Below are 61,082 nucleotides of genomic sequence, written 5' to 3' on the forward strand. Positions count from 1 at the left end.
TCTTTTGTCATTTTGATTTAAAAAGAGTAAACACAGTTGTTTGCCAATAAATAGCTTCACCCAACCATTAACCATGAGTGGAAGAAAGGTTTTAGTGTTATCATTCATATTCTCTGAAGAATGGCCAAGTAATCATAAATTCTCCCAGGGTATGTAAACTTATGAGCACAAGTGTATATACAGTGTGTTTAAAAATGTGAATAAAGCACAAAATCCTTCTAATAATTTTGATTTCGATGCATTGGGAACACTGCACATTATATTCTAAATCAAAACATGAAGAAACATGTATCCATTTTTTAACTACTTTACAGAAAATGAGGAAAAATGAATAATCGGCTGTTAAAAAATAGCAGTGTCTGCGTTTTTCTTTGCAAACTGAAATATTTATTTTATAAAACTGAGAAATCTTTAGGATTAAGGTCCGGGGATTGGGCTGGCCACTCCTGGGCTGGAATATCTGTTCACAGGTGCAACACAGATGTGAAGCAGTTCTCAGAAACAGAGATTATACAACTAAATATAAGAGAAGTTAAGGGATTCACAGAAACGCTTAATCCTAAAGATTTTTCAGTTTATACAGTAAACATTTCAGTTTGTAAAGAAAAATGCAGACACTGCTATTTTTAGTAAACAGTCGATTATTCATTTTCTGTAAAGAAGTTGAAAAATGGATACATGTTTCTTCATGTTTTGATTTAGAATATAATGTGCAGTGTTCCCAATGCATCGTAATAAAAATTATTATAGGGATTTTGTGCTTTATTCATGTTTTTAAACACACTGCTATTACTTTTGAACACAAGACAAGAAGACAAGAAGGCCGGGTTTGAGTTCAAGCCCAAACCCCAGAGTTGGGAGAGTTGGGAGAGTTGGTGTGCCGGGCTGCGTTGGGTTCGGGCTTAAAGACCCGTGGGTCAGGTCGGGTCGTAATTGTCAGGCCCGTTCAGAACTCTAGTTGTGTATAAAAAACAGTATGTAAATAAAATTGGATTCATTTAGTTTCTCTCAGTGACTTTACCTTCTCTTCTTCTGGGAGACGTTTGTACTTCTGGTACAACACCCTCATAATGTCTCTCTGGGCCAGCTCTGGGTGCTGCTCCTTAAACTTGGCATTGTGCATGTGATAAAACATGACACTTGGAGGAGGCGGCTTCTTCTGGACCTGCAGGAAAGACCAGTGATTATAAAGTGCAGTGCACACATTTGTGGCCTTAGGAAGCCGCCTGCTGATTGGCTGACAAACAAAAAACCATGGCACAAAGAACAAGTGTATTTTCAAACAATAAAATCAAATATTTTTGAATGATTAAATCGATTTTTTAATCAAAGTGTTGTTAAAATATTGACACAAATCTAATTCCATACAGACAGAGGAACCATGGGCCAAATCTGCCAATGCGGCATCAGTATTTGTCCTGGCAGATATTTCAAAAATCTTATCTTTTCAGAGCCTTTATTCTGAAAAAAATATGAACGGATTCACAGAGATTCTGTTGCTAAAATTGGCAATAAACATATGTTTGGATAGAAAAATCTAAATTAAACACAGCTGTTGTTGTGTTATTGTAGAATCGTTGTACCAAGTTGTTTGTGACTGAAGACGTTGTGAGACACGAACAACAGTCGGTGGCAGAGGAGAAGCCTCAGTGTTGTTGTTGTGGCTGAGACTGTGTGTACGTACCTGCCCAAAGTCAATGCATTGTATTTATATAGATTCATATACATGCTTCAAAGAATAAATCAATTACAAATCGATAAAAAATATTTAGGAGGATCTCATCGAATATAACAGACAACGAGGGTGCAAGTGGGATTAGAAATTATTTGCATGCGTCATCAAAACATCGTGTTTCGGTCGTGTTGTTTCTGTGTTAAAGGTTTTTGTTACGACAACCAAAAATGCCTTTCTTTCATGTTGTCATTTTATCAGACAACTCTTTGAAGAAAGTCTTCTGGTGACTACGGTTGAACGATAATGGGGAAACATCATGATGTAATTGTTCAGTACAAGTACAGTTCAGCTGAATATGTCATTTGTGTTTCTGGAGTTGCATTAACACATGCAAATATTCATGACTCTGTGTTCTAAAACAAGGATGCAAAATTACAACTAGAGAAGTTGAACAGCTGCAGTAAACTGTGCTGCCTCTGTTTGGTCTACTGTGTCCTCTGTCAAGCAATACTATCAGACCTGACTGAGGGAGCAAGTGTTTGTATACAGTAGCAGCTGCACTTCACAAAGGGCAAATGTAGAGCATTGTTGTGCTTTACCTGTGGGCCAATAACGAGGTTCTCTTCAGCTTCAACAAGGAGCTCAGTTAGGGATCGAGTCAGGCGCATCTGAAAATCAACAACAAGGATAATACACTTCATAAAAAAAGATTTATAAAACTGCCTTCAAGGCCTACCTAAAAAACAGGCTCACACACACAGTGTCATATTTTGTTGAACTCACTCATTCACTGTGGCATTGTTTCAATAAGCTTCTGCAATGTCACAAGACTTATTTGCGTCCAGTGTTGAATTAAAACCAAGATCGTCGGGCCACTGAGCAAAGCCTTCTCCAGCACATCCCAAAGATTCTCAGAGGGGTTCAGGTCTGGACTTTCACTGTGGTGAAAATGATGTCTCATGCTCCCTGAACCAGCCCGATCAATCCTGGCATTGTCATCTTGGAATATGCCAATGGAATCCTAACAACAATAACTGAGTTTTTCTTTGGCCAGGCAAGAGAAAGAGAAAGAGAAAGAGAGACATGTGGTACAGACACCATCTGTAGAACATATCTGCATCTTTGGCTCACAACTCATTGGAAATAGCCGAGCTGACTTATTAAAACCAGGAACTGACTGGTGATATAGTCATTTCACTAGTTTTGATTTGATGTCACCCTCCCTTGGCCTCTGTATGTCTGGTCTAGATCTTGGCCATGTGGTTCAGAGCAGACCAGTGATTCCCAAAGACTGGATGTGAACCCAGGATATGAAGATGAATGGCAGGAGATCTTTGGGGGTCCCCAAACAAATTTGCACAAATTCTATGTGGGAAGTTTTAATTAATTTCCAATGATTGTTTCAAATTCAAAAATGATATTGGGTTAAAGATATGGCTGTAAATGAGTATCTTGTGTCACAATAGTTTGCCATGTTTAAAAAAGTGGGACCCCTTATAGAAGATTTTGGGCAATGTATGAATATTATATCATTACATTACATGTCATTTAGCAGACAGACAAGCAAATTACAATAAGTGCATTTCAACATTTGGGCACAAACAAGAGCTAGAAATAAGTAAGTGACATGAGACAAGATACCATCTCATAGACAGTATGGTGCACATTTTTCCTGGTGTGCTTTTACAGAACCCATCCATCCATCTTCTCCCGCTTTATCCTGCACATAGGTTCACGGGGCTGTTACATCGAATATGTATTTACTAACTGTCGTTGTTACTGTTACGCTTATTTACCAAAGTGAGACAATAAAAAGCAAAGATAACGTGTTGTATTTTTAAAGCTGCAGACATTTGAGGGCTTCCGTCTCCACTATCCGCTGTTCTCTGAGGTTTATAACCTTTTATCCTTTATACTGCACATATGAGGGTCGCGCAGAGCTACTGCAGAACAAATTAGTGAAATACACTAAATAATATAAATTTTACATTTTTATATTGATTAAAAATACATGAAATTGACAAATATTATATGATATTTCACTGAATAAGGTCACTTAAAGGGGACATATTATGCAAAATCAACTTTTTAACCATTTTAATACTTATATTTGGGACTCTGGAGGCCCTACCAGTCACCAAAGTGTGGAAAAAGAATACTCAGTCATGTTTTCGTGGTCCCCCTTAGTGTAAGTATAGGCGATAAAATGCGCAAAGTTGAATTTCCTGCGCTTATAACGGCAGCATGCGCATTTCACCGCAAATGTTACCGCCCACCAGTAAGTTTACTTGGAGAGCTCCACCTTAGCTCCACCTTGTCCCTATAAAATGCGAGAGTGCAGGCGAGGGAGGAAGAGCGGTATTATGTCAACATGGAGGGACAAGTGTGCTGTTGGTGGCTGCACAGTGGAGCACAGTGTTTTACACAAACTTCCAGCCTCAGAGGATTTTATATATGAAGCTAATGTTCCGGATAAAGTCAGCAAACGTGTGTTTGTGTGTTCGCACCACTTCACATCAGACTGCGGCCAGCGGTCGCTGTATATTTTTTTATTTACGTTTACTTCGGTCATGTCAGTTAGATCACTCATCATCACAAATCATCTTAGTGTAGTCCACACAATACACATAACCGAAAGGTAAAGCGGGAGAAGCTAAAGCTTATCTAGTCCCGCCCCCATTACCCACAGAATACATATATTCATCGTACAATACATCATTTCATCATACTTTTTCTTTTTCTTATGACATTTTGACAAAAACATGTTTCAGCATCAGGTAGCACTCAGAGATGCAGTCTAGCTCTAGACAGTCAATCAGACTCCATGTATGTCTGTACATGTGTCCGTGATATTCCGTCGTGAGTGACAGTCTCGACTTGTTGCCTGGCATGTTCAACGTCCCAAAAGTCACAAAATGATCCAATCAATAGAGGTCAATTCATCAGGTTAACTGTTAACTTGGATGGTGTGAGAGCCCGTTTCGCTTCTTGTTTTTGTTTGGTTACATTTGCTTCCACTGCAGTATCCACACGGTGTCTACAGATTTCTGTCTCTGACCTTTGTCATACTTTCCTCCTGGGTAATCTGTATCGATTAATAGTCATCTCTACATACTTCTTTTTAAATACACTCCATTCTGCTGATTTTTTCATCTCCTCATCCAGATTACTCCACTGTCTGACACCCGTGACCGATATGGTAAAGGATTTTAATGTAGTTCTTACCCTTCTCTGCCTGAAACTTATGTTCCCTCTTAGATTGTGTCCCTCCCCTCTGTTCAGGAATAATATCTGTAGATTGTGAGGAAGGCTTTTGTTGGCAGCCCTGTAAATCATCTGTACTGTGCAGGTCATTTATTAAGTCATATAATTTGAGTATTTTTGATTTGATAAATAGTTGATTTGTATGTTCTCTGTAAATGGCATAGTGTAGGATTCTCAAGGCTCTTTTTTGGAGTATAAACAGGGGATAAGTAGTGGTTTTGTAAGTGTGTCCATGCGACCGTATTTCACCGACGTACAAACACTAGAGATGTTCCGATACAATTTTTTCCCTCCCGATACCGATTCCGATACTTGTGCTGTGGGTATCGGCCGATACCGAGTACCGATACCGATACCAGTGTGTTATAAAAAAATATATATCATACTACGCCTGCATGACTGTGATATGATTATCATCACCAAATCCTTTTCCGTATCAGTCACGGGTGTCAGACAGTGGAATAATCTGGATGAGGAGATGAAAAAATCAGCAAAACAGAGTGTATTTAAAAAGAAGTATGTAGAGATGACCATTAATCGATACAGAATGACCCAGGAGGAAAGTATGACAAAGGTCAGACAGAAATCTGTAGACACCGTGTGGATACGGCAGTGGAAGCAAATGTAACCAAACAGAAGGTGACATACATGGAGTCTGATTGACTGTCTAGAGCTAGACTGCATCTCTGAGTGCTACCTGATGCTGAAACATGTTTTTGTCAAAATGTCATAAGAAAAAGAAAAATGATGTATTGTATGATGAAAATATGTATTCTGTGGGTAATGGGGACGGGACTAGATAAGCTTTAGCTTCTCCCGCTTTCCCTTTTGGTTATGTGTATTGTGTAAACTACACTAAGATGATGTGTGATGATGAGTGATCTAACTGACATGACCGAAGTAAACATACACATACATATATATAAATAAATAAATAAATAAATAAATAAATAAATAAATAAATCATTGGTGGTAAGGTTTGGCTCAGGTTAAACCCTACAGCAACGAATACAGCAAATGGACACCATTTATTGTTACCAGTGATATGTTATTTGGTTTTTCAGCTTGTACGTTTGTTTTCACTCTGGTCCAAACACCGCGGCACTGGCAGAGCTTCATGTTTCCATGACGACTGATCGGGAAAGGACGCGCGTGACATAATTTTTACATGACTCCAGATTGGTAAAATGAGTCTCTGAAGAAACGCTAAACTTTAAAAACAGAGGCATACATACGCAGGACACAGGTAAGCTGGTTAGCTGTAGCGCTGCTCTTTTCGTTTAATAAACGGGCCGCTCCAGTTTGACTGTAGACGCGCTGTAAACGAAGCTAGCGCAGCTAACAATGCTAACGGAGCTAACTGGTAAATACTGCCAAACCGCCGACATGATGAGCTAACGTTAGCTCCTTGTCTACAGGTGTCGGGTGATCAGTTCTTCTTCACACCTTCACAACAGCACAGCGCAACTGTTTCAAGAGCGGCGAAGAAGAACCGCGTCAGAGCTAACGGAGCTCTATTAAATAACGTGGTATCGGATCGGTGCATGGACTCCAGTACTCGCCGATACCCACATTTTCGGCAGTATCGGAGGCATTTCCGATACTGGTATCGGAATCGGAACAACTCTAACAAACACACACATTTTTAAGAAAAGGTCAAATAGAGCTCATAACTGACCATTCTGACACGTCCTAATTAAAAATATTTGTTTCGGTACGTCCTTCATGACCGGAGCACAGACTCAGTCTGATACAGTCACATACAGCGGCAGTTTATGCAGCTCGCCGCTGGCGATCAGCGGTGCTGTCCCTAAGTCTTTTTAACTGATTTACAGTTCGGCTTGATCCTTGTGTCGGACGTCTCTTCCTGCCATGTTGATATTGTCAGAGAACTAGTGGAGGGAGGGGGAGAGGAATGGAGCGGAGGGACCAGGAGCCAAGCGAGTGAGCACAGTAAAAAGGACAAATCAGAAACCCCCTGGAAGAAGTGGGCGTGTGTTTGCCTGTGTCTCATTTGCATATAAAGGGACCAGGCACAAAACCGAGCGTTCTGAAAGGGGCGGGTTTAGCAGGGTTATTGAACTGCTATGATGCTTCATCCTTATGGTATTTTGACCAAAGCATGTCACAGACATGTTCATTAGGACACCAGGGAACTATTTTAACTTGGGGAAATAGGGTATAATATGTCTCCTTTAATAACCTAATTATTAGGGTAGCCTAATTATTTGTCAGTCGGGTAAAACTAACCTGTCTCACAATGGTCCAAACCCAACTTACAATAGTGGGTGAATCTGCTATAACACAAATAATTAGACAATCTCATAGTTTCTAACACACATACATCCTTAATTTATCATTAAAAGCCAAAGAAATAAAGCAGCTTTGATCTTAAATAGAAGATAAGTGTATTTTCATAAGCAGTAGAAATGTTATGAGAGCGTGAACGTGAACGCGTGCAGCTCTATATCCACATATATCTCGTGTTTAAACTAAAAATATCCAGATTTTCTTTGTGGGTCATATCGCTCTGCTTTACAGAATCATTGGTTTGATTAATATAGTTATATACAAGTATACTGTGGTATAATCGTTCAGCACAAACACTAGGCAGCAGTACACAGTGCTTTAAAGCATGCAGCTCATCTCACAGGAATCCTTCACATTCACAAGCTCTTTATCCAAACACACGTAAAGGGTTTTCTCTGCATCTCAAAGCTAATGTACGCACAGTGTACAGCTGAAACAATTAATCGATTATTAATCGATTACTAAATTAATCGACAACTATTTTGATAATCGATCATCGGTTTGAAGTTTTTTTCATGGTTAAAACAAGATCTCTGATTGTTTAAGCTTCTTAAATGTGAATATTTTCTTCATCTCTTTGCTCTGGAGAACAAAGAAATCATTAAAAGTGAATCATTTTGGTTTTGAGAACATCATCATTTCCAGGTTTGACAAACACAACATGATATTTTATGGACCAAACGATTCATCAATTGATGGCGAAAATAATCGACAGATGAATCGATTTTGAGAATAATCGTTAGCTGCAGCTCTAATACAGTGTTGACAGTGTGGACCCGGGACATGAGATGAAGTGAGAGTCACCTTCTTTACAATCTGTCTCCACTTGAGTCGACAGGCTTCAGGAGAGAAAGGATGGAACGCCACGCTCTTCCAGTCCACCTTCTTCAGTCCTGCGGCGTACGCACACTCCATGTGCCGCGAGGGCGTGTTGCTCTTCATGGCAGAGAACAGCTTCAGGAGGTTTCCACTGGTCCACTCTGAGACCATCACAGAGGCGCGTTAATGTCGTACACTCCAAATGTGAAGAGTGTCAATTACTTTTGTACAATACCAACCAGACTCTCCGGGATTAATGTCGGTCATTCTGAAACGTCTCGTTTAAACGTGTATCTCTGTGGTGAGTTAGTCAAAGTGAGCAGAAGTTAGTCCGACCACGTAACTTAGTTATCTTAATCCAGCCACAGGCAAAGTGGCGACGAGCTGCCGAATACAAATGTGTATTTACTAACTGTCGTTGTTACCATTACGCTTTTTACCGAACTGAGAGATTAAAAAGCAGGGAAACGTGTTGTGTTTTTGAAGCCGCAGACATTTGAGAGCTTCCGTCTCCGCTGTTAAAGCGACCAATCAGACGCGAGTATTCTCTGAGGGTTTATTTTGGTGCACTACCGCCACCATCTGGTGCGGAGTGTGGATCAAAATGATCTACAAGCTCAAAATTATGAAAAATAATCATCCTTTATGATCAACTTTGTTGCTTTAAGTAATTCACATAATAATATATATCATTTTAATGTATAACTTATGTGATATGTATTTTATACCAAACTTAATTTTAATTTCTAATGTCAATATTACTTCAATAGCTTCCTATTGGCTAAAAATCAGTGTAGTACAGTAGAGCTACACTTGCTGTATGAGATAAACCTTTTTGTTTTTATCACATTTAAACGCTTTCCTTGTTTTTTTTTTTTATACATACTGAGCATTATAGCTAAATAGCTTCCAGGTCATGTGACTTATTGGCTCTGAGCCCGTGGATGGTGCGACACACAGACAGGAACAGTGTGGAGTCAATTAAAGCACAATTAAAAGCTTTTAAAACACCTAAATGATGAAATTAAGGTCAAAACAGAAATATAAGCTTCTATTTTGGGTTTAGTGCCTCCTAACCGCACGTCACTGGTCATCCACACAGAGACAGAGACATTATCAGTCATATAAGTTTATGTGGACAGAACACAGAACCTGAGATAACATCATGTCGTCAAAAACCCCTCCCCTCCCAAAAACAAAAAACCATCTTCTTTGGAAACATTGTTCAAATGCAGTGTTTCACTCGGTAACTAGAACTAGTACATATTAGTCAGACTTGTTAACCTCCCATCCACACACCCACACACACACACACACACACACACAAAACTACCATCAGAAACAATAAACCCAGGACAGACGTTGGTTCCTCCACATAAAAGCATGTTCCTGGAAGTGCATTAAAAAAAAATCCACCTGATACATTATGTCATGTAACACCTGCCTCGCTTAGAACGACAGAATGAAACTAAAAGTAACTGTTGTTTTTAGCTTATGTTGCAGGTCATTGAGAGAAAAATCAAACAACTGTAGAAAATACACTCTACGACTTTTTCAATTTACAAGGCAGTACAAAAACTGAATATAAAACTAGGAAATGCGACTCAAAAATAAAGTTGCAGTTCGATTTTGTGCAAACGTGTCTACACACAAATAATCCTCTATGTCTGAACATCAACCTGTCCGCTTGGCAGAAGGAGAAGGACCAGTAATCTACACCATAAAAACTGCTTAAGTAGTCAACTCAGAACTATAAAAAAATATCACATCTAGTACATCAAGGAATAACGGCCGATAATACTCGTACAAGTTACCTTTTGTTTTGCAAGTCAACGAGATACAAAAGCAAGAACCATGTTCAGGAGAGTGTGGTTGTTTGAGGTACTGACACAGTGTGCACCGACTTCACTCAACTTCAGGTGAAATCCTTTTAAAGAAACAATTACTGTACCTAGTATTCCATAAGTCTATATTTTATATAAGGCTCTAAACTGAAGGCGACACACTTGGAAGAGACATGTTGAAAACATTTACACACTGTGCCTTTAAATCTATGATATCATAAAAACAATTTGCTTCTACAAACACAGGAAAAACCTCTCCTTTAACTGATTCAGGCACTTTGTCTGTATGATGGAGGTTTTCTGCAGAAAGACAGCATTGGAAGTTTTCACTGAAGTCCAAAGAGTTTTCCATCTCTCCTGCACCGAGGTCCAGAGAGAAAAGCTGTGAGTGAACAGTTTACAAAGCAACACAAGCTTCATTTTCCAGTCGGATAAATCGGTCTAAACTCTGGATAGAGCAGCAAACATCAGCACAGTCAGTGCTGATTATGTGTCAGGACCTCATACAACAAACCCCTGAAGCATCACTTTATAAAGCAGGAATGCAGAAGCCTTTAGGTAAAGATACTACCCAAGTCCAACATCTGGAATATTCCCTTAAATCCAATGTCATTTCATTGTGTCATAAATCAGGTAAATAAAAAAAACACACTTAACTGATTTGTCATGCTTTGTTCACCAGCTGCAGAGTCAGACATCAGGTTTATAAAAACTCGACTCAGTCTTGATTTTTGTTTTCTCTCTTTTCAAGTTTAAAAAAAAAGAAAAAAAGGGAATGAATGAATAAGTGTAAATCACGGCTTCTTTGGACAAAAGAGAGTAATGTGAGCAGTGAGTCACATCTCCAGCTGACTCACACAAAGAAATCTTTGCATCATTTGATTTTTAGTGATGTATAAAGCTTTGGATCATGTAGGTGTATGATATTGACTTGTGATCAGAGAGACTCTTCTCCCACAGGAGGATCAGCAGCAGCAGCAGCAGCAGCAGCAGCAGCAGCGCTGTCAGACGAGCAGGAGCCGGTCCCCTGACTGGAGCAGATGGCTGCTGGGGAGACGGTGAGGCTGCGGAACAACAAGTCCATGGAGGGAAGCAGGGGCTTCAGGAGGCTGACAGGGCAGAAGGCGGAGCCTCCATGAGGAGTGAAGTTCACCTTGTTGGGGTCTGGACAGGAGGAGATGAGGGTCGGCTCTGGTTTGCTTGGAGATCTACAGAAGGAGGAGAGTCAGTGGTGGCATTGTCCTAAAATACTGTAGGTTTTTTTACCTGACAGCATCTAAGAAAACTCTGTCGAAGAAAAAACGATTAAAATGCCGTTTAATGTAATAGCATTAGTGGAACCTCATTTTAGATTGCTGTAGACCCTGTACCAGTGTTCCTCTAATTATACAGTTCTAGCACTACTGGGCTCGACTCGTTTGTTTTTGGTTTTTCATTAGGGTTAGTACCTGCTGAGCCGATACTAAAATACTGATACTCTAAACCCGGGTAGAGTTTGGCTCGCTTACTTGCAGATAAATGTAACCTGTGCAGAACCTTAAACTGCAGTAACCCATGTGGAATACATGTTCAAAGTAACTGCTGTCTGATTTGGTGGTTCTTCATTCTTCCTCCCAACAGCCGGCAACCATCTGGATATTATCATATAACACAGACACCAGACCTCTGTCAGCTGCTCAAACATTCATCTATCCATGAACTCTGAGGGTTGTTGTTGTTTTAACATCCTGTAGGTATCTAAAGAAATCTGACTGAGGGAAACTCAAGTCTTTCTTTAGTGTGTTTTATTTTATTAGAGCTCTGTTAGCTCTGACACGGTTCTTCTGTTTAGAGTTACTTCAGAGACTCATTTTAACAATCTAGAGCAGACCTGGATGATTCTGACCGGCCCGCGAAAGATTACATGATAGTTAGAAAATATAACATATTTTCTAATTATCTTATGGGTGGACCAAAAAACGCATTGCTTTTATTTTGAAGCCCATTTATTCTCACTGTGCACGTGAAGTGCGTGTGATTGACAACCTGTCTACCTTCCTCGTCACCCCTGAAAAATGGGAAAATGTCGTCTCATGCCACAAAGAGGAAAGTGGATGCCGAAAGCAGAACTTTCAAACAACAGTAAGCCATTCTCGGAGGGGGAGTTTGTGAAAGAGTGCATGGTCGAGTCTGCAGCACTGCTATGCCCAGAGAAAAAAGAAGCGTTTGAAAACATCCCGCTGTCCCGCCGCACCGTGACGAGAAGGGTGGAGGACATCGCAGAGAATCTGGAGTTTCAGCTGCAAAGTAAAGTGGGAAGCTTCGACTTTGGATGAGAGCTGTGACGTCCGTGACACAGCCCAGCTGCTCATATTCGTTATAACGCGCGACTTCACGCTTACGGAGGACCAGGCAGCAATGCGGCCAATGAAAGGAACCACAACGGGGAGTGATCTGTTCACCGAGGTAAACGCATGCATGGACAAACTGGGACTCGAACGGGACAGACTGGCAGGTGTCACTACGGATGGATGTCCCAATCTGACGGTGAAAAATGTTGGGCTTTTGAAAAGAATGCAAATAAAGTGAGTGAACTCAACTCAGAGCAGAAATTGGTGTTTATTTATTGTATTATTCATCAGCAAGCATTGTGCAAGTCAGTGCTAAAACTTAGCCATGTGGTTGATGTTGTTACTACAACAGTTCATTTCATCAGAGTATTTTGGCTACAAAGATGATGTGATGTCTTTAGAAAGCTAAGAAAATCCTTGTTTCAATAGTATATGAAACTCAAAATGCCCTTTGTTATTAATGTGACTGAAAATGAGTCAAATGTTTCACATTTTGTTCATCATTTTGGAAATTCTATTTGAATAAATGATATTTTTGAAAGCTAACCTCACCTTTTAATTGCCAAATAATAACATACACTCTTCCCAGCGGTCAAAACAATGCCATTTACTGCTTTTTATATAGAAATAGATCCTATTATGCATAATTGAGTTCGGCATTTTGGCCCGGCCCTCCAAAATATTTTCAGTTGCTCATTTGGCCCCCTGGGAAAAATAATTGCCCACCCCTGATCTAGAGTCATGTAAAAATGATGTCACGCGCGTCCTTTCCCGGTCAGTCGTCATGGAAACATGAAGCGCTGCCAGTGCTGTGGCGTTTGGACCAGAGTCAAAACAAACGTACAAGCTGAAAAACGAAATAACATCACTGGTAAAAATAAATGGTGTCCATTTGCTGTATCCGTTCATGTTTTACAGAGAGTTTAACCTGAGCCAAACCTTACCACCAATGATAATCATATCACAGTCATGCAGGCGTAGTATGATATATTTCTTTTTATAACACACTGGTATCGGTATCGGTACTCTGTATCGGCCGATACCCACAGCACAAGTATAGGAATAGGTATCGGGAGGGAAAAAATGGTATCGGAACATCTCTACCTGCTGGTTTGATCGATGGTGTTTAATCTGTGTTTGGTGAACATAAGAATGTTTTTTTATGAGCTTTCTGTGGGTATGCTGCATGTCTGTGTTTATTTAAGTTAGACATGGCTTTATGACAGGTTTGTTTCTGCGTGTGACGCTGCCCCCGGCACCGGCTCTAATCTGGTGGTAGATATTTATCAGTGTAGACACAACTTGTCTAATGAGTGTTTAGATGCAAAACAATACTCTATATTGCTACCTGTTCTCCTCCCAGACAAGCACTTTCTCGCAGCCTTCTGGAGGTTCTCTCTGGAAGCAGCAGCTTTTGTTTGGCCCTGGGGACGAGGAGCTGAGCGGAGGCAGGGAGACATCAGCCTCACTCTGGAAGGAGAGCGGGGACAGGAGGCATGTCTCTGTGACGTCTATCACACCTGAGAACAAGAGGCAAGTATACGTATGTGCACATATTTCATGATAGAAGGACAGTTGGTCATCTCTCCATCTCTGACAGACTCCACACATATGCTTTATTGTCAGAGTCTCATTTCTTTTTTAACACCTACACAGAATCCGTGACAATATTCCACCGTGAATGACAAACTAACCTCGAAGCAGATCCACATGAGCTTCCTCTGAGTTGGAGGATGGGGAGGTGGAGATGTAGCTGGGGGAGGAGCAGGGGGAGGGGGAGAATGAGGACATAGGTGTGGTGTCGGTGGGGTCACTCTGAGAACCACTGCTGCAGCTCTGCAGAGGAACCGGAGCTCGGTGACCGTCGGGAACCTCGAGCAGCTGATGAGCAGGAAACAGTTCATTATAAACATCAAGTGTCTTTGAAAGAGTATTTCCATGAGTACGTTGTGTAGAGGAGACAGTTACCCTGTGAGGAGGATCTGGTGGCTGGCAGACAAACATGCCCTCCAGCTCCTGGTTCAGACCCTCCACGCTGCAACGCAGTCGAGGGACCAGTGTGGACAAGGGAGACAGAGGGATGGGAATGGACTGACCCTGAGGACACACGAGGCAAGAAGAAGTTCAGTCTGCTTCACTCATCATGTCACACACTCTCTCGTCAGCTCGTCTTGCTTCCACTTTTTCATAGTAGATGAAATATTTGAGGAGCGTTTAATCACAGCCCTGAAACCGTCCTGTGCATGGAGCACATCCTTCATGTGACAGTAATTAAAAAGGGACAGTTTGTGGACGTGTGGTTGTACGAAGTTATGCATGGTTAAGACTCTCTGACACTGAAAACATGGCTGCCAAGAAAAAACTCATTTTAGCCTAACTTTACCTTTTCAAACCACTTTCTCTTTGCACTAAAGAGAAATCAGCCACAGAGATACGTCACATCCATTGCTGCCTCCAGTTGTCAGTCTTTGATACTCGACTGATATTTTATGGCTAAATTACTGCTTGAATGACAAGTGAGTGGTTGATAATTGTTATATTCATCTTGAAAACTAAAAAGAAGCTCAGCAGGGCTTGACGCTGACTTTTTCCCCCAATGAGCACAAATGAAATAATAATGGTGCCCATCAAAGCATGTAGGACACAATGACAATGTATGCTAATGTTTAAACACAGAAGGAGAAACCAAAGGAACACATGCCCTAAAATATATTATTATTGTTGTTGTTATTATCATCAATAATAACAAAAACAACAACAAAAATAATAACACTAACAATAACAACAACAATAATAATCTGTCTCCTGTTTTATCCTCCACATGAAAGTCATATCCCAGCTGACACAGGGTGAAAAGCGGGTTCACACCCTGGACAGTAATACTGTAAAATTCTTGGATAGAGCTAATCACTGCCTCACTGGCACATATGCGATTAAATACAATCAACTACTCGCACAGGTCTATTTTTACTCCCAAATGCAAGTAAGACACTTAAATCACGGGGGAAAAGTTGTTAGCTTAAGCTGAGAATGACTGATTCCAAATGAAACCTGCCACGAAGAAGAAGAACTGTATATGATATCATTTGTGCCATCAGGAACTGAATTTGAATTCGTAACTGAAGATTCTCTCTCCATCTGTACTGCATCCAGGACCTGCACGTGTGGTACAAGAAATTCATTTAAACTGAATTTGAATGAAAAGTGAAACTGAAGCGACTTTTTCAACCAAATCAAATACATTTTCAAATGTATTGCAAATATTCAGTTTCAGTTGATTCAGTTCAAATTTTTAACAGTAATTATTCAGATTGTTCAACTCAGGTTTATATTCAAACTGGTGGAGAGCTTCAGTTAACTTCAGAAATAACAATAAAAGATATGGTAAAGTCTATTAATCGGGATCTGAGGGATTTTCTCATTTTATAAAACTAACAATTCCACTCTGGCAAGATTCCTCCCTCATTATCTCCATTATTCCAAAGGAAGGTAAAGTTAAAGAATATTGTGGCAATTACAGACCCATATCACTTTTAACTCTACACCTCCATTATAGCTGAGAGGTTAGAGACATTTATGCAGGACCTGACAGATTTTTTTTATATAGGGTATTAGAAAAATTTGGATTTAATGAGCAATCGGTTAATTGTATTAGATCGACATATCAGGAGGCAAAGGCAAGGATCCAAATAAATTCAGTTTAGACAGGGAGGTCATCTCTCTCCAAGTCTCTTTGCATTGTTCATTGAGCCGCTGCTCCCAAACGATCAGGCAGGAGGCAGACGTTAGGAGAGAGGAACAGGAAACAGGATTATTTTTTTTTTTGTTTTTAAAGCAACCTTTGAGTAGAAAGACGACTCTCAGGATACAAAATCAATGTCTCAAAGACACAGATTTTGACAATTATTCCATGTTGCGAGAGATAAAAGACACGTACCAGCTCAGATGGAACGCTAACTCAATGAAATATTTGGGTTTAAACATTACAAATAGAATAGACAAGCTACTGATGCAAATTACATGAAAATTAACCAAGATATTAGGAGGGACCTGGACAGATGGTCAGCTATTTGTTTGGACTTCAGCTCAAGGATAGAGATAATTAAGACCGAGAACTGTATAATATATCTGTTTCAATCTCTGCTGGTGACAATCCCACGAAAACAAGTCACAGAATGGGACAAGTGGATATCCCGGTTCATATGGGGAGGAAAGAAACCTAGGATTCTGCAGCCTAAAGCAAGATTTCTGGTATGTTGGTTTCAAAAATATAGAACTGGGAACGACAGACATGGAGGTACGAAATTTAATAGCACAAAGAACTATTGAAAAAAACGAGACAGCCGACGGGACAGGATAACCAAAACTACAGAAGAAACATTGAATACAGTCGTGAAAGAGAGAAATTGGAGAAGGAAATAAAGATGATGAGTTGGTTTGCGTTTGACTCCAGGTTTATACCAGAGACAATTAAAGGTTTTAACACAAAGGTTGAATCACAACAATACGCACAATGGTGGAACAGGGTAAACTGCAGAGGGTTGAGAAGTTAAGGGACAAATTTGGACGAGATGAAAATGAAAGATATCGTTACCTACAATTAAAGGATTGTTTTGAGAAGGAGATAAGAACTGACACTGGTAATGGAATTGTTTGGGTATTTCAGAAGGCCTATGAGAGGGAAAAGGGCAGAGTAATCTCAGTTTTATTCAAGAGTTTGATGTTGTTAATTAAAGACAAATGGGAAAAAGAGCTGAAAGAGCACATAACAGGAGAGGAATGGTTCATTATGTGTAAACTGCAGTGCACGGCCACTAGGGGAGTCTCATTTGAAAAACATCGTCTGATTTTTTATAACTCTGAAAATTAGGAAAGAACTGGTGTCTACACAGCAGCTGCGCTGGAGATGGAAACATAAGCACAGTAACTAAAGGACTAAAACGGCAAACATGCTTGTGTGCAGTACCTGTGACATATTCAGAAATCAGAAAGCCTTTATTGTCATTGTACGGGAAAACAAGGACATAGTTGTGACCCTCAAATGATGCATCTACAACATGGTGAGCCATGTTCTCAAGAAGACTAAGCAACTGCACCTCAGTCTGGTTCTCAACACAGGATTTGTGTCAGGACCTCATACAACCATGCTTGACTTGAAAGTGACATGTTGCTGAAAATGAACAACAATCATGAAGATTCTTATTAAAATCTCCTCCTGGAGTGCTAGTTTGATTAGTAACATGTGTCGTCAGTCTGTCACCACAGTCCAGCTGGGAAGTGTGAGAAAGCAGAAGCACGTATTGTGCTGTGAACAGCAGAAGCAGTGTGATGTTGTGATCTTCCTGTTGCTTCAGCATTTTATTTCCATTCACTTCCTGTGATGGGCTGTACTATTTGCTTATTCACTTCTGATGAATGAAGCGTTTCTTTCTAACTGTATTTTATAAGTCATAATATTTCATATGCATTATCTACATCCTCAATGATACCAAAGTCCACCAGGACCTAAAATGGCATCCTTTTGTGTCGTGTCATGTCGAGTTACTGACACACTGACACACTGACACACTGACACACTGACACACTGACACACAGTCAGTGCAGACTGAGCTCTGACTGCAAACCAGACGGGACACGTGTTAAAACAGTTTTTACTTCACTTCGCTAAAGACTCACCAAATACAATCTATCCAGCCTTTGCCACGATATCTTAAAAATATGGTCATTACTTTATGTTGCAGTTAAGTTTGTCATCTGCTCACTGTCCCACACCAAAGTCCACAAACTAAATCAGTGTTTTTAGCTTCAGTGCTGCCTCTTCAGTAACTTACGTCACAAAATAAGACATTTGAACTGACTGATGGAGCCAGCAGTTGATCAACAACTCATTTTGGTCAGTGAGATGTTTTCATGCATGTGTGAGCGTGCTGTTGACAGTGAGTACCTGAGTGGTTGCTAAGTTACAGCTCCTTTGAGGATGACCCCGCTGGCTCTCTCTGTCACGTCCCCCCGAGACCACGGGCTTGTTACGCTGCTGTAGCTGTTGTCTGAGTTTACCAATCTGCAATCAGCACACGGTTCATCAGTCGCTATGTTTGCACAAAACACGTTTAACATGCTCTCCCCAGAGGAGGAATATTCTCATCATGTGGTGTTGGTTTAAAAGATATCGTCTTAGATTTTGGACATGGTCAGTGTTTCCTCTACATTCATGTAGGAGTGGCGGACCGCCGCATGGATCCACCTTCACAGCAGAGTCCTGCACCGGGTCAGGTGCTCACGACTCGCAAGGACTAAGGTAAACTACAGAGAACTGTCTTGCTCAGTATCTACTCTGGTTTTCCACGGGGAGGACTAGTCTATTTCTATGTTAAATATCGGACACAGAAGTGATTAGCAAGCATGTGAGAGAGGCATATAAATTATTATTTAATTTTATTGTTATTTATTTTAAGCCATTCAATAGAGAGCCTGCCCCCGCTGCTGAAAACAATCCTAGAGGAAACACTGACCGTCATATCATAAGGTATCTGATAAACTGTCCTGTGACCTTTTAAAAAAAGCCTAATTATTTGTGTTATAGCTGAATTTGACCACATTTATAGTCAATTTTATTGTTTCCAACACATGTAAATATCCTTCATTTAACATTTAAACATAGAAATAAACCAGGTATTATCTGAAACTATATTTTAATCATGTAATACAGATCATAAACAATAGTCTATAGCCTAAAAACAGCTCAGTTTAGGAAACTGAAGGGTTACTAAAGCACATGTTTTGAATAGCATCAGTAGATACTGACCTCTCGCAGATGCTCAGCACTGCTACATGATGCTGAGCGTTTGTGGCCGCTGCTGCTGCTGATGCTGCTGCTGCTGCTGCTGAAGTTATCTGACCACGATGCTGGAGTCTGGGGGGAAAAGAAACCATGATATGGTCAGCTACCATGAGATAGAATACCCTCCAAGAAACATGTCATCAATAGCTCTTTCACATTAGAGATAGCAGGTGTGGGCAGGTGATTTAAAAACAGGGCAACCTGCACTGAAGCTGCAAAGTAAAATCATAGACTGGAAAATGTCACACATTAAAACCAGATTTCAGTTTCACACTGACACAGATCAAAATGCTGATGTGCACGACATCACCCACACCCACAGGCTCACTCTGTTCACCTTAATAGAAGAGCGAGAACAGCAGGAGAAACTGTGAAAGAACAGGGGATGTGGGCAACAGACGCAGCAGCAGCAGCAGCGAGTGCCTGCACAGAGCAGAGGATGGGTGCAACCAAAACGGCCGAGTCAGCTGACTTCAGGGACCGTGGTTCTCACGGTGTAACAGCTTTGCAGGCACCGGACACTGTCTCTCTTTAAGCCAGTTTCTCATTGCAACCGTGTTCTCTGCTAAAAAATGTAAAACTATTCTTCAACATGACCCGAGTACTTCTGCATGTTTGGTCATTCTTATTATGGGAAAGAAATGCAGTAAGGTAGCACATTCAATTCCTCAATTTAAACCAGTGAACATGATCACAGAGACACTGACCTGAGTGGATTTGTCCTCGTAAGAGAGGCTGCCGCGGCCCTCGGCTTCTTTCAGCCACTGTCCCTGCAGGTACGGCCCCACAATGGCGTCCAGAGACATCGTTCGCCTCATGCCGGAACTCAGCTGGTGCAGTTTGACCTTTCCAGCTGTTAATATGAGAAACAAATGTACACTTTATACTTTACACTTTACATGTAGAAACAGGTTGAACAGTTCCTAATATTCTCTCTATTTTCACCAGTTAGTAAAATGTACTTATACATACACACACACATATATAGATGAACATTAATAACTTATAATAGGAAGTACACATCTAACATTCTGTAAATGTATTTACTTCATTATTTATCAAATCTGTATATATGAACAGTCATAAAATGTGACACAGGTTATATATAGGTGTTGTGTGTGTATATATATATATATATATATATATATATATATATATATATATATATATATATATATACATACATATATATATATATATACACATACATACATACATATATATACATACATATATACACATATACATTCAAAGATTCAAAGATTCAAGATTCAAAGTGTTTATTGTCATATGCACAGTAAAGAAACACGTTTCCCTGTACAATGAAATTCTTACTTTGCTGTCCACTCAAAAAAATACATAGATAGATAGAGAGAGTATACAGTATATGTACTGTATGTATATGGTGGTATATGGTGACACATATGTTGAGGATCATCATACCTGACTGTGTGTGTGTGTGTGTGTTTGTGTACGTCTGTCTGCCCTTGTGTAAGAAGTTCTGCTGTTGTGTACATTCATTTACTTGTTTATTTATCTGTACATCTAACCTCTCTAACCTCATGTTTTCACATGTGAACATACAGCAGGTGTGAAGGCTCTTCATACCTGACGTTCCATCTCTGCGGTGTGATGGAGGTTTGCTTGTCAGTTGGTAGGGGATGGTTGCCTTCAGAGGCTGTGGACCCAGAGCACCTCCCCGGCCCTGTCCAACTCCACGGCCGGACATGGTAACTCACCCGCGGCCACTCGGCTCCTCTCTGCCTGGTGGAGGTGAGGAGGAAGGAGGGGGGGGGGGGGGGGGGCGCTCTGTGTGGAGACTGTGCTAGTGACCAGCTGCAGCTCTTCCTCCTCTGCTGTTGAGGATGATGACGAGTTATTCTACTTCTCTAAACCGTGTCGAGAATGAAAAAACCCTCAAAGTAAACACCAGCAGCAGCAGCAGCAGCAGCAGCACTTCTCTCCACAGGTGAGTTGGTGAAGTTTTCAGCGGTGAACAGACTTTTTTAAAACAAACAAACCAAACAAAACCCCTCACTTGTTGAGTGCCAGTTAGCAGCTTAGCAGGCAAAGTTTCTTTGTGATGATGTTGAGATATTTCACCCGCTTGTCGAACAAGGAAGCGGCTCCACCTTGAAAAAGTCCCTCTAACATCAACTCCCACGTCTTCTAATCAAACCCGGGCGTGTATTTCACTGTAATTCTTCGCTTTGGAGAGTGTTGTTGGGGCCGAGTTGAGGCTGCGGTGCGGCCACAATCACTGTGGCCCTCGGCAATCGAGCTTCCTCGCAAACTCTTTAGCAGCAGCAGCAGCAGCACCACGATACTGTGGGTTTAATGATGTAGTGGGCGGAGCCAGCTCCGAGTCTCACGTCTGATTGGTTGCCTGAGGCGTTGACTTTAATACTATTGGACAATTCGCCGTCAATCAAACAGTGAAAAGTTGCTGTCACTGCCCCCCGAACATATCTCATATTAACCGATTTTTGCGTGTACACTCGTGTTTAAATGTCACAATAGAGCTTTTAAAGCGTCTTCAAATGAAAAACGTTTCAAACTGTTTCAAACTGTATTGATAGTTGGAGCCACTGTGATGGTAAATTGTCATATTCTACCCCATCCCCACTGTTCTAACCCTCATGTTTCTGTGTGGTAGGCCTCCATCGACCCACAAGTGACATTCATTTGGCAGAATGTTCCAGTATAAAATAATATATTTGTGCATTAATATAAATGTATATATTAATCCTGTGGCATGACTGATGTTTTTGCAACAGTATCAATATTACATATCTGTTTTTACACACACCCATAATATAAATCTAGAAAGTAACTAAAGCTCTAACTTATTAAGAATAAATTGAGTGAAGTTAAACATTTTTTGTGTACAAAATAAAATGGATATAATCAAGTCATGCACCTCAACACTCTTCTTCTTTTTTTTTTTGCTGCAGTCAATAATCTGCTGTGAAGCAAGTACTTAACATGAGTACTTTCTGTGGTGTGACTAAAGTACTAAGTATTTCTATAGTGTGAAAGCAACTGTGCAGCTCCTTAAACCTGGATGACTAGTGGAAATCCATTCCAGTGAGCACATGTTCATGTTTGTCATAGGGAACTCCATTACATTCAGTAATGGAGTGTCATACCATAGAAAACAAAGGGAAACACTTCTACATTAGTCACTCGTTGAGTATCCAGATCAAGATTTACACAACAGTTTGGTATAATAATATAATATGTGTGTACCTAATATGTGTGTGTTAATTCAGTCATTCATGGTTTAATCATACTAACAGGCCTGAGGCCTATAAAACCATCAAAGCTGGGTGTGTGCACACCATCTGGGTGGACTGTGAAGTGGTTGTGGGTGGTGTGTGCATGTTGAGACAGCGTGTATTGTGGGAGATAAATGTCTGCATGCTGAGTATAAGGGAGTGCCGATGGTTGGACAGGAGATGGTGGCAAAGATAACACCCAGTGCATTTTTATGAAGAGATCCAGGACCTGTGCTGAAACGCTGAGTGTCCCCTTGTCCAAACCTAAGAGGCCAACTATTGGCCCTCGGCCTGTGCTTACATAACACACTTACATGTGTCTGGCACGTGAACAAGCTTTATCACAGAAGGATGAATCGCTGAAGCATGTGTTCATCTGCAACTGCTCTGCGCGTCACCCAAGTGACATCATTTTCAACAGTTCACACCAGATAACTAAAGCCCATATTGCACGAGCGCCCAGTGTCCATTCATTTACAGCTAGGTAGTTAATTGGACAGTATGTGGACCTGGAATGTGTCTCTGACATAATGCTTTTGTAAAGTTTACTAAGGGAACCTTCAGCAGCTGCTGTTTGTTCAGCTCTGTGTATTTGTCTCTTTAAATTAATGAATGATCCCGACCTATGACCTCACAAAGGGCCATTTCAAACCCCTTTGAGGAGAGACGACCTCATGCTTCACACGGTAGAGCTACAAAGGAAGACAAAATGACAGAGGCACAAAGAGAGGCGTGTGTGGGTCAATGAAACTACAGAGCTGCTCATTTTTAATCAAATTCTCCATCGTAAGTAAACATGAAATCACTCTCAAGTCACAACATGACTGTCAGTAGCAAAGTTCACAGTGTTTATCCTCTGGGAGTCAGGAAATCTCCCTATTTTGTGTACATTTACACTGTCACACTATGTATGTAGAAGCAGTACTGTTCATTGATTTGCTGTAATGCACGTATTGTGGGAAGAGGTATCAGGGAAGTTCACACAATATAGAAATATAAACATTTAATTAGAACAAGACTATAAAACTGGGTGAACTCCACAAAGCCTTTTTGATCTTAAAGCTACAGTGTGTAAGATTAAAGTGAAAGTATTTCAATTTGACAGAAATGGAATATAAAATCATTTGACTGAAAACACCTGTTGTTTTCATGATGACAGGATCAGCGCTTTACATTTACATCTATGGAAAAACTAAACACCTTCTTTGGGTTCTCTTACATGTTGGGACAGATAAGTGAGGCGTAAGAGATATTCAGCTGAAACATGCAACTTCACCAATCTCACTGCTAAATCTTACACACTCTACCTAGGGTAAGCACCTAGTAATGTTTTTTTATATGTGAGCTATAGATTAATACACATTTAATTAGTTGTTGTTAGGATAAAACAAACAAAAAAAACATTACACATTAAAGGTTTATCCATCAAAAATCTGAGAGAATGACAGTGTGTAATATTCACAGCTAGCTTAACTCGCAGTTTCACAGAGTTAAGCTAGCAGAGTACAAAAAGTACAAAAGACTTATGACAATGTTCACAGAGAACAATGCTCTGAAAAAGACTTCCTACTGAGACCCTTAGTATCTAAAGTACATATATATATATATATTATGGTGTGTTGTATTTACATTGGAAGTTGGTGGGTGGCACTGGGAGCAACATCACCTCCGAGTTCACCGTGTTACAGTGGAGACACACGTATCTCAGGTTAGCATAGCAACATGTCCACAGATGAAAACTGACAGCAGTGTTTTTAATATTGATGTTAGTGACAGCAGAAATCCGACTGAGGTTATATTCTCATATCAACATATTTATGTGGAGTAACTACTAAATGTTACACACTCGATGGTTAAATTTGACTGGATTGTAGGTCATAGTTCTGGTCCATTGCAGAGCTTTACAGGTGTTAGTCAGTGCATCACTTGAGTTCTGATTTGCTGAATTAGCATTGCATTATAACATTTTGTATAGACAATACAAATCCACTCCAGCGTTTAATGTTTCAAAAAAAGGCAGTTTTATTGCAATTTTTAATAACAGCACACACCAACTCTCAACACACCTGCATGAAACTAATATTACATGATGCTAAATGATACAAATAAGTAGTCTATGCCATGAAATTAATTATAATATAAAAAAGAAAACAACTGATTGACACACACACACACTCACATTACACATCCACTATTTCTCTGCTGCTCAAACACCTCTATCAAGCCAGGTTTGTAGAAAAAGACAATGAAAACATTCATTCTGCATAGTCACAATGTCATTTGCATTTGTATGCCACAGATATGATGTCCACTTGTTGTTTTTGTGTTTGCATTGTAGCGCCCCCTAGCAAACCTTGATAACTTGGTCTTTAAGAGTCGTATCCCATAATCTCCACCTCTAGCCTACGGTACGATCGAATAATTCTAACATCATAAAGTTGTGCCGCTTCACTTTGAAAATAACCTTCAGAACCCTCCGGTCACGTCAGCCTTCTCTTGTATGATCTGTTTTTCCAAACTTTTATAATAGTGTAATATAAAATGGTGAAAACATTCTGTGTGTTTCCTATAAACACTCATCCATTCTGCCAGGAGTAAGATACAGATGAACGGACAGAGACACAGAGAATAAGCCTACAGTGAGTTGCGTTGGTTGTGGTGAATGAGACCAGTTTACTGTGATTGCACCTAATGTGATTACACCTCCTGGACTACAGGAGGTGTAATCACATCGGAAACATGACAGACAGTGAAGGTGAAAGGAGGCTGTCGGGCAGTACAGCAGCTATTCCTGCGTCTGTCACTGTCCCACACTGGGAGGCTACTCTCTCCTCACTCTCTCCTCAAACGCTCGGGTGGTGCAGCGTGAGCTCAGAGCGTAAAAGTGGACAGAGTCACGTTAAGACTACACAAGAGAGCACAGAGCAGTCGTCTTGTTCTGTCCTTTTCACCAGGGTTGGCAGTGTCACTTTGGCACCCCCTAGCTGGGAGAGAGGGCAGGACTGTTCTCTGTGCTGATGTTAACCAGGCATTCACTGGACTTGAGGCTTGTTAGAGACTTGCAGCTCGGCAGGGAGGCCAAGGACCCGCACAGGCCCATCATGGAGGGGGTGTAGTCTTTTCCTGAAAGGACGAGGTAGAAACACACAGTGAACATCACTTGTTTAAATGAAAGCTTCATTTTCTACCGCTTTATCCTCGATGTGAGGATCACAGGGGAGTTGGAGCCAATCCCAGCTGACATAGGACGAAAGGCGGGGTCACACCCTGGAAAGGTTGCCAGTCCATCACAGGTCCAACCAACCATCTCCTCTCACACTCACACCTACAGTCAGTCTAGAGCAGGGGTGTCAAACTCATTTTAACCTGATTTTATAATAGTATAATAACTTGAAGTATCTTTTACAAAACCAAACAAACAAACCTCAAATTTCCTGAGGAAAAATAAGTGGCTTTGGCCCGCGGGCCGTACATTTGACACCCCTGGTCTAGAGTGTCCAATTAACCTCTGCATGTTTAGGACTGTGGGAGGAAACACAAGAACCTGGAGAAAAGCCACCGCACACACAGGGAGAACATGGACCAGTGTCCCCCACTCAATCAATCAATCAATCAATCAATCAATCAATCAATCTGCAAATAGAACTGTTATAAAATTAGCTGAAAACATGAATTATCACAAGGTGAACTGTGAAACACCCACACCACTATAAATAAAGCAACAGCAAGTTGAGGATATCATAAATGAACATGAATGCATACTGTGAGATAAATGATTGCACATATAAGATAAGAAGATCAAATGATACAGAGATGGTGACATTAGAACTACACAGTCTGATTCTTAATGTCACCTGTACACCAGGCTCCTCCGTTCTGTTTGCCGTCCGTCCTCTGAGAGTCTGAGTCCAGGCTGATCTCCACTGACAGCAGCTCAGTGCTGGGGAAACTCCTCCTGTATATGAACACATGAGGCACAATGTCACTACTTCATGTCTGATACTGATCCGGTTACATAACAGCTCATCCAGGACTTAATGTCTCGGAGACATTCCTAAATATTTACATTTGCTCCAAAGTGACTTACAAAGGAATTGAGTATTGAACAGTGAGCTTGCATTGCTAACTTTGTACAACCTGCCAGGGTTGGAGTTGAACCTGTGATCAAGAAGTCTCTGCACAGGGGGACCGGTCTGAACCACTGAACTACCCGGCACCCCAGGATGTGTGTCACCTGCATAACAATGAAAGTGTATGATGTGCTTTCATTATTAAACATCAACCTGTAGCAGTTATTAAACCCCTCCTCAAAAAAGCGACCCTTGATCCAGATGTTTTAGCTAATTAGCGACCCATATCTTATCCTTTTCGACCTTATGTATACGACACACACATCAAAGTACATGAACGCAAAATATAAACAATATGTGTGCGTGTGCAGTTTCTCTCTCTCCCTCTCTCCCTGTGTGTGTGTGTCTCTCTCTCTCTAGCTCTCTCTCACAAACACAGCCAGTGTTTAAAGTTTAGATGAAGCCATTTAAACAGTCTTTGAATTTAAATATACTTTTTCATTCATATATTTTTAAATATACTACATTTTTCTATGCTACTTTTCCACCGGCTCTGCCATGATGAACATCTAGTCTAAAATACCACGATCGCTGCTTACAGCAGGGACCGGGCTACAGGGTGTGTGTGTGTGTGTAGTGCTGTAATGCTAACAGACAGTAGGGGGCAGTGGAGAAGCCCCCAATCTCCCCACAACAAGCCATTCAACCATCACATGACTCTGAAGCTGTTAAATTAGACTCATTTGAAAAAGAAAGTGGTGAATCAGATGAGACGAGCACCATGGTTTAACTCCAATACTCGTGCTCTTAAACAGACGTTACGTAGATTAGAAAGAAAATGGCGTTCCAATAACATAGAGGAATTGAAGAAAATTTTCTCTAATTGAAGAAAATAAGAATAATCATAGATTTGTTTTCAGCACTGTAGCCAGGCTGACACAGAGCCACAGCTCCACTGAACCATCTATTCCTTTAACACTGAGCAGTGATGACTTTATCAACTTTGTTGTGAATAAAATAACATCAATTAGAGAAAAAATGGATCATCTCCTCCCTCATATTGGGACTGACTCATCTTTTAGCACAAGAGCTTTAGAAGCACCAGGTGCACAGTTAGACAGTTTCTCCCCTATAGATCTCCCTGAGTTAACATCATTAGTTTCATCATCTAAACTTTAAACCTGTCAGTTAGATCCTATCCCCACCAAACTGTTTAAAGATGTGTTTCCTTTAATTAACAGCTCTATATTAACTCAAATTAATCTATCCTTATTAACTGGATATGTGCCCCAAACGTTTAAAATAGCAGTTATTAAACCCCTTCTCAAAAAAGCGACCCTTGACCCAGATATTTTAGCTAATTACCGACCTATATCTAATCTTCCCTTTGTTTCTAAAATCTTAGAAAAGGCAGTTGCTAATCTATGATGTGAATATTTGCGCATTAATGGCCTGTTTGAAGATTTTCAGTCAGGTTTTAGATTAAACCATAGCACAGAAACAGCACTAGTTAAAGTTAGTAATGATCTTCTCTTGGCTTCAGATAATGGTCTAGTTTCTTTACTTGTCCTGTTAGATCTTAGTGCTGCATTTGACACCATTAATCATAATATTCTACTGCAGAGATTGGAGCAGACTCTTGGTATCACAGGTGCTGCCCTCTGCTGGTTTAAATCATACTTATCTGATAGATTCCAGTTTGTTCATGTTAATGATAAAGCCTCACTACAAACTAAAGTTAATTGTGGAGTTCCACAAGGCTCAGTGCTTGGGCCTATACTTTTTACCTTATATATGCTTCCTCTAGGGAACATTATTAGGAAGCACAACATACACTTTCATTGTTATGCAGATGACACACAGCTATATTTATCAATGAGGCCGGATGAAATAAATCAGGTTGTTCAACTCCAGGAATGTCTCAGAGAAATTAAGTCCTGGATGACCTGTAACTTTCTACTTTTAAACTTTTATACTCGGCCCTAAACACCTCAGAGAAAAACTTTCTGATCACATTGTCACTTTAGATGACATCACCATGGCTTCCAGTTCCACTGTGAGGAACCTTGGAGTTACTTTTGACCAGGAAATGTGATTTGATTCACACATAAAACTCATTTCCAGAACAGCCTTCTTCCACCTGCGGAACATTATGAAAATTAGAAACATTCTGTCTTTACAGGATGCTGAAAAACTAGTTCATGCTTTTGTTACATCTAGATTAGATTACTGTAACTCCTTATTATCAGGATGTTCCAACAAGTCTGTTAGAACCCTTCAGTTCATTCAAAATGCTGCAGCACCAGTTCTGACAGGAACTAGAAAGAGAGACCATATAACTCCAGTGTTAGCTTCTCTACACTGGCTCCACCCACAGTTTAGAATTCAATTTATAATCCTCCTCCTCACGTACAAAGCACTTAATGGTCACGCCCCTTCATACCTGTAAGACCTAGTCTTACCTTATCACCCTAACAGACCACTTAGGTCACAAAATACAGGGTTACTTGTGGTTCCCAGAGTCTGTAAGAGCAGAATGGGAGGCAGAGCCTTCAGTTACCAGGCTCCTCCTCTCCTGTGGAACCAGCTTCCAATGACAGTTCGGGAGGCGGAGCCTCTCTCCGTATTTAAAGTTAGACTTAAAACTTTCCTTTTTGATAAAGCTTATAGTTAGAGCTGGTTCAGGGAAACCTGGACCATCTCTTAGTTCTGCTGCTATAGACCTAGACTGCTGGGGGATTTTCCTGTGGTGCACGCACATTCACTCTCTCACACTCAGGGTATGAATATGACTTTTTATATGTCATTAACCTTGTCTCTTTCTCTCCCTAGTTTGTGTCTTTCCTTCCTTCCTTCCCTCTCTCTCTCTCTCTGTATCCTTGCAGGTTGCAGGATCCAGATCCAGTTTTCGAGGCTATCCATATCATACATATCATCACCATTATTATTGTGCTATAATTAAAAAGTCGATATCATTGACTGTATAAACTTGTAACTTGATACAGTTGTTGTGTATCTGCTCCTGGTCTCTCTCTCTCTTCTGTCTCTACCTCATCTCCCTCTTGTCCTTTCTCTCCCCCTTTCTGTCCCCCACCTCTCCTCTGTCCCCCATCTTCCTTTCACCCCAACCGGTCGAGGCAGATGCTGCACATCTCTGAGTCTGGTTCTGTCAGAGATTTCTTCTTCTGTTAAGAGGGAGTTTTTTCTCTCCACTGATGCCTAGTGTTTGCTCATTGTGTGAACTGTTGTGTTTCTCTGCTCTCTTTGATGTTGTTTATGTACAGACCTGAGATCATGTGTGTTAGGATTTGGCGCTATACAAATAACATTGAATTGAATTGAATCAAATTGAATTTATAATAATAATACTTTTTTGGTAACCAAATGATTTCCAAGATACGTTTAGTATATAAATGACAACTTCATTTACACATGTTATTTTAAATTTACACACATACAGTAAATGTAAAATAAAAGGTTGACCCATCTGTGGGTCCCGCCCCAGTGTTTGGGAATCGATGCTTTAAGTGACAGAAGTCATCAAATGTCAGACCTGCGGATCAACTTGACCTCCTCCTGGAGTGTGGGCCACTGGTTGACCAGAGGGATGGAAAGGTTTTTGGCCAGGTGATTGGGGTCACATGGAATCAAGCTTGTCCTGAAATACACGAGGACAAACACAGATGAAATCTTCTTATCATTCCATCAAAATCTAATTTTGACATTTAGTCTCAAAGCCCAGAGAGAAATATTTCATACACATTTATCTGTGGGTGAATAAGACAAGACTCACAGTTGCTCCTGAAGCTCCAGGACTATGGTTTCTAGTTCCTTCTTCTCCTGTAGGTTCTGGCCTTGCAGCTCGTCCAGGCGAGCCTTCAGCCTCTTATTTTCAGCCTCTGTGTTCTTCAGCTGGGACTCACGCAGGCGCACCAGCTCCTCCAGGTAACCCTGACAACACACGTTCACACTGAGTGAAAGATTCATCTAGTTTTACAAAACAGACTCAACATCACTTCACTTATAACTTAAATGACTCATTAAAGTTCCCTTTAAGATGTATTGTAGTTCAGGTTTGTAGTGTGGTGACACACAGTGACACATTTGAACATGCTGATGAAGCTGCTGTGGATCAACAGCTTTGTCTACACAGTGTGTACAGGATCTAGAAGTGGAACCATTAAAACTGTCAAAGCTATAAGATTTTCTTGGACACATTTGATAGTTACGAGAAAGAAAGGAGGAGAAAGAGTGACCTCTCCACACAGGTGCTACAGAGCTGTAATTTCATGTGATGATAACAAAGATTTAGAGCAATAAATAAAGCAAACGGTAGTAGATAAAAGCTGGGAGAATCTTTGACACTCTGATAACAGACGGACAGAGAATAGTTTTTAAGAAACCTCAACCCTGATTCTTTGCAGTTTATTATTATTCTTTAACTTTGAAATGTAGTTTTCTTTTATTTAATTATTTATATTTATAAATATTTATATACATTTATATTTATAAATATAATATAAATATTTATTTAATTTACCTGTTTGCAAGAAAGACAATAAAGATCAAAAACTTTTTTTTAAAGAAAACATATTTTCCCATTTTGTTTATTTTTCTTTATATTTGACCACTAAAGAAAAGAAAGTTTTTTTTCTTTCAGGTCACTGGTCGGCCCCCTGAGGTAAGCATCACCATGGCAACATGACTGATTTATTAGGGATGACTCCGAGAGTAGCAGACTCAGGGTCAAGCTTTTCGACATTAAACTGATACTAATACGTTCAATGGTACTAGGTGAAGTCAATACACTTGAGTTATTGTGAAAACTATGTCTCCTAGGATGAGGCGATGGCACGTCGACACAAATTAGAGTTTCCAGTCAGAAAATCTGGCATAAATTCTATTAGACATATCTTTTGTCAAGTGACAGAAATCTGTTTTGTGTCCCACATATTTAACCACGTTTTCATGTACAACCACAAATACCTGAACAATACCTTTAGACCGCATTTAACCACGTTTTCACGTACAACCACAAATACCCGAACAATACCTTTAGACTGCATTTAATCACGTTTTCACGTACAACCACAAACACCCGAACAATACCTTTAGACCGCATTTAATCACGTTTTCACGTACAACCAAAAATACCCGAACAATACATTTAGACCACATTTTTAACCACGTTTTCACGTATAACCACAAATACCCAAACAATACCTTTAGACCGCATTTAATCACGTTTTCACGTACAACCACAAATACCCGAACAATACCTTTAGACCACATTTTTAACCACGTTTTCACGTATAACCACAAATACCCAAACAATACCTTTAGACCGCATTTAATCACGTTTTCACGTACAACCACAAATACCCGAACAATACCTTTAGACCATATTTTTAACCACGTTTTCACGTACAACCACAAATACCCGAACAATACCTTTAGACCACATTTTTAACCACGTTTTCACATATAACCACAAATACCCGAACAATACCTTTAGACCACATTTTTAACCTTGTTTTCACGTACAACCACAAATACCCGAACAATACCTTTAGACCACATTTTTAACCACGTTTTCACGTACAACCACAAACACCTGAACAAAACCTTTAGACCACATTTTTAACCACGTTTCATGTACAACCACAAACACCTGAACAATACCTTTAGACCAAATTTTAACCACATTTTCACGTACAACTACAAACACCTGAAAAAAACCTTTAGACCACATTTTTAACAACGTTTTCATTGACAACCACAAGCACCTGAACAATACCTTTAGACCACATTTTTAACCATGTTAACATATACAACTGCAAATACCTGAACAATACATTTAAACCAAATTTTTAACCACGTTTTCACGTACAACCACAAATACCCGAACAATACCTTTGGACCACATTTTTACGCACCTTCTGCGCGTTGACGATCTTGAACCTCTGCTCCATCTTGCGACACTTTGTGCTCCAGCTCTCCTCGTCAGTGACCAGGGGGATGTAGGGATGTTCAGGGACGCTTTCATCACTGGTGCTGCTGTTGACACTGTGGCCATCTTCATCGTCACTCAGGTAATCGTAGCTGCAACAGATACGTATATACAGTACATATATATGTATATATATATAGTTTTGTTTGTAACTTTTTTTTCCATTTAAAAAGACTTTAAAGAGTGTTTTGCTCTTAATAAATAAATCTGCATTAATGAATAACTTTTTTTTTCCAAAAACGAGGAATTTAAATACTATTTACAGTATCGTCAAAATAAACTCAAATCTGTACAATTAAAAAACGAATGATCTTGTGATTCTGTCCCTGAAGACAATGGTATCCAGTCCTGACAATCTTTAAATAAATATTTTTTTCTTATTAGATAATTGTTATAGTTCTGAATGCATTTGTTTGTGCATTTTCTCCCAGTAAAGGTACATTTATTCATATACAGCTGAGGTAGATGTATGTACAGTCCTTTCACCAAGCCTTTATCACAGAGGAATATTGCTCTTTACTGACATGATTAAGTGGTGACATGATGATAATGTACAAAGCAAACAAATAAGTTATTTGGAGCTGGAAGAGAGGGAAACAAAAACAAACCTTTGTGTGAATTTCAAGTATGGTGTGTAATCAATCACTGCCGAGGATTTTCCATCCAAGACCTCACCTTTCAGACAGAAACTGTAGTAAAGCAATAACACAAGAATAAGATACAGAGTATGCTCCGAAATGAAATGTAATAAAGGTCAAAGTTCTCCGACCTAAAGTCTATGGCTCCGAGACCTATGAGCATCCCTGTCAGGACTGTGGCTTCTTCTCTCAACATGATGGCTCCTTCTGCGTACAACCTCCTGCAACACACAGACACGTGTGAGCTGCTAAGAACATGTGTGTCAGAATATACAGAATATATAGTGTGTGGTCAGTTTCTCAGTGTCTCTCACCTGGTCGTCCTACTGTCCCTCAGAGCAGTGGCTATGTATTCGGACAGTCTTTTCTCCATCAGAGCAACTCTAATCCACGCTCTGCCCTGTAGAGGTCACCAGAGAGTAAGATATTCAAGTATTAAACACACACAAGAGCCTGGTATCAAACCTCAATATTTATGTTATTTATCTGATTAATAAGGTCAAAGGTCAAATGTTTTTATTTACTCAGCCACTAACAGTGAGAGGAGGGATGGACTACTGAAGCCTCTGTGCTGCTATCCTGATATACATGCCAATAAGTGCTTGACGCATTTTCATTTAAATTCATTATTACCGCAGATCAAAAGATTGATATATAACAAAAAGTGGTTTTATAAAGTCATTTATTGTTTTAACATATGAAGTCACTCTTTTCTACTGACAGAAACTCAGGAACATAATACTCGTTGGAGCTGAACACAGCTCAACCGTTTATTGAAACGCTCCCACCACCACAACAACAACGTCACACCCCTGCCACACTTACACAAACTTGAACAGCCATTTAAATTCCACTGTGTTATTTTGTCAAACTCCAAATAATAAGAAAATACAAATAAAATAAAACATCAGGTCCAGATAGACCACATGTGTCAAACTGGTGGCCCGTGGCTGACGAGAGCGTCAGTGAGGAGATAATTTGATCGGCTCGTTTGCAGCGATTAGGAGGTTTTTAACCATGAAAACAAGTTAATATATGTAAGTAGACCTCCATAACTAACATATATGTGACCATGAAAACAAGTTAATATATGTAAGTAGACCTCCATAACTAACATATATGTGACCATGAAAACAAGTTAATATATGTAAGTAGACCTCCATAACTAACATATATGTGACCATGAAAACAAGTTAATATATGTAAGTAGACCTCCATAACTAACATATATATGTGACCATGAAAACAAGTTAATATATGTAAGTAGACCTCCATAACTAACATATATATGTGACCATGAAAACAAGTTAATATATGTGAGTAGACCTCCATAACTAACATATATGTGACCATGAAAACAAGTTAATATATGTAAGTAGACCTCCATAACTAACATATATATGTGACCATGAAAACAAGTTAATATATGTAAGTAGACCTCCATAACTAACATATATGTGACCATGAAAACAAGTTAATATATGTAAGTAGACCTCCATAACTAACATATATATGTGACCATGAAAACAAGTTAATATATGTGAGTAGACCTCCATAACTAACATATATATGTGACCATGAAAACAAGTTAATATATGTAAGTAGACCTCCATAACTAACATATATGTGACCATGAAAACAAGTTAATATATGTAAGTAGACCTCCATAACTCACATATATGTGACCATGAAAACAAGTTAATATATGTAAGTAGACCTCCATAACTAACATATATATATGTGACCATGAAAACAAGTTAATATATGTAAGTAGACCTCCATAACTAACATATACGTGACCATGAAAACAAGTTAATATATGTAAGTAGACCTCCATAACTAACATATACGTGACCATGAAAACAAGTTAATATATGTAAGTAGACCTCCATAACTAACATATACGTGACCGTGAAAACAAGTTAATATATGTAAGTAGACCTCCATAACTAACATATACGTGACCGTGAAAACAAGTTAATATATGTAAGTAGACCTCCATAACTAACATATACGTGACCATGAAAACAAGTTAATATATGTAAGTAGACCTCCATAACTAACATATACGTGACCATGAAAACAAGTTAATATATGTAAGTAGACCTCCATAACTAACATATACGTGACCATGAAAACAAGTTAATATATGTAAGTAGACCTCCATAACTAACATATACGTGACCATGAAAACAAGTTAATATATGTAAGTAGACCTCCATAACTAACATATACGTGACCATGAAAACAAGTTAATATATGTAAGTAGACCTCCATAACTCACATACATGTGACCATGAAGACAAGTTAATATATGTAAGTAGACCTCCATAACTCACATATACGTGACCATGAAAACAAGTTAATATATGTAAGTAGACCTCCATAACTAACATATACGTGACCATGAAAACAAGTTAATATATGTAAGTAGACCTCCATAACTAACATATACGTGACCATGAAAACAAGTTAATATATGTAAGTAGACCTCCATAACTGACATATATGTGACCATGAAAACAAGTTAATATATGTAAGTAGACCTCCATAACTAACATATATGTGTGACCATGAAAACAAGTTAATATATGTAAGTAGACCTCCATAACTAACATATATGTGACCATGAAAACAAGTTAATATATGTAAGTAGACCTCCATAACTAACATATATGTGACCATGAAAACAAGTTAATATATGTAAGTAGACCTCCATAACTAACATATACGTGACCATGAAAACAAGTTAATATATGTAAGTAGACCTCCATAACTAACATATACGTGACCATGAAAACAAGTTAATATATGTAAGTAGACCTCCATAACTAACATATACGTGACCATGAAAACAAGTTAATATATGTAAGTAGACCTCCATAACTAACATATACGTGACCATGAAAACAAGTTAATATATGTAAGTAGACCTCCATAACTAACATATACGTGACCATGAAAACAAGTTAATATATGTAAGTAGACCTCCATAACTAACATATATGTGACCATGAAAACAAGTTAATATATGTAAGTAGACCTCCATAACTAACATATATGTGACCATGAAAACAAGTTAATATATGTAAGTAGACCTCCATAACTAACATATATGTGACCATGAAAACAAGTTAATATATGTAAGTAGACCTCCATAACTAACATATATGTGACCATGAAAACAAGTTAATATATGTAAGTAGACCTCCATAACTAACATATATGTGACCATGAAAACAAGTTAATATATGTAAGTAGACCTCCATAACTAACATATATGTGACCATGAAAACAAGTTAATATATGTAAGTAGACCTCCATAACTAACATATATATGTGACCATGAAAACAAGTTAATATATGTGAGTAGACCTCCATAACTAACATATATGTGACCATGAAAACAAGTTAATATATGTAAGTAGACCTCCATAACTAACATATATATGTGACCATGAAAACAAGTTAATATATGTAAGTAGACCTCCATAACTAACATATATGTGACCATGAAAACAAGTTAATATATGTAAGTAGACCTCCATAACTAACATATATGTGACCATGAAAACAAGTTAATATATGTAAGTAGACCTCCATAACTAACATATATGTGACCATGAAAACAAGTTAATATATGTAAGTAGACCTCCATAACTAACATATATATGTGACCATGAAAACAAGTTAATATATGTAAGTAGACCTCCATAACTAACATATATATGTGACCATGAAAACAAGTTAATATATGTGAGTAGACCTCCATAACTAACATATATGTGACCATGAAAACAAGTTAATATATGTAAGTAGACCTCCATAACTAACATATATATGTGACCATGAAAACAAGTTAATATATGTAAGTAGACCTCCATAACTAACATATATGTGACCATGAAAACAAGTTAATATATGTAAGTAGACCTCCATAACTAACATATATATGTGACCATGAAAACAAGTTAATATATGTGAGTAGACCTCCATAACTAACATATATGTGACCATGAAAACAAGTTAATATATGTAAGTAGACCTCCATAACTAACATATATATGTGACCATGAAAACAAGTTAATATATGTAAGTAGACCTCCATAACTAACATATATGTGACCATGAAAACAAGTTAATATATGTGAGTTGACCTCCATAACTAACATATATATGTGACCATGAAAACAAGTTAATATATGTGAGTAGACCTCCATAACTAACATATATATGTGACCATGAAAACAAGTTAATATATGTAAGTAGACCTCCATAACTAACATATATATGTGACCATGAAAACAAGTTAATATATGTGAGTAGACCTCCATAACTAACATATATGTGACCATGAAAACAAGTTAATATATGTAAGTAGACCTCCATAACTAACATATATGTGACCATGAAAACAAGTTAATATATGTAAGTAGACCTCCATAACTAACATATATGTGACCATGAAAACAAGATAATATATGTAAGTAGACCTCCATAACTAACATATATGTGACCATGAAAACAAGTTAATATATGTAAGTAGACCTCCATAACTAACATATACGTGACCATGAAAACAAGTTAATATATGTAAGTAGACCTCCATAACTAACATATACGTGACCGTGAAAACAAGTTAATATATGTAAGTAGACCTCCATAACTAACATATACGTGACCGTGAAAACAAGTTAATATATGTAAGTAGACCTCCATAACTAACATATATGTGACCGTGAAAACAAGTTAATATATGTAAGTAGACCTCCATAACTAACATATATGTGACCATGAAAACAAGTTAATATATGTAAGTAGACCTCCATAACTAACATATACGTGACCATGAAAACAAGTTAATATATGTAAGTAGACCTCCATAACTAACATATACGTGACCATGAAAACAAGTTAATATATGTAAGTAGACCTCCATAACTAACATATACGTGACCATGAAAACAAGTTAATATATGTAAGTAGACCTCCATAACTAACATATACGTGACCATGAAAACAAGTTAATATATGTAAGTAGACCTCCATAACTAACATATACGTGACCATGAAAACAAGTTAATATATGTAAGTAGACCTCCATAACTAACATATACGTGACCATGAAAACAAGTTAATATATGTAAGTAGACCTCCATAACTAACATATACGTGACCATGAAAACAAGTTAATATATGTAAGTAGACCTCCATAACTAACATATACGTGACCATGAAAACAAGTTAATATATGTAAGTAGACCTCCATAACTAACATATATGTGACCATGAAAACAAGTTAATATATGTAAGTAGACCTCCATAACTAACATATATATGTGACCATGAAAACAAGTTAATATATGTAAGTAGACCTCCATAACTAACATATATATGTGACCATGAAAACAAGTTAATATATGTAAGTAGACCTCCATAACTAACATATATGTGACCATGAAAACAAGTTAATATATGTAAGTAGACCTCCATAACTAACATATATGTGACCATGAAAACAAGTTAATATATGTAAGTAGACCTCCATAACTAACATATATATGTGACCATGAAAACAAGTTAATATATGTAAGTAGACCTCCATAACTAACATATATATGTGACCATGAAAACAAGTTAATATATGTGAGTAGACCTCCATAACTAACATATATGTGACCATGAAAACAAGTTAATATATGTAAGTAGACCTCCATAACTAACATATATATGTGACCATGAAAACAAGTTAATATATGTAAGTAGACCTCCATAACTAACATATATGTGACCATGAAAACAAGTTAATATATGTAAGTAGACCTCCATAACTAACATATATGTGACCATGAAAACAAGTTAATATATGTAAGTAGACCTCCATAACTAACATATATGTGACCATGAAAACAAGTTAATATATGTAAGTAGACCTCCATAACTAACATATATGTGACCATGAAAACAAGTTAATATATGTAAGTAGACCTCCATAACTAACATATATGTGACCATGAAAACAAGTTAATATATGTAAGTAGACCTCCATAACTAACATATATGTGACCATGAAAACAAGTTAATATATGTAAGTAGACCTCCATAACTAACATATATGTGACCATGAAAACAAGTTAATATATGTAAGTAGACCTCCATAACTAACATATATATGTGACCATGAAAACAAGTTAATATATGTAAGTAGACCTCCATAACTAACATATATATGTGACCATGAAAACAAGTTAATATATGTGAGTAGACCTCCATAACTAACATATATGTGACCATGAAAACAAGTTAATATATGTAAGTAGACCTCCATAACTAACATATATATGTGACCATGAAAACAAGTTAATATATGTAAGTAGACCTCCATAACTAACATATATGTGACCATGAAAACAAGTTAATATATGTAAGTAGACCTCCATAACTAACATATATATGTGACCATGAAAACAAGTTAATATATGTGAGTAGACCTCCATAACTAACATATATATGTGACCATGAAAACAAGTTAATATATGTAAGTAGACCTCCATAACTAACATATATGTGACCATGAAAACAAGTTAATATATGTAAGTAGACCTCCATAACTCACATATATGTGACCATGAAAACAAGTTAATATATGTAAGTAGACCTCCATAACTAACATATATATATGTGACCATGAAAACAAGTTAATATATGTAAGTAGACCTCCATAACTAACATATATATGTGACCATGAAAACAAGTTAATATATGTGAGTAGACCTCCATAACTAACATATATGTGACCATGAAAACAAGTTAATATATGTAAGTAGACCTCCATAACTAACATATATATGTGACCATGAAAACAAGTTAATATATGTAAGTAGACCTCCATAACTAACATATATGTGACCATGAAAACAAGTTAATATATGTAAGTAGACCTCCATAACTAACATATATATGTGACCATGAAAACAAGTTAATATATGTGAGTAGACCTCCATAACTAACATATATGTGACCATGAAAACAAGTTAATATATGTAAGTAGACCTCCATAACTAACATATATGTGACCATGAAAACAAGTTAATATATGTAAGTAGACCTCCATAACTAACATATATATGTGACCATGAAAACAAGTTAATATATGTAAGTAGACCTCCATAACTAACATATATGTGACCATGAAAACAAGTTAATATATGTAAGTAGACCTCCATAACTAACATATATGTGACCATGAAAACAAGTTAATATATGTAAGTAGACCTCAATAACTAACATATATATGTGACCATGAAAACAAGTTAATATATGTAAGTAGACCTCCATAACTAACATATATATGTGACCATGAAAACAAGTTAATATATGTGAGTAGACCTCCATAACTAACATATATGTGACCATGAAAACAAGTTAATATATGTAAGTAGACCTCCATAACTAACATATATATGTGACCATGAAAACAAGTTAATATATGTAAGTAGACCTCCATAACTAACATATATGTGACCATGAAAACAAGTTAATATATGTAAGTAGACCTCCATAACTAACATATATATGTGACCATGAAAACAAGTTAATATATGTGAGTAGACCTCCATAACTAACATATATGTGACCATGAAAACAAGTTAATATATGTAAGTAGACCTCCATAACTAACATATATGTGACCATGAAAACAAGTTAATATATGTAAGTAGACCTCCATAACTAACATATATATGTGACCATGAAAACAAGTTAATATATGTAAGTAGACCTCCATAACTAACATATATGTGACCATGAAAACAAGTTAATATATGTGAGTTGACCTCCATAACTAACATATATATGTGACCATGAAAACAAGTTAATATATGTGAGTAGACCTCCATAACTAACATATATATGTGACCATGAAAACAAGTTAATATATGTAAGTAGACCTCCATAACTAACATATATGTGACCATGAAAACAAGTTAATATATGTAAGTAGACCTCCATAACTCACATATATGTGACCATGAAAACAAGTTAATATATGTAAGTAGACCTCCATAACTAACATATATGTGACCATGAAAACAAGTTAATATATGTAAGTAGACCTCCATAACTAACATATATGTGACCATGAAAACAAGTTAATATATGTAAGTAGACCTCCATAACTAACATATATGTGACCATGAAAACAAGTTAATATATGTAAGTAGACCTCCATAACTAACATATATGTGACCATGAAAACAAGTTAATATATGTAAGTAGACCTCCATAACTAACATATATGTGACCATGAAAACAAGTTAATATATGTAAGTAGACCTCCATAACTAACATATATGTGACCATGAAAACAAGTTAATATATGTAAGTAGACCTCCATAACTAACATATATGTGACCATGAAAACAAGTTAATATATGTAAGTAGACCTCCATAACTAACATATATGTGACCATGAAAACAAGTTAATATATGTAAGTAGACCTCCATAACTAACATATATGTGACCATGAAAACAAGTTAATATATGTAAGTAGACCTCCATAACTAACATATATATGTGACCATGAAAACAAGTTAATATATGTAAGTAGACCTCCATAACTAACATATATATGTGACCATGAAAACAAGTTAATATATGTGAGTAGACCTCCATAACTAACATATATGTGACCATGAAAACAAGTTAATATATGTAAGTAGACCTCCATAACTAACATATATATGTGACCATGAAAACAAGTTAATATATGTAAGTAGACCTCCATAACTAACATATATGTGACCATGAAAACAAGTTAATATATGTAAGTAGACCTCCATAACTAACATATATGTGACCATGAAAACAAGTTAATATATGTAAGTAGACCTCCATAACTAACATATATGTGACCATGAAAACAAGTTAATATATGTAAGTAGACCTCCATAACTAACATATATATGTGACCATGAAAACAAGTTAATATATGTAAGTAGACCTCCATAACTAACATATATGTGACCATGAAAACAAGTTAATATATGTGAGTAGACCTCCATAACTAACATATATATGTGACCATGAAAACAAGTTAATATATGTAAGTAGACCTCCATAACTAACATATATATGTGACCATGAAAACAAGTTAATATATGTAAGTAGACCTCCATAACTAACATATATGTGACCATGAAAACAAGTTAATATATGTAAGTAGACCTCCATAACTAACATATATGTGACCATGAAAACAAGTTAATATATGTGAGTAGACCTCCATAACTAACATATATGTGACCATGAAAACAAGTTAATATATGTAAGTAGACCTCCATAACTAACATATATATGTGACCATGAAAACAAGTTAATATATGTAAGTAGACCTCCATAACTAACATATATGTGACCATGAAAACAAGTTAATATATGTGAGTTGACCTCCATAACTAACATATATATGTGACCATGAAAACAAGTTAATATATGTAAGTAGACCTCCATAACTAACATATATATGTGACCATGAAAACAAGTTAATATATGTAAGTAGACCTCCATAACTAACATATATATGTGACCATGAAAACAAGTTAATATATGTAAGTAGACCTCCATAACTAACATATATGTGACCATGAAAACAAGTTAATATATGTAAGTAGACCTCCATAACTAACATATATGTGACCATGAAAACAAGTTAATATATGTAAGTAGACCTCCATAACTAACATATATATGTGACCATGAAAACAAGTTAATATATGTAAGTAGACCTCCATAACTAACATATATATGACCATGAAAACAAGTTAATATATGTGAGTAGACCTCCATAACTAACATATATGTGACCATGAAAACAAGTTAATATATGTAAGTAGACCTCCATAACTAACATATATATGTGACCGTGAAAACAAGTTAATATATGTAAGTAGACCTCCATAACTAACATATATGTGACCGTGAAAACAAGTTAATATATGTAAGTAGACCTCCATAACTAACATATATGTGACCGTGAAAACAAGTTAATATATGTAAGTAGACCTCCATAACTAACATATATATGTGACCATGAAAACAAGTTAATATATGTAAGTAGACCTCCATAACTAACATATATGTGACCATGAAAACAAGTTAATATATGTAAGTAGACCTCCATAACTAACATATATGTGACCATGAAAACAAGTTAATATATGTGAGTTGACCTCCATAACTAACATATATATGTGACCATGAAAACAAGTTAATATATGTGAGTAGACCTCCATAACTAACATATATATGTGACCATGAAAACAAGTTAATATATGTAAGTAGACCTCCATAACTAACATATATATGTGACCATGAAAACAAGTTAATATATGTGAGTAGACCTCCATAACTAACATATATGTGACCATGAAAACAAGTTAATATATGTAAGTAGACCTCCATAACTAACATATATGTGACCATGAAAACAAGTTAATATATGTAAGTAGACCTCCATAACTAACATATATGTGACCATGAAAACAAGATAATATATGTAAGTAGACCTCCATAACTAACATATATGTGACCGTGAAAACAAGTTAATATATGTAAGTAGACCTCCATAACTAACATATACGTGACCATGAAAACAAGTTAATATATGTAAGTAGACCTCCATAACTGACATATATGTGACCATGAAAACAAGTTAATATATGTAAGTAGACCTCCATAACTAACATATATGTGTGACCATGAAAACAAGTTAATATATGTAAGTAGACCTCCATAACTAACATATATGTGACCATGAAAACAAGTTAATATATGTAAGTAGACCTCCATAACTAACATATATGTGACCATGAAAACAAGATAATATATGTAAGTAGACCTCCATAACTAACATATATGTGACCATGAAAACAAGTTAATATATGTAAGTAGACCTCCATAACTAACATATACGTGACCATGAAAACAAGTTAATATATGTAAGTAGACCTCCATAACTAACATATACGTGACCATGAAAACAAGATAATATATGTAAGTAGACCTCCATAACTAACATATATGTGACCATGAAAACAAGTTAATATATGTAAGTAGACCTCCATAACTAACATATACGTGACCATGAAAACAAGTTAATATATGTAAGTAGACCTCCATAACTAACATATATGTGACCGTGAAAACAAGTTAATATATGTAAGTAGACCTCCATAACTAACATATATGTGACCGTGAAAACAAGTTAATATATGTAAGTAGACCTCCATAACTAACATATATATGTGACCATGAAAACAAGTTAATATATGCAAGTAGACCTCCATAACTAACATATATGTGACCATGAAAACAAGTTAATATATGTAAGTAGACCTCCATAACTAACATATATGTGTGACCATGAAAACAAGTTAATATATGTAAGTAGACCTCCATAACTAACATATATGTGACCATGAAAACAAGTTAATATATGTAAGTAGACCTTCATAACTAACATATACGTGACCATGAAAACAAGTTAATATATGTAAGTAGACCTCCATAACTAACATATATGTGACCATGAAAACAAGTTAATATATGTAAGTAGACCTCCATAACTTCTTCTTCTTTTTTCTTTTTTTATGTTTACAGTGACAACATTTGCAAAATCAAATAGAAAAGAGAGTAACAAAATAAAAACAATAAAGAAACAAAAGCACAAAACATAAAACACACATTTATGTATATTTAATATAATATATATTCAAATACACGGTAACGCCCCTCCCTCTCAGCACATATCACTTCACCATCTACCCTAGGCAAAAGAATAATACTTTAGATAAATGAACCTCAACCATTCCTTAAATGGAATGTTGTTCTTTGTTTTATAACATCTGCGGACAATCCTACAACCTGTGGAAAGAGACACACACCACAGAGGCTGATGACCTGTAATAGTTCAACTCTGGGTCATTTTTTGAGCAGCAGTATTATGTACTATGTAGCATGTGTATAAGCGTACCTCACAATCTAATCTTGCCATTTTACAGGGACGTCTGTACTTCCCTTGACGTTTAATATACCAGGACCCAACAGTTTCTTCCATAACCCAAAACAAAAACTCACGTCACATGCTTTAAAATAATAATAACAATATCTGAACATTAACTTATAAACCATCAGTATACATCCAAGCCTCAGAGGGACAGAAACAAACCTCAGGGGTGCATTGCAGGGTGACTCACCCTTAACTATTAACATTACTGTGACACTTTTATCTTTTATCTACATATAAGAGCTCAAATATCTAAGCCTTAAATACGGCTCACCAGAACCTGTCCATCATCGATGATCTCCTTCATGATATGCTGGGAATTCTATTATGAGGTGTAAGGTGTAGAAATATAGTCCAACTTCCTCTGTGTGGGATATTATCCGCTAAAACTCTCAGCACAGCCGGGTGAAGCTGCTTTTTCCCTCCATACAAGGACGTGACGGTTTCTGTCTGCACCGGGGTCACCTTCAGTGAGGAGCTTCTGCACAAACCCCTGCATGTCTCGTCCTTTGGCACTTTCTGCTCCTCCCAAGATATGCAACTTTCTCCTGGAGCTGTCCCCAGCTTTTCTACTGCAGCGTGGACTGCATCCATGCCAGATTTGAGTCCACACATATCTGAAGTGATCCCCTGTAGCAACGTCTTAATACTGGTTCATTCTGCTGTTGTATCTGCCTGGGTTTCCTACGTTAGAGCAGCAGCCATGTTTTCCTCCATGTCTTTGTGAGACGATCTATTAGTCTGACTTCTTAAACTTTACTGTGTGAGAGTTTTCTGAACTGTCTGCATTCTGATCCGGAGTCTCGGTCCCTCGACTGTGAGAGGAAGCCGGAGAACCCGGAGAAAACCCACACACACACACACGGGGAGAACATGTGACCTCTATGCAGAAAGACCCTTGTTCAAACCGGGGCTCAAACCCAGGTCTTCTTGATGCAAGAGTCAAGAGTGCTGACCACTACACCACCGTGTGGCCCTTTTAAAGGAGAGACAGGCAACATTCACACACACAAAAATAAGTGCCTGAACCCGAACCCTTAAAGGGGACATATTATGCAAAATCAACTTTTTAATCATTGTAATACTTATATTTGGGACTCTGGAGGCCCTACCAGTCGCCAAAGTGTGGAAAAAGAATACTCAGTCATGTTTTCGTGGTCCCCCTTAGTGTAAGTATAGAAGATAAAACACGCCATGTTGAATTCCCTGCGCTTATGACGGCAGCATGCGCATTTCACTGCGAATGTTACCACCCACCAGTAAGTTTACCTCGAGAGCTCCACCTTAGCTCCACCTTAGCTCCACCTTAGCTCCACCTTAGCTCCACCTTGTCCCTGCGAGAGTGCAGGCGAGGGAGGAAGAGCGGTATTATGTCAACGCGGAGGGACAAGTGTGCTGTTGGTGGCTGCACAGTGGAGCACAGTGTTTTACACAAACTTCCAGCCTCAGAGGATTTTATATATGAAGCTAATGTGCCTGATAAAGTCAGCAAACGTGTGTTTGTGTGTTCGCACCACTTCACATCAGACTGCGGCCAGCGGTCGCCGTATTTAGTCAGCGAACAAATTTCACCGACGTACAAACACACACATTGTTAAGAAAAGGTCAAATAGAGGTCATAACTGACCATTCTGACACGTCCTAATTAAACATATTTGTTCAGTACGTCCTCCATGACCGGAGCACAGACTCAGCATGATACAGTCACATACAGCAGCAGTTTATGCAGCCCGGCATCAACACACCCCCTGGAAGAAGTGGGTGTGTGTTTGCCTGTGTCTCATTTGCATATAAAGGGACCATGCACAAAACCGAGCGTTCTGAAAGGGGCGGGTTTAGCAGGGTTATTGAACTGCTATGGTGCTTCATCCTTATGGTATTTTGACCAAAGCATGTCACTGACATGCTCATTAGGACACCAGGGAACTAGTTTAACTTGGAGAAATAGGGTATAATATGTTTCCTTTAAAATAATGGTATCAGGCATGAAAATGGTGCTTTGGCGTGTCCTAATGGTGATATGCAGTAACTGCATCTCACCACTGGGCTATACTGTATAACCACATTGTGGAAAAACTGAAAAAACTAAATTCACCAGCCAGCATCTCTTCCAGGCCTGTTACACCCTAACCAAAAAGAAGAGATATCAAATGTGCAGCCAGGTAATACGATGTAAACTGCAAACAGTTACTTACTTAACTAGAGCTGCAACTAAAGATTATTTCCATAATTGATTAATCTGTCGATTATTTTCTCGATTCATCGATTATCAAAATAGTTGTCGATTAATTTAGTAAAAACAATTAATCGATTAAATCGAATATTAATCGATTAATTGTTTCAGCTCTATACTTAACCGGAGCATCTCGACTGCTGAATAAAGCAAAAGACGAGTCGTCACGACAACCTGACTGAACACATCACACAAGATGGCGGCGGGAACATTGTAATTCATTTGTGGATCTGCGTTCAGTCCAGTGACCAATGACACGAGAGTTTCCTACTGCAACTGCCAGAGAACGGGATTTGTGTGCTATAGCAGAGTACAGCCAGTAGAAGGCGCTGAGGTGCTTGTAGATACACTGTCTGCATTCAAACTTTATCTGAACATTGTCATTGTTGTGTTGTACTTGCCTTGGCTCGTGAGGTGCTGATGTTCTCCATGCTCTCAATGCTGCTGATGCAGCTGTTGGGGACTTTAGCACAGGCCACACGAACATAGTCCCAGAAACTCCTCTGACCGTCGAACCAGCTGCCCGAGCCTGAGAGGAACATGTGACATGAACATTATTAACAGCTGTTCTTTTGCACACACTGGTGCCTTTAGTACGTTTGTAGACTGCAGATCAAACGGCTGTGTGTTACATTCAGGGAACAGTGGGTTCCTGAGCAGACTAGTTAGTGACTAAACACAAACAAGACCAATAGATGCTGCTGATGTGCGAGGCTCGTAGTTTTTTTTTTTGCCCACTCCATTAACAAAACATATATAAACATAAATAATTGTCTTCAATAGCAGTGTAACAAATGCTCTCTATTCACTGATCTAATGTTCATGTATTGTGCAAACACAACATCACTGCTATTAAATGTTTTGTCTCAGATTTGTGAAATGTAAATATAATGTGAAGAAGAATTATTGAGAATTTAAAAGACAAAAGTGCAAAACTTCAACTTTCACTTAAGAAAACGTGAAAACAATAGTTGGAATCACTGACAGTGTCTTAGTTTGTTGTTTTCTGTCCATAAAACACTTTAAAACCACATTTAACTGGATTATTTGAGCTCCTCTACAGGAGCAAAATGTACCTCTATAATGTTCTACTGCTTTTTGTGGCTATTTGAATATTTCGTGGTATTATTTGTCTCCAGTGCATGACAGTGACAGTAATGCAGGGTTCACAGCATGTTGAGCTAACAAGATGCATTCACAGACCCTGGGGAATTTCATCACTTCTGCAAACACACATGAAGACCACTAACTAAATGATTACTGCTGCCATTTGTGATAAAAGATGCACCACAAATGTACAAAGATTTCTTTCTATGAATGCAATAACTGATAAAACATTAGCAATAGTCACAATAACTGATCGACTTCTTATGATCAGCAAATAATCAGATATTTGAGCCCATCCCTTTACTCAGGTGCTCATTACCTTTAAAACGGTGGCTGAGGATGTGTTCAAGGATGGCTGCAAAATTGATGAACTCCTCAGAGGAATCATCGATGGGCTCTGCAGTGTATTTCTCCAACAACGTCTTCACTGAAAACCTGCGTGTGTGGAAGAAAGAGAGAGCGTGTGTGTGTGTGTGTGTGTGTGTGTGTGTGTGTGTGTCATTTAAACAATGAGGTAAAAGCTCAAGTTCAAATTAGTTTGAAAACACAACTCAACCAGATGTAAACCAGTGACGTTTAATACATGCCACTACGCAGTCACTCTTGAGAATGACTGGGGCCTTCAACCTGAAACTGAGATCCTTAGGTGGAGCCCAACCTTCACTGGGTTCCAGGTCTCCAGCCCTCCTGGCCCCTCTTGTACAGACTGTGCTGGGAACCCTCTCTCTGACTGCCCCTCTCTCTCTCTCTCTCTCTCTCTCTCTCTCTCTCTGCACTCCATGAACAGGTCTTGGTATCTAAGGCTCTTCCTCTCATGGGCCTCATCACAGCTTTCAGTCAGTTCCACCAGGACGACCTTCTTCGCCTGCTCTGACCTGATGACTATGTCAGACTATGTCAGACTATGTCAAGTCTGTCTGGACGATAGTGAAACATGCTCCCGCTGAAGGATGTTGGCTCTGGTTCTCCGAGCAGAAGATTGTGGTCTTTTCCTCCTCTGCTCCAGGATATCTACAGTCACAGTGAATCACTGGTCATGCTAGTGGGCGATATCTCAATATTTTACTATATATCCATATATTTCTAAACGAAGTATAACACGGGACAATATCGCTTCAATCAATATAATTCATTTTGCGTTAAAATGGCTGATTTTACTCAATTCCATTGTAAGTCGCTTTGGATAAAAGCGTCTGCTAAATGACGTGTAATGTAAAAAATGACGCTGCGGTTGCCTCCTCCTTATTTTTTTTATTTCAGTGACCTCTGACCTTTGACATGTGGCTTGAATTTATAACAGACTGTTTGCCTCTGGAGCACATTCGATCTAACATGCTATAATGAACAAATAACCAGATATGACTTTCAGTCCTATGAGGTGAGTGTAGGTGGGAGGTAGAGGAGCAGGGAGCTGACAGGAAGTTAACCACTGAAGAATGACATCACTGCCTACAGTGATGTCATTCTTCATACATTTATGGGAACAAATGAATCAGTGAGACAATAACTGCTTCCTTTTGTTTCAGTTCACTGAAGGACGAAGACACATCACGGCGCACAGCTGCTGTTCATCCACTGCTGCCCCAGATTAGTGAGTTCAAATGTGTAACTTTGGGACTGGAAGGTTTGAGAGAATCACAACCCTGAGCATTTCTTGATGGACTTTGGTGCAGGAGAGTGAGTCGTTTACGAACTTCTGTTCCCAGTGAGGGAAGAAGAAGATATCACTGCTTTAACCAGGCAGAGATTTTTATTAGGTACTGGTAAAATCGTTTTTTCCAGCACTCTGTGTCAGTATCTCATTACTATCCTTTTAGCATCCATTGTTTTTCATGATGTGATTGATTATGGGCGTTGTAGATTCATTTCCTGCTTATTCCTACTTCCTGCCCAGCTTCAAAGTACAATCATGTAGTATAAGTATAAGTCAGGGTAGAATCAAAAAAATCATCAAAACTCAATCATTTTGTTTTGTGGACAAAACAACTCATTTGAGATCAGTTTTTAAACATTTTCTGACATTTTATGGGCACAAAAATCCCTGTAATGTAAATGATTACATTTGAAGGTGAAGACATGTTTTCTAATAAGGTTAAAGTGGAACTGTGGTTTATAAGGGACTGACGGTTTCACTCTCCGCACCAAATTCCATTGAGAAAATCTTCATTTTGAGCTTGCTGCTCGTCTACTGCTTCATTGTTTCTTGTGTTTTTATCACTGAGGTAAACCTGAATAATAGCTAAATATGATACAGAAGTATGTCAATGACGCCTAAACTGCAGGTCGTTTAACAGTAATGCTGAACTGAGGTCATGTGACACATGAAACACCTCTTTTAATTGTGCTGTATCTGATGTCTGGTTAAAGTTGTAAAGTAATCGATAAATCGATTTGTAATAGTTAGAATCGATTCATCGGTGTGAGTGCTGTCATTTCAGCTTCTTGGTTTATGTGACGGTAAAGATCTGGTTTTATGATATTTTAAGGACTAAACAACTCACAGAGTAATGGAGACAACAATAAAAGATAAAGACAATGATTGTTAGTTGGAGCCTAAATTGCATTAAAGTCTCAGATTGTGTGTCTGCTCACAGACTGAGCTCAGGTGTGTGTGTGTGTGTGTGTGTACTTGTTAAAGACGGTCAGTCAGCTGTTGTCCTGCATGTGGCCTGAGTCAGAGCAGCTGAATGAGACATTGTTGCTTCTGGAACAATGGGAGTGAAATCATCTGCCTCAGTGGCTCGTGTGAGGACAAGCATTGTCTTGTGTTGTGTTTACGTTGTGTTTCCATCATGGTACAGTCTGGTTTGTACAGTACGGTCAGTTGTGGAACAGTAAGACAGAGAAGACTACCTAAACTCGGTGGGCGGGGCTGCGTCAGCGAGATACGTAGCATGACGTCGTTCCAGAGTTCCGTTTTTCTGTTGCCCAATAAACTGACTGTTGTGGGTGAGTCTGGTACCCAAAGGGAAGGGACTGAATGATGGAACGTTATACATACCATTCCATACAGAAGGGCAGATTTACTATAACCCTAACCTCAAGCTTAACCTTGATGCAGTCTTTTGTGGGCTATAAAGACATGGTGGTCCATTGGGGTTTGATGTAGCTCCATGTTTGGCTCCGATGTGGAGGAAACACACGGCCTTTCTGTGTGAGTCAGTTTTCCTCTTAACTGGACACTCGCTGACCGCAGGTGTGAGAACGAGTCATCTCGACCTTTGCCCTGACACAGGGTGTAACCCCGCCTTTCACCCTGTGTCAGCCAGTTTGAGCTACCATCTCACATATGTCACAGATATGATCATATCATGCACTGCTATTATCAACCTAATTCTACATAAAACAGATTTAAATATGCTGCTCAACAGAGGTCAGACACGCCTCCTCCACCTGGTGTACACATACACAATCCTTGTCTGCTAAATAGGCCATAAACTGTATATATATTTATTTATTTCTACCCAGTGCTGGCCTCACTGCCTTCATGATCTGATTCCCTAGGGTGCCAAGCAGTCCTTGCCCTAGGAAGGTTGTCGTCATAGCAACCACGCCTCCATCAGAGAGCAGAAAATCAAGGCAGTGACAAAGATGACAACGCTAAATGATCACTCACACTGAGAGAGTGAGACACTGAGAGAGTGAGACATGAGGGAGTGAGACAAGAGAAGCCCACAGCACTGGCTTCATGTCTGCAGAGGATGACGTCACCGTGGATGTCAGAATATGTCGTCATACGGTTATTGTATACATGTATCTGCTGTGACGAAAATAAAACCGGAACGTTGCTATGACACCGCATGACTCAGAGCAAACACACACACACACACACGCGCGCGCGCGTACCTGCAGACGGTGAGGAGGTTCGTTCTCTCCACTGTTACGTTCCTAACCGACGCCTTTTTCGAGGCATCGCCCGCGGCCATCGCTGCCTGCACAAAGCCGGGCTCCATCCAGGAGAGAGGGAGGGGGGAGGAAGTCCTGATATCAGAGGACCTCTCCCTGTCGGCCGCCGGTCCTCCGCTCGTGGACTCTGTGCGGGTGAAACATCAGAGGCGCCGACAGGCAGCAGCGGAGGTCCTCGTGCAGCTTATTCACCGAGAGAGGACTCGCAGCATCCACATCTCTGTCCCCGCCCTCTTTTTAACATCACCATGACGTCACCGGTTTGTCTCCCATCGTCCACCCTGAACAAGACGAATCACCTGAGCAGCCACTGTGTTATTAAAGGGATAGTTGTGTTTTTAGCTGCAGGAGATCAGACACATGACCATGTGGACATTTGTATGAGTAGCAACTCTTACTCCACTACATTTCCTCTAACTATCTTTATTACTTTATTACCACCAACAAAAATCAGAAGAAGAAGAAGAGTTGGTATTATGGTCTGTATTTACCCATTCATACATCTTTCATACACATTCACACTGTGCAACATACACACACATATTATTGCTGGGGATCAAAAGTTAGTGACAATTATTTGATTGATACAAAATAATAATGTATTATTTTATTAAATATTTAGAACATTTTGTTAAATATTCATCTGATCAGATCGGGCACCACCCTGAAAACAGGTCTATGTCTTTAAAATGAGTCTCAATAATAATCAAAAGCTATCCCAATGAAACAGTAATGAACATATGAATCCGAGTCACAGTATTCATGTACAAAAGGACAGGAAGTAAAGATTCATAAGTATTCATGTACAAAAGGACAGGAAGTATAGATTCATAAGTATTCATGTACAAAAGGACAGGAAGTAAAGATTCATAAGTATTCATGTACAAAAGGACAGGAAGTATAGATTCATAAGTATTCATGTACAAAAGGACAGGAAGTAGAGATTCATAAGTATTCATGTACAAAAGGACAGGAAGTAAAGATTCATAAGTATTCATGTACAAAAGGACAGGAAGTATAGATTCATAAGTATTCATGTACAAAAGGACAGGAAGTAGAGATTCATAAGTATTCATGTACAAAAGGACAGGAAGTAGAGATTCATTAAGTATTCATGTACAAAAGGAATAGGAAGTAAAGATTCATAAAGTATTCATGTACAAAAGGACAGGAAGTAGAGATTCATAAAGTATTCATGTACAAAAGGACAGGAAGTAGAGATTCATAAGTATTCACGTACAAAAGGACAGGAAGTAGAGATTCATAAGTATTCACGTACAAAAGGACAGGAAGTAGAGATTCATAAGTATTCATGTACAAAAGGACAGGAAGTAGAGATTCATAAATATTCATGTACAAAAGGACAGGAAGTAGAGATTCATAAATATTCATGTACAAAAGGACAGGAAGTAGAGATTCATAAGTATTCATGTACAAAAGGACAGGAAGTAGAGATTCATAAATATTCATGTACAAAAGGACAGGAAGTAGAGATTCATAAAGTATTCACGTACAAAAGGAGAGGAAGTAGAGATTCATAAGTATTCACGTACAAAAGGACAGGAAGTAGAGATTCATAAGTATTCATGTACAAAAGGACAGGAAGTAGAGATTCATAAGTATTCACGTACAAAAGGACAGGAAGTAGAGATTCATAAGTATTCACGTACAAAAGGACAGGAAGTAGAGATTCATAAGTATTCACGTACAAAAGGACAGGAAGTAGAGATTCATAAAGTTAATGTTGAGTCTGTGTGTAGGTACGCACAATCTATGTCTGACAACGTAATCTTCTCTGGTCCTTTGCCCAATGTGACCAGTGATGACATGTATAGCCGCATGTCGTCATTCAATCGCTGGCTGTCGAGGTGGTGTCCAGAAAACAACATTGGGTTTTTAGATAACTGGCAAAACTTCTGGGGGAAACCTGGTCTCAGGAGGAGAGACGGCGTCCATCCCACTTTGGATGGAGCAGCTCTCTTATCTAGCAGCTTAGGACATTTTATTAGAAACCCATGACAATCCAGAGCTGAGACCAGGACACAGAGTTGCAGTCTTTCATGCTTCTCTGTGCTTCTTTTCGAGCAGTCACCAATTAAAAACCCCATAGAGACTGTGTCTGTCCCTCGACCTACTAAAGTAAAAACTAAAGTAAATAAAGTAAATAAATCAATAACAAACAGAAGAGGAGTGAGACATTCTAACTTAATAAAGATTAATACTAACAATAAAATAGAGTCAAATAATACCACTTTTAAATGTGGACTATTAAATATAAGGTCTCTCTCCTCAAAATCTGTTTTAATAAATGATCTCATTTCTGACAATTGTATTGATTTATTCTGTGTAACTCAAACTTGGTTACATGAAGAAGATTACGTTAGTCTAAATGAGTCAACTCCACCCACTCTTGCTAATACCCATATTCCTAGAAGCTCAGGCCGAGGAGGAGGTGTAGCAGCCATTTTTAATACTAGATTATTAATCAATCCCAAACCCAAACCAGGATATTCATGGTTTGAAAGCCTTATTCTTAATCTATCTTATCCTAGTTGGAAATCACAGAAACCAATGATGATAGTCACAGTTTATCGTCCACCTGCACCTTATTCAGAGTTCCTATCAGAGTTCTCTGAGTTCTTATCTGAGTTAGTGCTTAAGACAGATCAAATCATAATTGTAGGGGATTTCAACATCCATGTAGATGTTGACCGTGATAGTCTTAGCGTCTTCTGTAGAGCAGCTCAAGTATGTTCATGGGAATCACATTGATACTGTAAATACAACCTTTCATTGTAAGTGTGTAAAGAAGAGGAGAGAGGATTTGTTCCATGTCCACAGTTTGCTGTGATCACAGGTTCAGCAGCTCACCAGGTTTCATATGCTGATGTCTGTGTCCGTCAATGAAATGATGGAAAGGTCGAGTTACTGAAGCCCAATTTAGTAAATATCTAAAATGTTGAACTTTTATGTCATTCTGATGTCATGTTCCGTTGTCCATGTCATTTTATTGTGAAAGTCCCCTCTTATTTTGAAGTCGTCTGCGTGCTCTTTACTTTTCCCTTCTGTGATTACCTGACCTGTTTCACGTGTGTCTTGTTTGTCCTCTCCCTGATTCCTTAGTGTATATAACCACTCCCATTTCCTGTGTCTCTTTATGAGCTCTCCCCGTAGTTTGTTAGTCTCGTCAGTGGATTATTTGCACGTCCGTGCTTCAGTGAAAACACTGACTTTGCTTTCCTGTTCCGATCTGTTTCCTCTCCCTCGTGGATCCTCGGTATTTGTACACCTGTTTGTTTTTGTGCTTTATATCAATAAAGCTTTTTACTTACCACCGTCCTGTACGTTACAATACCAAGACATAAACGATCTTGTGTGACAATAAGTTTATTGTGTTTCTTTATTACACCTTACAGGACGACATCAGATGTGGAAAATGTCTGGAATCTGGAGTCTGGCCTGCATCTCAGCAGAACCAGAAACTTCTGCTGGCTCTCAGGGTCCATATTCTCTCCCTCTTTTGTCGTTGTGTTGTTTTCAGTGAATGTTTTGTTATTTGTGGTGAGGATCTGCACTTCAGGGCCACCGTACCTTGTCCATGGAGACCAAAACCTTGTTCTAATAATAACTTTGATTACTTTACACTTGACCTCTAAATGGGCTCATTACATACGAATGGGAGACCTGCCTTGTTGGATGTGACCTATGACCTTTGGCCAAAGGTTCGGCCCTGAGCAGAACTTGTTACTGCTGTGTCAGATTCATGGAGGAGGAGACTGACATGCTGAAGTCTATCACTTTGTTCAGATGACAGGGTGATGTCACTTCTTATTGTCACTATCTGTTCATAAAGTTCCTGATAAATGTGATGAAAACATGAATTAGAGTTCAAGATAAACATGTCGAGTGAAAAAAAGGAGAATTAAGGCATAAGTTGATCCTGATTGAGTCAAACCAGGATGAGACGGCTTGGTTGTTATCCTGGTTAGTGAACAACAGCTGATCATGGAAACTTATAAAGAGATGAAACATTTGATTAGAAAAAATATCATACAGTTGCTTTTAATAAGCAGAGAGAATGTGTCTGACTTTTTCTTTCTAATCTACGTAACGTCTGTTTAAGAGCACGAGTATTGGAGTTAAACCATGGTGCTCGTCTCATCTGATTCACCACAATCTAATGTAGTACGCAATGAGGCTGCTGTACTATCAACAAGGTTATCTATGAGGGCGGGAGTAAAATCACAAAAGGTACCTTCAGATGTACTGACATATGGCACCGAGTTAAATAAAGGTTGCACTGTCTCTTTGAATGTATTCATATTATTATCAGACAGTATTTCTTATTTATGTTATTGTAGTTCATTATTGTACAATTAAATGTGAGTAAATAATGATCAGTAAGGAGAGGGTTTTGAGGAACTATGTTTAAGTTATCAATATCAATACCATAAGTTAAAACAAGGTCGAGGGTGTGATTAAGGCAATGAGTTGGTTTATTAACGGGTTGAATAAAACCTATTGATTCCAACAGTGAGTTAAATGCGCAGCTAAGACTATCACGGTCAACATCTACATGGATGTTGAAATCCCCTACAATTATGATTTGATCTGTTTTAAGCACTAACTCAGATAAGAACTCAGAGAACTCTGATAGGAACTCTGAATAAGGTGCAGGTGGACGATAAACTGTGACTATCATAATTGGTTTCTGTGATTTCCAACTAGGATGAGATAGATTAAGAATAAGGCTTTCAAACCATGAATATCCTGGTTTGGGCTTGGGATTGATTAATAATCTAGTATTAAAAATGGCTGCTACACCTAACTTGATACAGTTGTTGTGTATCTGCTCCTGGTCTCTCTCTCTCTCTTCTGTCTCTACCTCATCTCCCTCTTGTCCTTTCTCTCCCCCCTTTCTGTCCCCCTCCTCTCCTCTGTCCCCCATTTTCCTTTCACCCCGACCGGTCGAGGCAGATGCTGCACATGTGTGAGTCTGGTTCTGTCAGAGATTTCTTCTTCTGTTAAGAGGGAGTTTTTTCTCTCCACTGATGCCTAGTGTTTGCTCATTGTGTGAACTGTTGTGTTTCTCTGCTCTCCTTGATGTTGTCTATGTACACACCTGAGATCATGTATGTTAGGATTTGGCACTATACAAATAAAATAAAATTGAATTGAACTGTGGATGATTGAATGTATAAGTAAATACTTAGAGAGCTTATTTGAGCAAAGTAACCATTTTTATACTGATCTAAGGTAAAAATCATCATATTTGCAATTGAAATAGTTCATTTATTGATTTACTCTACAGTGTAAAATGTCCTGGAGAACGTTTGATGTGGATCTGTGTTCAGTCACGTGACCAAACACACGACAGCAAACTGTAACAACATGACTTTTCCTGCTGTGACTGTAAGAGAGTGGGATTTGTTAATTAATATTCTTATATTATAGTGACATTTGTGTTATAGCAGTTATTGGCCAGTAGGAGGTGCTTTAGTGTTATTTGTGTATTTGACCCTGACACGGCAGGTTAAGTTGTCATGTGGAACCTTCATGATTGTCTGCTGTCCCCCACGTTCACTTTTGGGGTGCCCACCCAGTATTTAAGGGTGTGTCTGCCCTCACCTCTCCCCTTCTGCTGCTGCATGTTGTGGGAGAGGTACGTGATGTGCGCTTGTGTGATTTCTGTATTGTTTAGCATTGTCATTATGCTCATATGGAGATTAACATGCTGTACATGTTTATTTTATAGAGGGCACGTTTCCCTGTGTTCCACATGCTGATGGGAGTTTTCTTTCACTTGCTTTGTGTCAGAAATAAACGGAGACTTCCTCTAAAAGATATCCAGCGTACGGCGAATTCGTCACAACGCAAACCGCAAAACTACAAATCACAAATACATGATCCACTGATTTGATCATATATAGCTTTGATAAATGCCTTAATTTCATTCTCCACTTGTCCATGTGAATATAATAATAATAATAATGTAGTCGCTGTCAGATCATCTGTGGTGAGTTCACGGCTTTTGTGCACACTGGCATTACAATACTTTCCTGTTGTAACGTGTTCTTTAGTTCGTGCAATTGACCAGCCAGTGGATAGTGGGCAAGGCAACAACAAGACAAAAACTACTTAACAATCCTAAAACATGGTTAATCTCCAACAACTAACATAAACACAAGCGTGGTCTCTTCACAATCAGAATTGTGTACTCAATGAGCGACAGTAACACTTTCATCCAAGTGACCTGACTTCCGTGCTGGAAGAATAACACGTGTCTATGTGCAGCGGCAGTGAGACAGGTGTGAGGCGAGTGCCCAGGGACCGTCTGCAAAGTGCATTGCTGAAAAGACGAGCTCCACAAAAACATCATTAGGTTCACTTCTCCAAACTGTAGCGTTCCAAAAATCCTACTCCAGCTCTTCTTCTTCTGGAACAATATTCTTGAATATAATTGTTTCACCTGTATTACACTTCATGTCTACAAGCCAATCAAATGAAGGATGCATAGAGAGACTAATTCAGCAGCCAATCAGAAGCAACTTTCAATGAAAAGGTAGTTGCAGTGCACACATTTGAGTCTAGAAAGAAGTCTTATAAAACACAGTGCTTTTCAACAGCCGGTCCCATAACTATATGGTCTGCTTTTTATACCAGACTGAAGATTCAGTTGAATTAACTTACATTTACTCATTATAAGCTCCAAATATAATGGCATACAAACAAACCAAAGGTACCTAGTCCACCATAAACCATGTGTTAAAATAAGCCTCAGATTAAATGTTGGGCTATTCATTTGTGTAAAACTGGAAATGTTGTGTTTGTAAGTTATTGTTAATTAATACTGTTTGTTCAAGTGCTAGTTCTTTCGCTGTAGTCTGTGGAGTAAGAGTCTGTGCTGGAATCAAGCCGCACAGCGCTGAACTGTACATCTGTTCAAACTTAATTTAACAATCCTAAAAACGTGGGTTCATCTCCAACAACTACAGCAGTCTGGTGTGTTTAGGGACAGCAAAAGAATATTAGCTAACCTCTCAACAAACAACTTCTTCTGATTTTTTGAATGTGAGTGTAACAGGGTAGACCTATCCGTGATAGGTCAATGCATTTTGTGGTGCATGTGTGGGTGTGGCTTCACTGTGTGTGTGTGTGTGTGTGTGTGTGTGTGTGTGTGTGCAGTGATTTCATGGTGATGGGCTAATCTGAAACAGGTGTGCTGGGCATGACTTCAGCCAGCTTAACTAACCCCTCACACACTCTTTTCAAGTCTCCCTCTGATCTTCTCTGTGACAGCGCGGTGTGTGACGTGGGCTGGAGTGTCTTGGGACGGTTGGTCAGACTGGAAGCAGCAGCAGCAGCAGCAGCAGCAGCAGCCACACCGAGCCAGTGCACCAGCCTGGTGACAGTGAAGCTCAGCCCCTCACCAGCCACATGGAACCCACACCTTCAGCCATTCCCTTCTAGTACTTTTTATTTAATTTCCCCTGGAAAAAAACCCTCAATTAGCTTTTTAGATGTTTATACAGTTTATACAGCACCTTTTGGTTGAACCCACCCATTTGTCAGGTGTACATGTGACTGTCACCAGGCCGGTCGGCTGGTGCACTGGCTCGGTGTGGCTGCACTATCGCTGCTGCTGCTGCTGCTGCTGCTGCTGCTGCTGCTGCTGCTGCTGCTGCTTCCAGTCTGACCAACCGTCCCAAGACACTCCAGCCCACGTCACACACCGCGCTGTCACAGAGAAGATCAGAGGGAGACTTGAAAAGAGTGTGTGAGGGGTTAGTTAAGCTGGCTGAAATCATGCCCAGCACACCTGTTTCAGATTAGCCCATCACCATGAAATCACTGCACACACACACACACACACACACACACACACACACACACAGTGAAGCCACACCCACACATGCACCACAAAATGCATTGACCTATCACTGATAGGTCTACCCTGTTACACTCACATTCAAAAAATCAGAAGAAGTTGTTTGTTGAGAGGTTAGCTAATATTCTTTTGCTGTCCCTAAACACACCAGACTGCTGTAGTTGTTGGAGATGAACCCACGTTCCCTATTACATTGTTTATTCAAACAATAAATATCACTGAATGTTTACGAGCACTTTCAGATTGGGTAGGACAGGTTTTGCATGAATTTTTACCAAAGTGATGGAGAAAGAAATGATCTGCTCATGATCCCAAACATACAAGCTCCTCTGTGAAACACAGTGGAGCTCATGTCATGGCTTCTTCTGGGATGAACTCTTTAATCTTCACTGATGATGTAACACATGATGACAGCAGCAACATGAACTCACAAGTCTACAGAAACATTTAAAGATGATTGGGAGATCCTTCATCATGCAGCAAGATAACGAGCCAGCGAGTCAATGTCCACACAGCTGCATTAGACCTGCTAAAGAGGAGACTGAAGGGAGTCAACCCCCAAAACCAACAACAGATGAAAGTCTGGAGGAGCATCACAACCAGCGCTGGACTGGGACCAAAAAACTGTCCCACCATGATTATTTATACCATATGTGGATTCACACAACATTTCATTTGAAACGACGCACATTGCAGGGCTCAAGTCTCACACATTGAGCGTCTTTTGTCGCACACTCCCGCCACACATTGTAATTCTCATGCTGAAAAAAATGATAAGATAAATTTCTCTGGGGCGAGATGGAC

General features: G+C 38.7%; 3 protein-coding genes across 5 annotated transcripts in view; all 3 read right to left on the reverse strand.

The window, feature by feature from the left end:
- The window catches only part of LOC131448936 (nucleolar transcription factor 1-A-like), a 14,682-nt gene extending 6,112 nt beyond the window's left edge, over positions 1-8,570 (reverse strand). Inside the window, exons 1-4 of the mRNA XM_058621770.1 lie at positions 8,308-8,570; positions 8,054-8,229; positions 2,275-2,343; positions 1,022-1,165 (exon numbers count right to left, since the gene is read on the reverse strand). Of these exons, the coding sequence (XP_058477753.1) occupies positions 1,022-1,165; positions 2,275-2,343; positions 8,054-8,229; positions 8,308-8,335 (417 nt within the window). The 5' untranslated portion in view covers positions 8,336-8,570. The remainder of the gene's footprint in view (positions 1-1,021; positions 1,166-2,274; positions 2,344-8,053; positions 8,230-8,307) is intronic.
- Positions 8,571-9,181: 611 nt separating this feature from the next.
- Positions 9,182-21,398, reverse strand: LOC131448921 (protein FAM117A-like). 2 transcript variants are annotated; one of them, XM_058621740.1, is made up of 9 exons: positions 21,122-21,398; positions 20,692-20,939; positions 19,791-19,936; positions 19,048-19,155; positions 18,187-18,303; positions 14,211-14,339; positions 13,937-14,123; positions 13,591-13,762; positions 9,182-11,120 (listed from the first exon to the last, which is right to left on the reverse strand). In XM_058621740.1, exons 2-9 carry the CDS (start codon positions 20,810-20,812, stop codon positions 10,850-10,852), a joined length of 1,251 nt encoding a protein of 416 aa, XP_058477723.1. In that variant the 5' UTR covers positions 20,813-20,939; positions 21,122-21,398; the 3' UTR covers positions 9,182-10,849. The 2 variants fall into 2 exon arrangements, with proteins under 2 accessions (XP_058477723.1, XP_058477721.1); XM_058621738.1 differs by having other exon boundaries at positions 20,692-21,398.
- Positions 21,399-24,358: 2,960 nt separating this feature from the next.
- On the reverse strand, positions 24,359-52,630 carry rundc3ab (RUN domain containing 3Ab). 2 transcript variants are annotated; one of them, XM_058621736.1, is made up of 11 exons: positions 52,331-52,629; positions 48,804-48,919; positions 47,779-47,906; positions 33,394-33,479; positions 33,211-33,300; positions 33,050-33,130; positions 32,368-32,533; positions 30,225-30,382; positions 29,985-30,089; positions 26,216-26,316; positions 24,359-25,484 (listed from the first exon to the last, which is right to left on the reverse strand). In XM_058621736.1, the coding sequence occupies exons 1-11, from the start codon at positions 52,435-52,437 to the stop codon at positions 25,342-25,344; spliced, it is 1,281 nt and encodes a 426-aa protein (XP_058477719.1). In that variant the 5' UTR covers positions 52,438-52,629; the 3' UTR covers positions 24,359-25,341. The 2 variants fall into 2 exon arrangements, 1 of the variants encoding a protein (XP_058477719.1); XR_009234234.1 differs by lacking the exon at positions 24,359-25,484 and adding an exon at positions 26,499-26,595 and having other exon boundaries at positions 52,331-52,630.
- Positions 52,631-61,082: the final 8,452 nt, after the last annotated feature.

Source organism: Solea solea, chromosome 21, assembly GCF_958295425.1.
Source record: "Solea solea chromosome 21, fSolSol10.1, whole genome shotgun sequence".
NCBI classification, from domain to species: Eukaryota; Metazoa; Chordata; class Actinopteri; order Pleuronectiformes; family Soleidae; genus Solea; species Solea solea.

Coding starts and splice junctions, on each gene's coding strand:
- LOC131448921 (XM_058621740.1), bottom strand. CDS start 20,812: ATGTCCGGCCGTGGAGTTGGACAGGGCCGGGGAGGTGCTCTGGGTCCA. Junction 19,937..20,691: donor CCGCAGAGATGGAACGTCAG/GTATGAAGAGCC, acceptor TCATATTAACAG/CTGGAAAGGTCAAACTGCAC. Junction 14,340..18,186: donor GTAACTTAGCAACCACTCAG/GTACTCACTGTC, acceptor GTGTGTCCTCAG/GGTCAGTCCATTCCCATCCC.
- rundc3ab (XM_058621736.1), bottom strand. CDS start 52,437: ATGGAGCCCGGCTTTGTGCAGGCAGCGATGGCCGCGGGCGATGCCTCG. Junction 33,131..33,210: donor CTCGGAGCCATAGACTTTAG/GTCGGAGAACTT, acceptor GCTTTACTACAG/TTTCTGTCTGAAAGGTGAGG. Junction 32,534..33,049: donor TACTTGAAATTCACACAAAG/GTTTGTTTTTGT, acceptor TATCTGTTGCAG/CTACGATTACCTGAGTGACG.